The 72,089-nt window shown below is 33.5% G+C and overlaps 2 protein-coding genes across 6 annotated transcripts; one reads left to right on the forward strand and one right to left on the reverse strand.

The window, feature by feature from the left end:
* The first annotated feature begins 42,984 nt into the window (after positions 1-42,984).
* Positions 42,985-51,245, forward strand: LOC130936097 (transcription factor BIM1). 5 transcript variants are annotated; one of them, XM_057866109.1, is made up of 13 exons: positions 42,985-43,249; positions 43,491-43,800; positions 43,896-44,037; positions 44,195-44,272; positions 46,356-46,799; positions 47,666-47,768; positions 47,920-48,047; positions 48,823-48,931; positions 49,045-49,114; positions 49,208-49,303; positions 49,504-49,946; positions 50,240-50,378; positions 50,469-51,245. In XM_057866109.1, exons 3-13 carry the CDS (start codon positions 43,998-44,000, stop codon positions 50,571-50,573), a joined length of 1,755 nt encoding a protein of 584 aa, XP_057722092.1. In that variant the 5' UTR covers positions 42,985-43,249; positions 43,491-43,800; positions 43,896-43,997; the 3' UTR covers positions 50,574-51,245. The 5 variants fall into 5 exon arrangements, with proteins under 5 accessions (XP_057722092.1, XP_057722079.1, XP_057722071.1 ...); XM_057866096.1 differs by having other exon boundaries at positions 43,479-44,037; XM_057866088.1 differs by having other exon boundaries at positions 43,491-44,037.
* Positions 51,246-53,207: 1,962 nt separating this feature from the next.
* Positions 53,208-56,614, reverse strand: LOC130936123 (rhamnogalacturonan I rhamnosyltransferase 1-like). Its single transcript, XM_057866129.1, has 8 exons — positions 55,942-56,614; positions 55,770-55,837; positions 55,600-55,688; positions 55,337-55,502; positions 54,895-55,184; positions 54,550-54,754; positions 54,307-54,464; positions 53,208-54,033 (listed from the first exon to the last, which is right to left on the reverse strand). Exons 1-8 carry the CDS (start codon positions 56,294-56,296, stop codon positions 53,787-53,789), a joined length of 1,578 nt encoding a protein of 525 aa, XP_057722112.1. The 5' UTR covers positions 56,297-56,614; the 3' UTR covers positions 53,208-53,786.
* Positions 56,615-72,089: the final 15,475 nt, after the last annotated feature.

A 72,089-nucleotide genomic window follows, 5' to 3' on the forward strand; every position in this document is an offset into this window, starting at 1 on the left:
TATTACTACTTATTTTTAGGATTTGAGATTTAATGTTTATTAAAATATTATTGGAGATATGTTTTTTAACTTTTAATTTTTAAGTTTTTTGCTATTTTATACATTTTACTTATGTGGGACCGGGTTAACCGGTTCAACCAGTGACCCACCGGTTGAACCAGTGACCCAGTGACCCAGTGGCCTGGCCGGTTCGATCACCGGTTCGGTTCTGACAACTATGGTAATAAGCTGTATTTGTATAAAATTATATATATATATATATATTAATTTATTTTTAATATATATATTTTATATTATTAATTGATTTTAATATATATTAATGGTTTATTTAACAGGTATTATTGTGTTTGTTTAGTTTTTTTTATTGAATTTAAAACATTAATTTTATATTTTTATTTTTAAAATTATAAATTTAATATTAATAATTAAAAATAAATTATAAAAAATAAAATATCTTAAGTTATTTAATATGTAAATTATATAAAATAAATGTGAATTAAAAAATAAAAAATATTAGATTATTATTATGCGTAACAAAATTAATATAAAAATTTATTAATATTATTTAAAGACTGATTATTTATAAATGTTATTAAATTTATTTATTTTTTTAATCTTATTTAATTAGAAATAAATTTAAAAATTTATATTCAAAATATTTTTTTGTCTCCATCCATAATTCTAATAGATAAAAAATGTATTTTTTCAATTTTATCTTGAATATCTTTAATTTTTTTTAAATTATTAATTTTTATTTTGATTATATCATCTTATCATATCATACACTATCATTTTCTCTTATCATTCGTTATACATATATAATTATTATTGTCTCACCGTTACTATTATGTTGCCTTGTTTTATTCTCATTTCTTGTTTTCTTCTTCTATTCATCCCAATCACAATTAATTATTATCATATTATTATCGCAACTTGAATTTTTGTTTATCACTTTGATCCATAACTATCTATTATGTTAACTTTTAAGTTATTGAAGATTTGCTAAAAAATTTTTTTTTTTATTTGATTTAGATATCTAGATGTATAACTATTATATAGATACTTATTATTTTTTACACATGCTTGTTAAGTCATATTTTATTGCTTCTTTAAGAAAAAATTTAAGATATAAAGCATTTAAAAGTTTTGTAATCAAATTATTAAAATTTGTCAACAATTATAAAAAACATAATATCAAATATATTATATCTTCTTAAAAGAGTAATATTATATCGATATTACTATTTTAGCTACTATTAACATATATAATTGATCTATAAAAAAAATTTACATTGCTAAGTACCTCCCCTACCTTTAACACTGTTTGTAATAATTCATAATAATTTTTTAGATCTAATATATCAACTTCTATGTCTCTAAATAATAAAATTTTTAAAATTTTCTTAAAGTTTCATTTAATTTAAAAAAAAATAGCAATTACTATATTATTTTTAGGAAGGTAATTTTTATATTTTAAATTATAAATTTGAGATAAAATATAAAAAATAATAATAATAAATTATTAATAAATAAAAATAAAAATTTTATAAGTTATTTAGTCTTTTTAATGTATAGAATAATAAAATTTGAATTAATTTAAGTATAATAATAAAATTATTTTGTTGTTATTATGTGTAACAATCAAGAAAAAAATTTATAAATTTTTGTAAATTTATTTATTTTCTCATTCTTATTTAATTTGAAGCAAATATAAAAATTTAAATTTAAAGAACTTTTTTCTCGCATAATTTTAATTGCTAAAAATTGTTTATTCTAATTTTTATTCAATATCTTAAATCATCTTTAGTTTCATTATTCTTTTAAAATTTTTAATTATTCATACTCTGACCCACAATTTAGTCAGAACCAAAATGATTAAAAGCCCAGTCTACAAAATATGAGTCCAAGTCAACCTATCCGACCTCATAAAAGTCGGCCCGACATTTGGCCCGACTTATTCGAATGAGATGAATCTCAACTAACTCCTACTCATCTAGAAAAGAGACGTAAACAACTCCCTACCAAAAGAAAATGGTTATCCATAAGGTAAAATGATGAGCGGATAATTTATACGCTTTTTGGCATTGTTTTTAGGTAGTTTTTAGTAGGATCTAGCTACTTTTAGGGATGTTTTCATTAGTTTTTATGCTAAATTCACATTTCTGGACTTTACTATGAGTTTGTGTATTTTTCTGTGATTTCAGGTAATTTCTGACTGAAATTGAGGGACCTGAGCAAAACTCTGATAAAAGGCTGACAAAGGACTGCTGATGCTGTTGGATTCTGACCTCTCTGTACTCGAAATGGATTTTCTGAAGTTACAGAACCCCAAATAGCGCGCTCTCAACGGCGTTGAAAAGTAGACATCTAGAGCTTTCCAGCAATATATAATAGTCCATACTTTGTTCGAGATTAGACGACGTAAACTGGCGCTCAACGCCAGTTCCATGCTGCATTCTCGAGTCAAACGCCAGAAACACGTCACGAACCAGAGTTGAACGCCAAAAACACGTTACAACGTGGCGTTCAACTCCAAAAGAAGCCTCAGCTCGTGTAAAGATCAAGCTCAGCCCAAACATACACCAAGTGGGCCCCGGAAGTGGATTTATGCATCAATTACTTACTTCTGTAAACCCTAGTAGCTAGTTTAGTATAAATAGAACTTTTTACTAGCGTATTAGACATCTTTTAACTATCTAGTCGTTTGACCATTTGGTCTTTCATGGGGGCTGGCCATTCGGCCATGTCTGGACCTTCCTCACTTATGTATTTTCAACGGTGGAGTTTCTACACACCATAGATTAAGGGTGTGGAGCTCTGCTGTACCTTAAGTTTTAATACAATTACTACTATTTTTTATTCAATTCGATTTATTCCTGTTCTAAGATACCATTCGTACGTCAACCTGATGGATGTGATGATCCGTGACACTCATCATCATTCATCCTTATGAACGCGTGCCTGACAACCACTTCCGTTCTACAAGCGAGAGCTAGAATGCGTATCTCTTGGATTCCTGATGCACGACGCATGGTTGCCCTTCGCCTGACAACCGAGCCTTCCATTCCGTGAGATCAGAGTCTTCGTGGTATAAGCTATAATTGATGGCAGCATTCATGAGAATCCGAAAAGTCTAAACCTTGTCTGTGGTATTCCGAGTAGGATTCTGGGATTAAATGACTGTGACGAGCTTCAAACTCGCGATTGTTGGGCGTGATGACAAACGCAAAAGAATCAATGGATTCTATTCTGACATGATCGAGAACCGACAGATGATTAGCCGTGCCGTGACAGAGCATTTGGACCTTTTTCACTGAGAGGATGGGATGTAGCCATTGACAACGGTGATGCCCTACATACAGCTTGCCATGGAAAGGAGTAAGAAGGATTGGATGAAAACAGCAGGAAAGCAGAGATTCAGAAGGAACACAGCACCTCCATACACTTGTCTGAAATTCCCACCATTGAATTACATGAGTAACTCTATCTTTATTTTCTGTTTATTTATTATTAATATTCGAAAACCCAATAATCAATTATTATCCGCCTGACTGAGATTTACAAGATGACCATAGCTTGCTTCATACCAACAATCTCTATAGGATCGACCTTTACTCACGTAAGGTTTATTACTTGGACGACCAAGTACACTTGCTGGTTAGTTGTGCGGAGTTGTGACAAAGTGTGATTCACGTTTGAGAGCACCAAGCCTTTGGAACCATTGTTGATGATCACAAATCTATGCACCATAAAACTACTCTAAAAGGTGATTATCAATTCTCCTGCAAATACACTAACACTCAGATATATTCAGAACCCAATATTTTTTAAACTCTTGCTAATTTAAGCATCAAAGTCCCCTGCATGTACCACCCCATCTCCTTACGAAGAATTCGGACGGTGGCACCTCAGCACCGTAAGTCGGACGCGGCCTTTAAAAGAGTCTGGACCCTCACATTCAGACCCAAAAATAATCCCGTTTCGGATAATTTTAGACATTAAATTTTTATTTTCATTATTTTTTTCTTACTATTCTCCATACACATATTTATCATTGTCTCACCACGAACTATTATATTGACTTATTCTCTTTTCTTTACTTCTTTTCTTATTCTTCTTTCACATTCTCTTTTTTCGATAGCAATTAATCACTATCATATATTAGTTTATAATTATTATACTCAAAATGAATGCTACTTTAAAAAAAGTCTCATAATTTTAAAGAATTATCTACACTCCTATAAATATAATAAAAAAATAAATTTAACTTAAGTTGAAAATTAAAATTAATGATATTAGTATTTTTTTGTTTAATAAAATTAAAATAAAACAAAAAAAGCATAAAAGCTAAAAACAAATAAAGGTCTTTAGAGAAGAATAATGTTAAATTTTATGATTTTTATTTTTTTTACTAAAGATCAGGAGACTCGAACTCACGATCTCTTAAATGAGTATGAAGAGACTATACTATTTGAATTATAATTCATTGCCATATTAAATTTTATGTTATTTTGCATGAAAACGATATGATTTATTACATTATATTTTTGTTATGCCACGTAACAAAAAAATTAAAATTTATGTCTGATTTTTATTACTTATTTTATTTATCTATAATTTTTAAATTAAACTTTAGTGTTATTGAGTCATGCTTTTTTAGACAAAAAAATATTTATCGATTCATTTTTATTTTTTATAGGAGTGTATCCATTACATTATATCTTTAATAATTAATGTAAATTTAAAAAAATGAATAAGTTCATATTTATTTCGGTTACATTCAAAAATGAATCATATGTTCTCCTATAATTAAGAGTCAAGAAGTTTCTATTCATACCCTAATCCAACACTATGGTCCAGGCCCAAATAAGCAAAAAAGGCCCAATCCAAAGATTGGCCTTCATCACCCAACCGAGGTCGGGCCCGACATAGACACCTCCCCAAAGAGGTCGGACCAGAGATAAACTGGCAGATAACACTTATTCAAATAAATAAATGCCCCCAAAATCTCTCAACCCACTTTTAGGAGTCATATCTCAACAACCCTAAGATAAAAGGACGGTTATCCACCTTCAGAAGTGGAACTACTCCAACAGTAGTTATTGGATCACCATTATAAATACACTGACACTTCTCAGGTATCTCTAAGTTCCAATATTCTCCAAACCTGCTTACCCCCTTGCTAACTTGGGTATTGGAGTGTCTTTGCAGGTACCACCTCCCATTCTTTTACATATACAATTCGTACGCTGGCTCCCAAACGTGGATCAAGTCGGAGACCATATTCCTGTAACGCTTGGGCCAACCTTTAAAGCCCAATCCATCTCTTTAAGGTTACCTACGTAATATTGGCGCCGTTGCTAGGAAAGTTGAACGATTATCCAGTAATGGCGGACGACCAGCCTTCAGATGGGCACCCTGTATCTGATTCTGAACAAGAGCAGCTAGATGCAGCCAACAACGACAGTGGTATAGTATCCATGCAAGGAGCAAGTGCTCAACACCACAAAGGCCCCTCTGATGTAAAAGACCCCGAGGGGAGCTCCCTTCAAAGTGTACAGATCGAAAAAGGGGGACAGCTTCATACTACCAACCTCATAGGACTGTTCCACGGCCACCAAGGACGGTTGGAGCAACTAGAACAAGAACTAGAGTGACAACGGGAAGCGGAGAGAAACCTGAGAAGAGAGGTTAAGCGACGAAAGGAACTTGAAGAAAAGCTCCTAAGGCGAGAATCGAATCTCCAAGGTCGAAACTCTCGTAGTGACCGAGAAGGCTCTCTCTTGGGGGGAGAAAATCGTTCAGTGAGGATATAATGAGGACAAAAGTTCCAAGAAACTTCAAAAGCCCCAATATGGACCTATACGACGGGACTACCGACCCGAAGTATCACCTGAGCAAGTTTAAAAGTCGGATGTACCTAGCCGACGCTTCTAATGCTACTCGTTGCAAGGCCTTCCCGACGACCTTGACGAAGGCAACGATGAAGTGGTTCGATAGCCTCCCCCCATGTCGGTTACCAGTTTCAACAACCTCTCGCGAAAGTTTCTCGTGCGATTTCCAATTCTAAAAGATAAAGTGAAGCACGCGTCGAGTCTCCTGGGAGTAAAACAAGAGGTCAGATAACCTTTGAGAGATTACATGGAAAGGTTCAACAAGGCGTGCCTAGGAATTCAAGACCTGCCTACATAAGTAGTGATTATGGGCCTAGTAAATGGACTCCGAGAAAGCCCCTTCTGCCAATCCATCTCGAAAAGGCACCCGACTTTTTTGAGTGATATACAAGAGAGAGCCGAGAAGTACATCAACATGGAGAAAAACACCAAGGCTACGAGAACCAAGCTGGCAACCCGGGCACTCTCAACTATCAAAGAAGAAGGAGAGGGAGCCCAAGAAAAAAAAAGTCGGGCCTGAAAGGCCTAGGAGGTATCACTCTTATACCCCTCTGCGAGTTTCCCTAGTCGACATTTACAGGAAAATTTGTCACACTGAAAGGCTACCTCCCTCTAGGCCCATCAAGAACAAGAAGGGAGGAAGTCGTAGAGAATACTGTGAGTACCATGAGCTATATGGTCACTCAACAAATGATTGTTACGACCTCAAGAATGTGATAGAAAAGCTGGACAGGGAAGGTCAACTTGACAGATCTCATGGAAAGGTCGGACCATCATGGCAAGAGGAAGCGAGATGAGGAGGACCGAAGAGATCCACCACCACAGACCCCGGAGAGGCACATACATATGATCTCAGGGAGATTTCCTGGTGGGGATCGCACAAATTCATCTCACAAGAGGCACCTAAAGAAAGTCTACCAGGTCAAAGGCAAATTGCCTGACCTCCCAACCATCTCTTTCACCAAAGAAGATGGGCAAGGCATTGTTCCCGAACATGATGATCCGGTTATGATTACTATGATCCTTGCCAATGCTCATCTACATAGAACCCTGGTGGATCAAGGGAGTTCGGCCAACATCCTGTTCAAACCAGCCTTTGACAAGCTGAGATTAGACGAAAATGAGTTAAAAGCTTATCCTGATACCCTATCTAGGCTGGGAGATACACCAACAAAGCCATTAGGATTCATATCCCTACACACAACTTTTGGAAAAGGGATGAGATCCAAGACTCTGAGCATCGACTTCATAGTCGTCGACGTGGATTCGGCCTATAATGCTTTAATAGGCAGAACGACCCTTAATCGGCTTGGAGCAGTGGTATCTACCCCCCATCTCTGCATGAAATTCCCAACACCAGAGGGAATCGCAACCATCAGGAGAGATCAGAAGTTGGCGAGAAAATGCTATAATGAAAGCCTAAACTTGAGAGGAAAAGGTAATGAGGTTCACACCATCGAGCTCGGAGGGATTCGAGCTAAAGAAGAGTTACGACCACAGCCCGGGAGAAAAACTGAAGAGGTACAGGTCGGGGATAAGGAAAGAAAGAATACCAACATAGGAGCCAACTTAAAAGAAGACTTGAAGCAGTAGCTTATAAGGCTCCTACAAAAGAATTCCGACCTCTTCGCCTGGAAGGCCTCCGACATGCAAGGGATAGATTCCGAGCTCATGTCGCATAGACTATTGGTGTACCTTGGATCACGACCTGTTCAGCAGAGGAGACGGAAGCTCAGACCTGAACGGGCTCAAGTGGTGGAAGAGCAAATACAAGCCCTCCTCGAAGCCGGCTTCGTCAAAGAAGTCAAATATCCGGCTTGGCTGGAAAATGTGGTGCTAGTCAAGAAACAGAACGGCAAGTGGAGGATGTGTGTCGACTACACTAACCTTAACAAGACGTGTCCAAAAGACCCGTATCCACTTCCAAATATTGATACCCTAGTAGACTCCAGCTCGGGATATCAATACTTGTTATTCATGGATGCATATTCGGGATATAACCAAATTCCGATGTACAATCTGGATCAAGAAAAAACATCCTTCATTACGCCTAGAGCAAATTATTGTATGTGGTTATGCCTTTTGGGTTAAAAAATGCAGGAGCCACCTATCAAAGGCTGATAAATAAGGTGTTTTCACCTTACCTTGGGAGTCTAATGGAAGTCCATGTAGACGATATGCTAGTAAAAACCAAGGATGAGGCCGACCTCCTGACTGATTTCTCGCAAGTCTTCAACACTATAAGGAGGCACGGGATGAGGTTGAATCCCGCAAAGTGCACCTTTACAGTAGAGGTTGGAAAATTTCTAGGATTCATGCTAACACAAAGAGGGATAGAAGCTAACCCCGATAAGTGCAGAGCAGTCCTGCAAATGAAGAGTCCGACTTGCTTGAGGGAGGTCCAACAACTGAACGGCCGACTTGCAGCCCTCTCCAGATTCTTGGCTGGATCAGCATTAAGATCCCTACCACTTTTCTCCCTACTAAGAAAAGGATGTCAGTTCGAATGGACTCCTGAATGCAAAGAAGCATTCCAGGAGTTCAAAATATTTTTAAGCCAACCTCCAATTTTGACCCGACCTAAAATCAGGGAGGAACTCGTCCTGTATTTATCCGTAGCCGACAAAGCTGTAGCATTAGCTCTAATACAGGAAGACGAGATCGGGCTGCATCCCGTGTACTTCACCAGCAAGGGCCTACAAGGCCTTGTGTTAGGGTACCAAAAACTCGAAAAGTTTACATATACCTTAATAGTAGCCTCTCAAAGACTATGACCTTATTTTCAGGCTCACACAATAAAGGTTCGAACGAACCAGCCCATGAAGCAAATATTTTAAAAAAATAGACATTACGGGCAGAATGGTTCAATGGGCCATAGAGCTTTTCGAATTCAACCTCAGGTATGAAGATCGGACGGCAATTAAAGCTCAATGCTTCACCGACTTCGTGGCAGAGTATGCAGGAGATCAAGAAGAGGCTTCCACAACCTGGGAACTATATGTGGATGGCTCCTCCAAAAAATTCAGAAGCAGTGCAGACATAATACTTGTCAACCAAGAGGGAACCCAAATCGAAGTCTCCCTCAAATTTGAATTCTTGGCCTCCAACAATCAGGCAGAATATGAAGCCTTGATCGCTAGGCTGAAGCTAGCAGAAGAAGTCGGTGCGACCAAAGTAGTTGTGTTCAACGACTCTCAGGTGGTGATCTCTCAAATCAATGGGGAGTATCATGCTAAAGACCCTAACATGAAGAGGTACTTGGACAAAACCTTGGGCCAAAATCTCTCAACCCACTTCTAGGAGTCATATCTCAACAACCCTAAGATAAAGGGATGGTTATCCACCTTCGGAAGTGGAACTACTCCAACAGTGGTTATTGGATCACCACTATAAATACACTGACACCTCTCAGATATCTCTAAGTTTCAATATTCTCCAAACCTGCTTACCCCCTTGCTAACTTAGTCATCGGAGTGTCTTTGCAGGTACCACCTCCATTCTTTCACATATACAATTCGTACAGCTCCCAGACCTGGATCAAGTCGGAGACCATCTTCCTGTAACGCTTGGGCCAACCTTTAAAACTCAATCCACCTCTTTCAGGTTACCTACGTAACAGTTTTCTTTATATTATTCCAATGTTAAAAAGATTTTGTATCATAATCTTATTCATATTCAACAATCTAAAATAAATAAAAAATAAATAAAAAATAAATAAAATGTATAAAAATTAATGGTAAAAAAATAAGATATATGACGAAAAAAATAAATTGAAATATACATGACCCAAAATTTGGAAAAAAGAATAGAAAAAAAAGTAATCTAAGTGTTGACGCAGTAAAAAAACTACAGAAACTATGATGTGAAAGTGATACAATTAAGTGGAAGAAAGATAAAGAGAATACTATCTGTATTAAGAAGAATAAAGAAAAAGATAATATGGGTAGAAATTATGTGTCTAATAAAAAGGTATCCGTAATAGAATAAAAAAATTTAATTAATAATTATATTTTTAACCGATTTTTAAGATAGCAGTTATAATAATTATTATTTATTAATAGGATTAAAATAAAAAAAAACATACTAAATTTTTTTATTCCCTTTATATATTATTATAGATGTAGTATAGTTGTATAAAAAATAATTTTTTCATAAATTATTATAAAAATTAATAATATTTTTTCTAATTAACGATAGGTATTCATTCGATAAAATATAAATAATAAGGTTACAAGCTAAGTAGAACTAGTGTAAGTGTGTAACCAATAACAATAGCAAAATCAGATACTTTAAGAAAATTGAATTAGAACCAAGTTTTAAGATTATCAAAAGAAAATAACTAAACAAAAAACTAGCAAGAAAAATGAAAAAAAAAAGAAAGAAAAACTAAGAATTTATAGAAAAGAATGGCAAGGAAAAAGCACATTTCTTCAACCATTTCTTTTTCTTCTTCAAAATTGAAAGATATAAACTCCATATCAGTAATGAGCAAACACCCATTCGTCTCACGATTCCTAAAAACCAGATTTGCAATACACAATTACACATAACAAGAAGCAATGAGAATAATATTCTTCTCATAATAAGATTCTCTTTTGCACTTTGTTTTGATTTTCAGATTCCATTTTTTCTTACTAGGACATGAAGATTGGAAAATGACAAATAAATTGAAAAATGATAATAGAATGAAGAACAAAGACAAACATAATATGTTATCTCCTGATATGGATAGGTTATGTATTTTTTAAAAAAAAAACATGGAAATAAGAAATATGACTTATGATAAAATTTTATGGATACACAAATTTAAATTTGTGATTTTAAAATAATAAAAAATTTATAAACATAAATCTAATCTTAAAATTTTAAATTTTAAAATATAAAAAAAATTATGTATACAAATTTAATACTTAAATTTCTTACTTTAGAAAAATAAAAAAATATAAACATAAATCTAATCCTTAGATTTTTGGTATATAAATCTGATCATAAGATTTCTTCTAATTATCGTCTATAATTTTGTATACATTCCTCATCTTCATAATACAATAAAACACAATTTTTTTAATATTAAAAATTAAAAATGAAATAAAAACCAAAAATATGTTTTAATATTTTTAAAATAGTAAAGACAAAAGACTGAATTTTACGAATGAGTTGACTACTCGACCAACTCAAATGAATTAAAGAAGCTTCATTATTGAAAAAAAAAAAAAAACACATTACCTAGCAAGCAATGTATATATTGATTGCTTATTATTTGTTGCTTCGCTACCCTATATCTTATTTCCACTCTATTTTAATTTTATTTTTCAATTAATTTCATAGCACAAAAATTACCTTACCCATGGATTGTATTTTGCTTAAAATGGAAATATATACGCACAATCAATAATTTGAGCATTTATTTTCCAACTTTGTTAGATAATTAATTAGGAATCCAGTTAATTGCAATCAACTAGTGAAAAAAATAAAATCTATTAAAAAAATAAAATGGGATTTTTTTTATTTTTTCTTTAAAGAGAATACGAATTTAAATTATCGCAAAAAATATTTAAAATTAAATAAAAGAATTTATTCAAAATTTAAAAAAAATATAAAACAAAATAAAAATAAATATTCAAAAGCATTGTAAAATAAATATTTAAGACTTAATAAAAATAAACATATGAAATATGACAAAAAAAAATATTTAAAATCATTTAAAAAATTCTAAAACCAAACAAAACAATCAATCCAAAAATATTAAGAAAAAAACCTTTGAAAACTAAAAAAAAACATTTAAAATTATTAAAAAATATCAAAATCTTAAAAAGAAGAACCATCTAAAATATAAAAAAATATCTAAAATATATATAAAAAAATACATTTGAATTCTAAGAGAAAGAAATACCTACTTTTTAGAATTTAAAAAATTGACTAAGTTGAGCTTTATACACAATTGGTTATTTATACTTTTTTATTTTATAATATACGTGTGGTGACTAATGTACCAATGATGGGTAGCGCAGTACTGTGATGCAGATTTGACGAAGAAAAGAAAGAGGAAGAGAAAGAAGAGAAGGAGGAAGATGATAATAAGAAAAAAGATGACAAATATGTACAGTATAATTTTTTATATTTTATCTTTCTCTTACTAAATTCCGCTAGAGAAATAATGAGAAATTTTGACAATGTGAACAATAGACTGGTTATTTAATCTAATAGGAATAAAAAAATGAAATTATAAACTCGTGACCGCTGAACAGGTCGCCCCTATTGCTGCTATACGCACTCACCTCCAGTCATTGTCGACCTGCTACTGGACGTACACCAACTCACGCCAAGGCTTGTTCTTCTATTGCTATTTTAACAGAATTCAGTAAACCCCAAAAACAACCATCTATGTAAATAGTAACAATAATCATCCGACTAAGTATAGAAATGAACATCCAATATATGTGATAAAAAAATAACCATTCAATTACTCACTAAAATGACCATCTGTATACATAATGGCGCTTGGGTAGGCTGCGCGACGGATGCAATGTGCGCAAAAAGGTGTCTTCATTGGATGTGCGCAAACAGTTGAACGGCGTCGGTTGGTGTTCTGAGCGGCGATGGGTGGTGTTTTTTGCCGCGTCGGAGCAGAGAGAATAGAAGAGAATGCGTGAGAAGAAGGTACAGCAGGATGAAAATCATACGCAAAAAAGAGAAATTATCGTATACATAACTGCACCATTTGCAAATTCTTATTTTTTTTAAATTTAAAATTTAAAATTATTAAAAATTATTTAAATTAATTATCATCAAATTTTAATTTTCTTTTTAATTGTATTGTTCATATTGTTCACTAAACTCATTATCTCCTTATTATACTGTCTCTTACTTTATATATATACATGCCGGGACCAGTGAGACAACGTTTCATAATTTACCGTATAATTCAATTTTTAATCAGCACTACTATCAATTATATAAATCCACCCAGCCTTTTGCTGCATCCATATAATTGAACAATTTAATAGAATTTGATATGTAAAGCATAACTAATGATTGAGATCTTCGTTATAAAGAATTATATATTCAAAGTAAATTAACAACTATACTAGAAAAGTGCATTGCATGACAGATGAATTATACTTTAGAAACGTCACGTTCTATATAGCATCTTTTCTTTTTCTTTTCTCTTGTTAAAATAATATGATAATGTAATTCATCCGGCACTAAAGTTAGTATATCATTAAAGAATAGTTAAGCCGGTATCATCAAATATTTATAAAATAAATTGTGATTATAAGTTATGGATCATGCACGACGCGAAGAAGGAGGTGTTTAAGCAATTCAATTATAATTTTATGTTCAGGAAACATCGTTTGTAACCTGCGTACATGAACTTGGTATGCTCTTTATGTATCAGAATCTTTACTTTTTCTAATGTTATAAATATAAATATAAATAAAACGCACGCCATTTAATTATACTTTGAATAGTGCTATAGCGTGATAAATCATAAATGTACTAGCGTCAACCAACATTAACATTGGTTATTATTATAAAAAGAGTTTAACTAAGAAGCTAATTTTTCTCGGTCAATATCAACTAAATTTTATCATTTTAAATTATAAATTTTATATTTTAAATTTTACATATTAATTTTTATATTTTAAATTTTAAATTTCCCAAAATAAAGATTAAAACAATAATTTGACAATAAAAAATGGTTAATGTTACTTAAAAGTTAATTTCATATATTTTTGTGGAAAGTATCGTTTTTGTCCCCAACGTTTGGGGTAAATCCTATTTGTGTCCCTAACGTTTAAATTGTCCTATTTGTATCCCTGACGTTTGTAAAAGTGATTCAATGTTATCCTGCCATCAATTACACATCATAGACACTTTAGTTTGAGTTTTAGAAATCTCTTATTGAAGTTAGAATACAAATGTCTGGGATAGAATCGATGATCCACTCTGAAAAATAATTCATCAAAAGTTGAAACTAATTCCTACAACATTTACATAATTCACTTTTCTAGGGACATAATTGAATCTAAACACAAATAGTGGGTATAATATTAAAATCGAACACATCCAAGTAAGACCAAATTGAGAATGAATAAATACAAGTGAGAATAATTGAAAAATATAATCTGATTTGTTAGTATAATTGATAGTAGGATAACATTGAATCACTTTTATAAACGTTAGGGATATAAATAGGACGATTTAAACGTTAGGGACACAAATAGGACTTACCCCAAACGTTGAGGACAAAAACAATACTTTACTCTATATTTTTTCTCATAAAAATAACAAAAATCAACCAATAAATAGTTAACAAATAAAAGCTACACAACTAAAGTTCATGTTAATTGATTTTTATTATTTACACTACCACAAAAACGGTGTTTAGCCACCAAATTTTAACTACAAACACTAAATTGTGATAAAAATAAATGAGCGTGTCTTCTATTTATCACGAAACATTATGACAGTCACTAAAATTAAAATCTTTTGCTACAAACAATATTTTTAGTAGCTGTATTTCTTGCTTACATTAACGTACCATGGCTATTCTATCTTGAATAAATTAATTTTTTAAATAAATTTATTAATGTATAGTATCATTTTTTTAATATTCTAACATTAACACATATTTATGAAATTAAATCTAAAAATATAAAAAAATGAATTTAGATAAAATAAAAAATTATAAAAATAAAGATAATATTCTAATATTTGAGTTAATTATAAAGATAAAATTTATTTAACTAAAATAATATAATTTGAATAGATAATAAAAAGTTCAATAATTTGTAAGTATAAAAAAATTTTTGGTTTTTATTAAAAATAAATTATTTATCATTTTTTGAATTTAAAAAAATGAGAATAAGTTAAAAAAAATTAGTCTTTATTTATATGGTTTAGTACATACTATATATTTTTGTGAGTATTGTACTCTTATTATATGTATAATTATCTTTTTAAAAATTATTTTGTGAAATTATGAATTAAATTTTTTATTTTTACTATTATTTAATTGGTATATTCCATTAATTAATTATTTTACAATTATTTTCAGTTATAAAAAAATTAATACTAATTAATTTATGAGTCACTTGTATAAAAGTTTGAAATTTTATTAAGTAACAAAGAAATTAATTTATAAAATTTCTTATAACAATTTTATCTGATAATTAATTTGTCTAATGTAATAAAATTTTAGTAACTAATTTAGTAATTACAATTTATTAAACATTAAAATTTTCAGGTAAAAATATTTACAAAATTTACTTAATGTATAATTTTTGTTATATTGTTTCATGTATAATAGGTAAATAATTAAATAATAATATATTGTTTAAATCATCAACTATCAACTGCATGAAATGAGAGATTGTGAGGGTCATATATTTATTAAGGTAGTTTTTTGGTTATTTATTGTTATTGTAATAAAAATTAAAGATAAAAATATTACAAAATCAAAATTTAAATTTAAATTTTTTATTATATTTGACCATTAAAAAATAAATAAATAACTATTGCATTAAAAATAAAATAATTTAAGGTATATTTAGTAGATAATAAACAGTAGGATGAAAAAAATATTCTTAAAATTAAAGAAAGTTAAAAGACAATTTAAACAACATTGGTCAAGCTGAATTTTTAAAATTTAAAATTTTAATGTGCGCTTAACTTCTGAAGTAGTTTTTGGCGGAAAGTTAAAATAATCACGGACAAATTTTAATATAACTTCCCATCATTCACGTTGTCTTTTAACTCCTACTTTTCTGCAGCACCTTAAAAGCACTCTCTTTAACCACACTATATGAACTCTATCATATGATAGGGTATCCTCCAAACTCAAAATACCGATTTTTTCTTTGTTATTTGTTAGTTTTTTTAGTAGATTTTTTCGTGAAACAAAAACATAGTAATTCAGAAGAGACCCTTTTAGCAGAATTACGATAACACAGAATATCAACAACAATGAAGAATTTGCAGAAGGTTTGGGTGAAATAAGTCTCAACCAGTACCTACCAGAAAAGATTATAATGACCCTTTAGTTGTGAATGTCAAATGTATATGAAATTTCAATTTTTTTTTACGTGATTTTTTAAATTCTAATATTTAGTTTATTTTTTTATTCAATTTTATATTCATTGTAGACACTTCTATGGGAGAAATTACAACCGGTAAAAGGACGACAATTCAAGTTTGGCATTTGAAAATTGATGAAAAAGACATTATGGAACTTGATGGGCATGGACAAAGTCAAGATAATGACGTAAATTTATTGATACGATTTCTGGGTGTAATGGCTCGTAGAGCAACGCTGTAAATTGGAAAGGTCTTTGGTGTTGAAAATGCATGATGTGTGATAAATTTAGAGAAACTGGATGAAACTTTAGAGAAAAAGCTATGAATATGGCAGCTCTGTACAAATTTTTGTTATCAAAATACAGTGATAAAGTGCCTAGTTTATCCAGTGATATGTTAGACATTTAATTGATATATTTAATAAGTAATAGTTGAAATTTTAAATATATTTAATCTAGAAGGGATTAGAATTTATTTTATTTATGTTAAATTTTTTTATTTCTTATTATATATAAGTTTAGACTTGTATTATTATTATTATTATTATTATTATTATTATTATTATTATTATTATTATTATTATTATTATTATTATTATTATTATTATTATTATTATTATAGAAAAATGTTAGATATTTATATATTTAAAAAGTTTGATTTTTGTTATTAATGTAATATATATAAATATAATTTTAATTTAATAAAATTGTTTAATTAGAGCAAATTAGCACAAATTAGCCCTGAGTTGTATGTGAAAAATATAGTGAGTTAGCCACAAAAATAGTGTGATTAAATAATCCAACATTAGCCACAAAAAAAATGTGGCTGAAAAACCTGGCCTGCACAAATTAACTACGGATGAAGTGTAGTAGAATTATACTTTTTTATTTAATTATTCTTATTTAGCCACGGCATTATGCGTGGACAATGATATACAAATCGTGGCTCTTTGAAGGTCTCCACGATGTTTAAAATTGTGGCTAATAACGCTAAAATCGTGGCAAATTGAAAATGCAACCCCCCGATTAGCCACAAATATTCTTTCGTGGCCAATATATAGTTGCTACGGTTATCTTAGAGTTTAGCCACAATTTTTTTCGTGGCTAAACCCCTTATTTCTTGTAGTGTTACCTACATTTATCTAAAAACCTATATATATACACTATCAATGTATTTAGATTAAATCCTGAAGTTTATGGTATACAATATTTAATAATTAAAATTTTGGAAGAGATTATTTGGAAATGTAATTAAGATTGCCATACATGATGAAGCACCATGTGCAAAACCGCGTATGAAAGTGTCAATTAGGAGGGTTTATACAACTAATAAATGTTACATTTATCATAGATGTGGCCAATAAGGTATTTGGGAGATTAGGCAAATTTTTGTTCTTTATTTTCTAAGCAACCATGTAGACGACAAAGTTTTATCCCTTGGAATCCTTTTGTGGTGTGTGGTCCTTGCCGTTTTGGAGATAGATACCGCAAATAAAACTTCAACAGACAATTTCTTTGCTTGCATTTGTCAATCATATAGAAACAATATGGAAATAAAACATATTTCCAATAAGATGGATTATATATCTGAATTAAAAAATATTTAAGAAACAAAAAAATGTTTACAAAGATGTCTCCTACAAATAGTGATTAATCTCATTTGTCGAATGTTAATCTGTTCTGGAAAAAATAAAGAATAGTGTTTTATAAATTCTAAATTTTGAATTCTATATTAAATTTTAATTTGAACTATTTATATAAAATATAATAAATAAAAAAGTAAAATTTATTTAATTATTAAAAAATGAAACACTCCTTACTTAATAATGAGGGTTGATGAGCCATCATATTGATCCACCAAGACAATCAGTATTCGTATTTTACATAAGGTTAATGTTTAAATCGGTCATTATATATGAATCAAATTAATCATTTTAAAAAAATTGTAATAATGTATCACGATAAAAGACACATTTCACGTTAAGAATGTGACACGTCAGTTTAATAATAAACAGGATTGGATTGGATATAATCAAAATTTAATTCGATTCATACTAAAATCATTAGATCGAATCTAATATCTATTATTTTTAAATTTAGATCCAATTCGATTCGATCCGCACATTAATAAATCGAATTGGATCCGATATATCCACAAAGCATAAAACTATTTTTAAAAGTTTATTTTTAAAATTATTTTTAAAAGTTTGTTAATTTTATCTTTAAATTATTTTTTACTATGATAACATTTTAATGTACTCTAATTTTTTATTGTGTATTTATAATTTTAAAAATAATCCTTCTTAAAAGAAATATTAATTTTATTTCATAATTTTTTAAGTTCTGACAATATTAAATAATTTATATTAAAATACTTAAATAATTCTAAAACTATTATTTATACTATAACAAAATAACAATACACAAAGAGATATAGGAGTTTTATGTTCAACTCTTTTTTATTATTAAGTGAGTTTGCCCGTTATCGTATAAAATATTTATTTAAAAATATTAGTAATTTTTTATTTAATTTATACGGTAAATAATAATATTTTATGTAATTTTATTTTATTTAATATCTAATAAATTTAAATTTGAATTTTTTTTATTCTTTTCGACATAGTTAAACTGAAATAGTCCCATTATATGATTGACAATTTTAATTTCTATCATAATAATTATTTTTTTCTACTAATTTTTATTTGTTATTTTTTTTAATTTTTGTCATAATAACTATTTTTTATTCTAATAATAATTGTTTCATACCGAGAAGCGCATTTTGAATTAGAAATAGAAGTAAAAAAATGAAACAAATTAAAAGATAAATTAATAAAGTAAAAAATTGAAGAAGAGGGTACACATAATTTTTCTACCACTGTTACTGAAGTACATAAGAAAATGAGATAGAGAATATGAGTTGTCGTTCACCATAGAGGTGATTTCTTTATGTAACATAATTGACAGATGTACGAAAAAGTTCTATCATAAAAGATAATATTAAAACTTAAATTTAGACACTAAAATTTTAAAATGAGTCATGCTATGTAAACTATGTGCAATTATTCTCACGTATAATAGTAGTTGTTTTATAAAATATTTATTTATTTATTTTTAAAATATTTTTTTTAATTTTAAAAGTATTAGTATTTTTTTATTTAATTTGTAGAGTAAATAATATTTTATTTTACTTTGTTTTAATACCTAATAAATTAAATTTAGATTCGAATTTTTTTTTCACATAATTGAATTAAAACACCATGATTGAATTAAAACACTGCTATTATATGATTGACAATTTTAATTTTTGTCTTAATAACTATTTTTTTTTACTATAATGTTACGAATTAAATATTTTTTAATTTAATTTATATTGTATATAGTAATATTTTATTTCATTAATTACCTGATAAATTAAAAGAGATATAAGAGTTTGATATTCAATTATTATTTTTATTTTATTTCTATCACTATAACCCAAAACAATCGAAGCAGTTATCATTATTTTTACCATTATAAGAGCATCCCAAAACAACCCATGCAGTTATCATGATTTCTACTATTATAAAAGCAGTTTTTTCTCATAGTTATTGTTATTTCTACTATCTCATACATATTGTTTCGTACTCTTTTATTATATTATTATCGTTATCTTTTTTTTTCATTTTTATTTTCATTCTTTCTTGATATTTTTTTTTCATTTATATTGACATAATAGGTATTTATTATAAAAATAAAATTTTTAAAATTTATATATCTTAGTTGGGATGTATTTTTATTTAATGTTAAAGTAATATACAATAAATATATATATATATATATATATATATATATATAGAGGAAGAAGGATTCTAACTGTTATAAGGATGTCCAATTAATTGTATCGATTAGATCAATAAACAATAAATTAAGTATTACTATATTAATGATCGTGACAATTACATTGGTGATATGCATTTTTATTTTCATATTAATAATCAAGCGTGATATTAAATCAGTCAACTCAAAATTTATTCTATTGGTTAAAAAAATACAGTTAAAACAAACAAAACTAAAAAACATGATAAAAAGAGAAGAGAAATATTGAATCAAAAGAATAAAAGATAATAAAATAAATTTAACTTATATAATAATAATATTGAATATTTGGACGTATAACTAAATATGTTAAAAATTTAACTTTTTTTTTCAGCCTAAACTAAGAACAGTACAACTATCTCATTTTGGTGACAAAAAAATATCATTATAGGTAACTGTTATTAAATATATATTCCTAATAAATTAAATGTAATGTCATTTAATTTGTATTTTGTCATACATAAATAAAGATTAATGTCATTTTTTGTTTGTCTTTTCAGAAAATTCAGTACAAAATAAGATATCTCAATTCTACCGGTTTTAATTGAATTAATTGAATTCGTCCCTATAATAAAAAATTAATTTAATTGAATAATCTTAAATCGTTTATATAGTTATTTTTATGATTAATAAATGTGACAGTTTTTCAAGACTCAAAAGTTATTGATAAGGAGATGTATGATGAATTATGAAGAATTTTTTCAGGTACACAATTTTTATATTCTCCTATTTTGTTTATTAATTATTCTTATAGTTTGATATTTAAAAATGAAAAAAATAAACATTCTTATTTCTTTAGTTTTTTTCACTATTTACAGAGAAATGAAGGCCTATTCAGATTTAAATCCATATCTTGGTATACCACTTAAAAAAAATAAGACAAATATGAAAATTTATGACATTTAAACAAAATTATCTTTTGTAAATAACTAACATGTATTTTGGTTTATATATACTTTTTTAAAATCAGAATAATATTATTATCATTATTTTTTGAACTATATTTTTTCTTACCTTTTTATTGTGTGCTTTTATAATTTAACATTTTAAAAAAATTTTATAATAATTTTATAGTAAAAAAATATGATATAAATAAGATCACATCAATATTAAAATAATATAAAAAATATTTATTTAATAAATTTTAAAAATAAATAATATATTAATAAAAAATAAATTAATTTCTTCAAAAAATAGAAAAGCAGCTACCTGTTGAACTACTAGTTTTATATAAGGTTAATGTTCACACCGGTCATTATATATGAATCAAATTAATCATTTAAAAAAAAATTGTAATAATGCATCAACGATAAAAGACGCATTTCACATTAAGAATGTGACACGTCAGTTTAGTGATAAATGGGATCGGATTGGATTAGATATGGCCAAACTCGATCTGATCTGCACTAAAATCATCGGATCGAATCTAGTATCCGTCTTTTTAAATTTAGATTCGATCCGATCCGATCCGCACATATGTAGATTTGATCGGATCGGATATATTCGCAAAATATAAAAATATTTTTAAAAGCTTATTTTTATTAAAAAATATTAATAAAATTTTTTTTCTACTCTTTTAAATATGTTTACTCTTAAAATGATATTAAACATACTTTTTAAATAATAAAATTAAAATAATACAACATATGTGATAATTATTAGTTGAAATAAAACATAAGAAGAATATTTAATTATTTATTTATTTATTTTTGCGGATTTGCAGATATACATGCGGATACCTACATGAAATTCGCAATTCAATCTAGTAACCTTGTAGATCGGATCTATATCTACAATTTTTAAATCGAATTTGGATAAATATCGCGAATATGCGGATCAGATCGATCCATGAACATCCTACATTAGTTAGTAGTGACACATTAATAAAATGTAAATGAAATGAGAAATTTGACTAATATTTTTGGAAACTAAATTGAATTGGTAAATTTTCCAATTGATTTACACATGATTTTTTTTAAGACAATTTTAAATATTATCCTTAAAAATATATAAAATAGGCTCATATATACACAAAGATATGTGTTCCAAAGTGTTTACTCAAGCTTCTTGTGGAGATTGGATTTGAGTTGATGGAAGTCCAAATTTCTAAAGTGTTTCTCCATATGTGTTTGAATGCTAGTTGGAAATATCTGTAAAGGACTCTCTGATACCAAAATCACTTAGTATCTTAATAGAGTGTGGTTCTAGATTAAATTTACGTGATGTATGGAGGTATTTATAAAGTAATTGAAATAATAACTAACCGTTTTAAAGTGGGGGCTTTTTCCCAAGTTTAATGCAAGGGTATTTTTGCATGGTGTAGAATACTTCGCTTACACGAGTAGAATTTATAATAGTGAAAAACTTTAAGCTTTGCTCCTCAAGTTAGATTACAACAAGACTTAAAAAGGATAGATGATACGTTATTCATTTTGAATATTATTTTTAATATATTTTTTAATTTAAAGGGTAAAAAACCATAATAAGCCAACTGGCTCAAAAAATAACGTAAATACGCCAAAGCAAAAATCGTTTCAGCAATAAGCCAGACCGCATTTTTATATAATTCGAACCAGCTTGGTTCGAACTAGAAATGGTAGTAATTCGAACCAGGGTGGTTCGAATTAGGTTATTTTATTTGTTAATAAATCGAACCAACCTGGTTCGAATTATGAATGAATGTAATTCGAACCAAGGTGGTTTGAATTAGGTTATTTTATTTGTTAATAAATCGAACCAACCTGGTTCGAATTATGAATGAATGTAATTCGAACCAAGGTGGTTCGAATTATAGGGAGAAAGGGTTTTCCGTGTAAATCGAACCGGGCTGGTTCGAATTACACAAATCATAGGTCGAACCAGACCGGTTTGAATTAGGGTGAGACTGACTGAGCTGTTTATTATCTATGGACGAGGCAGATCCGAATCGGCCAAAGAGGTGCGGCCTATGGCGCCAACCCGGCCTATGTCACCATTCATAGTTCGAACCAGACCGGTTTGATTGTTTATGAATAATGCAACACTTTCCGTGGATGCACAATTTAATAAGAAAAAAATAATCACTAAACTGTTTCAAGATTCGTTGATCGTAGGAAGTGAATGTCCCACAAGAGAAATAAAAAAAAAAACATAGGTGAACAGACTACAACATAATAAAGTAAATGAACAAAATTGGTGGAGTGAAAAAATGGGTGACAAGACATAACACTGTCACCGAATTTCAAATATGATGACGGAAAAGACTCTAACATGCCTCTTTGTTTGAAATGCTCTTCTTTGGGGTTAACTTAGCGGAGAAGTATTATTTAAAGACAATAATTAAAATAAAATATTATTCAGTAATAAAAATTAAATATTGGAAAGTGTCCAAACTATGGAAAAAAAAAGTACAAACCATTATCATACATGATTGAACTTTAAAGAAAAAAATACATGAAACATGACTCATCTAAACAGATGCGACCCAGTGCCACAGTGAGGGGGTACCCGTGCCCTCTGACCTCGGCGGATCAACGGCTCCACATCCTCGATGTCATCCTCGTCATCCGGTGGGGCAGGCTGTGCTGGTGGCGCAACATGCAGGGGTGTCGCCGAAATCCCTGCGACAGACTGTGATGCAGCGGTGAAGGCGGATGGAGGAGTACCTCCGAGACGGAACTGGTGACCAGCGGATGAGGATGGAGGCTCATTCAGATCAACATCTAACGGGGCCTGTGTGCCTGAGGTCTGACCACCACTGCGCGGAGTGGCCTCCCCCTGCATGATGGCGCTGATCTCGTCAAGGAAGCGTGGACTCCCGAAGTCCCCAACAAGCGTGTCTGACCTAATGAAGTCTGACCACTGTGATCCGGGGATGCGCCAAGGTGTCCCCCCCTGCTCAGGCTGGTCATCGGCTGGCACACCAACGAAGTAATCTCCAAGAGGGCCTGATCCAAGTACAGCATCACCTGTGTAAGCCCCGGCACCCATCCCTGTACCATACAACTCACCTGCATGACCATGATCGTGTGTGGTAGTACCAGCAGATGCAGCAGCCCCTGAACCACCCCCACCAACGGGCCGATGCTGATCGTCGGTGTCGTCCCGATGGTCAGGACGACCCCTCGCCCTACCTCGCCGGCCTCGTCCTCCGCCTCTAGCGGGACCGGCGTCGTAATCATCGTGCACACCAAGGTCAGGGAACCTCCACTCACGCTGGCTCCTCCGTGTCCCCACACCCATCCTCCTATCAACCCTACGCCTGTCCGGCACGTCCTCCTGACGATCCATGTCAGGAACTCGCCCCGGACCCCGCTGTGAGGCCTCTAATGGAATAGGAACTGCTCTAGGATCCCCCAACTGCGACTCCGGAGACAAGAACCTCTTACCATACTGACGCCACCAGTCAAGGAACGCATGCGAAGGACCGGGGTCGCCTACAACGTCGAACCTCAGCACACAGTCCTGACGAGAGTCCCAAAGGAGATGCCACCTCTGCAAAGTAGACGGGAACCATCGATCGCCGCCTCTACCGTCCTTGGACATCAAAAAGTCAATGTTCAGGGCGGGATGCGGAATGGGCTGAACCCCACCAAACTGCGGAAGAACACGATCTATCTGATGCCACTCTATCACAGCAAAGTAGATCAGCGCCGTCACAGAGCGCCACAACGCCATATGCCGAGGCTCCAAAACCTCTGGATGCACAACCTGAAGTACGTCCGGAGTAGTATACGGCATCCATAGAAACTGCAAAAGGAACTCACCCTTGTCAGGGCAACTTTATCACACAACTAGAAATGCTAGATTCTAAAAGGAGACTTGTTAAGTAGCATACTCACCTCCCCATCCTGTAACATGTCTATCCTGAGCCTCCACATCTCCACTCTAGGACCCTTCTCGCTCCCGGAAGGGTTGTAACCTGACCATCTGCACCATACACATTTGTTACATGAACAGAAATATTAATGACTACGCAGTTATGTATGTCAAATTGAAATAGAGAAGGCATAGTATAGTACCTGGATGCCAATGGCCAGCTCGACTCCTCATATCCTGCTGGCCTAAATCGAGGAAAGCGCCAAAAGATCCAAGACTGGAGCAGCTGAAGCGGGCCCGCTAACTTGACCACATGTCTGTTTGCCACTCGGCACATGCACCGGTACAACCAAGCCAGTGCGGCGGAACCCCAGCTGTAGGTACCCATCTCCTCCAGCCTAGCTACGTACGGGAGCCATCTGATGTGAATCCGGTTCCCGGACTTGTCCGCAAACAGCTGCGTGCCCAACAACATCATGATGTACGCACGGGCATAACGGCGCACAGTCTCATCATCAGCATCCTCAGGGCACTCCCCGAAGGTCTCCTGAAACCAGCTGCAGTTCACTGCGTACTTCTGAACCTGGCTGGGAGGAGGTATAACTCCGAGCAACTCCTGGAACCAGACCCAGGCTGGACGGCCACCCTCGATGTATATATGGAACTCGGACAAGCACCCGCTCACGTAACGGCCGTCCACTGGCAAACCCAGCTGGTATGCCACGTCCTGGAGTGTGATGGTGCACTCTCCGAACGGCATGTGGAACGTGTGCGTCTCTGGACGCCATCGCTCTACGAAAGCACTGACAAGAGCCTCGTCTAGCCGGAACCATCGGTCGTTCAGCCTTGCAAGATGGTATAGACCTGCCATCTGCAAGTACGGAACGTATCTGTCATCAAGTCGCATGCCCTGCTGCCGCCGCATGCTCCTAATGCATCGCTGGGGCTGCTCACAAAATGAAACGCTCAGTTAGAACCGGCTTGAAATCCAACCACAACCATAAGCAGCATCATAAATCATCAACATACCATTCTGCTAAATAAGACCGCATAACATTACATGAAAGATAACCATAATAAGAAAACAAATCCATAGACCGCACAACTAAACCGCATAAATAAACCAGCCTAACGAGAATCACCTACCCTAAACCACTAACATAAACCGTTTGCATAAACCACTCGCAAAAACCGCTAACACAAACCACCAACATAAACCACCAACAGAAACCACTACAGAAACCACTAACTTAAACCACTAGCATAAACCACTAACAAAAACTACTAACATTACCCACCTACATAAACCACTAACATAAACCACTAACATAAACCACCATCTAACCCACATGCAAAACCACTAACATAAACCACCAACAGAAACCATTAACTTAAACCACTAGCATAAACCACTAACTTAAACTACTAACATAAACCACCTACATAAACCACTAACATAAACCACTAACATAAACCACCATCTAACCCACATGCAAAACCACTAAGGCACAAATACCGCTAGAATAAAAAATATTTCCGTACTAACCTCCTCCTCGATGACCCCGGCTATATGAGCGACTCCGTCCAACCGATATAACCGTGCCGGATCGTCCCCCATGAGCAGAGTATTCCGTTCAGCTATTATTCGGAGAGAATCTCGGTCGTTTTCTCTGAGATTTTGTGGGGTAGGGGGGAGGAATAAGAGTTCGAATGAGGGTGATTCGAACTCCTTATATAGCCGAATCAAGAGTAATTCGAACCACCTTGGTTCGATTTATGAAGGAGAGTAATTCGAACCAGCTTGGTTCGAATTACATGCTTTGCAATGGTAGTAGTTCGAACTAGCCTAGTTCGAATTATGTGTGAGTGAAGTTCGAACCACCTTGGTTCGAATTACGTTGAAATAACAACCTCTAATTCGAACCACCCTGGTTCGAATTACTACCATTTTGAGTTCGAACCAAGCTGGTTCGAATTATATAAAAATGCGGTCTGGCTTATTGATGAAACGATTTTTGCTTTGGCGTATTTACGTTATTTTTCCACTCATTTGGCTTAATATGGTTTTTTACCCTAATTTAAATGTTGGAGCGTCTTTATAAATATTTATTGTCACTGTGTTTTAAAGAATCAACGTGTATTTCTTTTTATTCGAAGATAGGCAAATTTAAACACGAGTAGGATGAGCTATATCACGAAACTAATTAATCTATATCGAAACAGGAACAATGTTATTAAAATTTTTAATTTTTTTATGATATTTTTTATTCTCACAAGTAAATGACTAATTTACCACAAATCTGAATTTTATTTAAAAATTTTATACCGATTAATGAGTTATTGCATGTATAAAATGAAATTCAAATTCCTAATACTTACTTAAATGAATGATTGAACTAACAACTAGACAAAGTCAAGTTAGTTGAAACAATATTATTTTAACTACCTTTCCAATTTAACCTTGCTAAATGTTTAAGTGGAAAAAAAACTTGATAAATATTTATAGTGAAATTAACATCTATATATGATAGTGTGAAACCTAAGCTTGGTCTTAACACTTCCTATTGGGGAGGCAGCAGTAATTTTGTATGTGGAATGGCGTTGTTATATATTTGTATGAAGGGGAAAATAACTGGAAAATTGTGGGGACCCGTGACTTGGTCTATGATAGATGTATTTTCGCAATTGCAAGTACAGGGTTAAACACAAGAGGGTACTACTGGTTATGGTTAGGTTATGCCGCTTCGTGATGTGCACAGTCCTTTCTTTCTTTCTGCACGTGATCTGGGGGGTCAACTCACGTGGCCCCCATACCTTACCTACACTCACTCACTCACTCACACAAACCCACCCTTTATCACCTTTTCACCTTTTTTTTCAACGTTTTATCCTTCCATCATCAAAATTCATTAGTGATACTGATACCTATTCCAATCATGGCATGCCACACTATAAGTATTATATTTAGATTTTATATCAACTACTTTGAATATTAGTTTGTCAGATATATGTCATCATATTCATTTGATTATTGAAATAAATTCATGCCATCAATTTAATTTTTGAAAATCTTAATTTTATGTATCATTAATTTCGTCTTTACAATTTTTTAATATTAATTTATATTATATATATATATGTATATATATCACTTTGGTTATTCTTAAAAGATTTATGTGATATTAAATATAAATTACTAAAGTCATATCTTTTTCTTTTTTAATAACTACAGCTAAAGTGACAAAAAAATATTCTAGAAAGTGGGATACAATTAAACTAATTTTTAAAAACTAAATTAATATCATGTGTATTTCTTTTTATGTTTAAACAGTTAATATGTATTAGCCTAATATGTAAAACAGGAGAAAAAATCTGCAGAAAAGTAAATACAGGTGAATAAATTAAAGCATTATATTAATTAGATAATATCATTTGCATAAGTATAATACGGATTCTTTTTCATTGGGGAACTACTCTTTTTCAAAATATATTTTTATAAACTAAATTATTACACCGTATATTTTTTAATTTAACTAAAAATAAAGGTGAGATTGATCCTGTTTTTATTAAAAAAATTAGAATAATAATTTTAGTAATTTTAGTTATTATTTAATTCTTATAAATATTAAATTATTTTTAATAAATAAATTTTATTAATTCATGTTATAAATTTTAAAAATTATGAGTATAAATTATATTAATTAATATATATAAGACTTTAATAAATATAATTATAAATTATATATTTTTTACATATAAAATATTTATAAATATAAATATAAATTATTATTGACTAATAAATATTAATAAAAAATAATAATATTTATTAGTCATTTAATATTATTCTTTTATTAATTTTGTATTAGTAATATACAAGTTTTGACCGGTTCAATTTGAATTAGTTTATTTTGTGGGTAGGGAAAAAAAAAATATCTACAATTGAAATGTTTAAAATAACTAATTAACTAAAGCGAAAACATCGATCTTCTAAATAAAAAGATGTGAACAAAATCAAAGACTTATGATTCACTTGCTTAATTATATTATTTTTGGAAATTGAGGGTATATTAATGACTCCAGGGAAGATGCATTCCTTTTTCTTCTTTCTCTCACAGGTCTCTTTGGTGGTCACGCCAACAAGGAACTTCAATATGCCTGCGTTTGCAATCAAAATGAAGTATGATTTAGATCTGCCTCAAAATAAAGATAAAATATTATTCATATATTTATAGAATTTAAATTCACATATTTATCCACGTAAAACCGTTTTATATAAACAATTAGCCGAATAGCCGAATATTATCACATAAATTGAAATAAATAATTTTTAAATTTAGTATTTATTCAAGAAGAATGCTAAACGGTTATCAAAATTTACTTTGGCCATCAGTTAATTAGTCATTAATATTTAAAAATATAAAATAAAATATATTGTTAGAGTATTAAATTAAAATAATTAAATTGAAAAAATTAAATTAATGAATAAATAATAATTAAAAATAATAAATTTTAATAATTCTATAATATTTATTATTTAAAATATAAATTTAATTAAATAATCATGTAAATTTTTTTAATTAGTGATATGGTAGAAGAAAATGCATATTTTAATTCAAAAAAATCTTATGAAATTATTTTCACATAAAATTGACATAATTATTAAATAATTTTAATATATTTAATAAAAAGTTATCATCTAACCATTTTCAGATAACGAACACTGTGAGTGAAATTTTATCATTTAAAATTGTGTTTTACCAGCTCGGCCAGTTGTTTAATATATAGTTATGGAAATTAAAAGCGAAGTGATGTGTCGAAATTTGAGTAATTATGTTTAGTGGAATATAAGGAGAATTAGAGAGGGACGTGTCGCTTTCGCTCTTGCAAGGGATTATTTAATCAGGAGATATATTTTAGGGTTACATAATTAAAACTTAAAAGTACTTTTATGGATAAATAAATAATTAGAGAGAAGCATATATGGGTGAAAAATTTATATATTCCGAAAAGAGAAAGAAGAAAGTTAAATATATCGTCACGCCAAGCTGTCTCATTGTATCTTTGCATTACAATGTAAATGCTTGCCATGATTGTCGGAGTGCGAAAGAATCCTTTCATTAATAAATCAATCTAGAACTAATTGTTTAGTTTTGAGTGTTAGTAATTATAACAAATCACGCTTAATTAATTAAATTAAGCTACTACTAATACGAAACAAATTTAAAGAAGGTAGGGGGAAGCTGCTGCCCATGGAAAGTACATACATTGTTGTAATTAAACTCACATGCCAGGAGGACATATTAAACTTAAGAACGTGACAAATTTGTAAATTTCCCGTTAAATGCAGATCATATAATGAATTATATATTATGGACGTATCAAAAAACATTTTTCTTATTATGACCATGAGTTAATGTTCCTATATTCTGAATTATTATACCAATTCAATCAGTGACGGATCCAAAAAATTTGATTAGTGGGGACAAAATATGTATAACATGATAATAATTTTATAATTATATTTTATTATTATAAAATATAATTAATCTTCTAGTTATTTAACTAATAAATTAAAACACTTATATAGTAATTTAAATAATAACATATAACTTAGAATTTTATCTTTTTAAACTTGATATTTAAAAAAATTGATAATTCTTTTATTATTAATACAATTAAATATTTTATTTTTTATATATATTAATAAATAATTATTTAAAAATTAATGTCTTATAAGATTACAAAATTGACTCTTTATAATATTTATAATTAATTTTTTTTAATGAATATCGTTACTAAAAAAAAATTAGAACTAACTTCAAAAGAAGAAAATCAATAGATATTCATATATTTAGATGTTACTTTTTATTTTAACTATTATTTATTGTTAGTTAATATTACTGTTACGTTAGGTAACCGGAGATTAGTCCAATGGATGGCGTTTGGCGGCCCAAGTGTATGGTGGAGGAGAACTCCGGGTATGTCCGCAACTCGGGAGGCTCCGTCCGACTTGTGCTCGCGTGTGAATGGGGGGTGGTACCTGCAAGGACACTCCGATGCCTAAGTTAGCAAGGGTGTAAGCAGGTCTTAGAGAGTATTGGACTTAGGAATACCTGAGGTGTGTCAGTGTACTTATAGTGGTGAGCCAATAACCACCGTTGGAGTAGTGCCGTATCTTTAGGATAATAACCGTCCCATTATCTTAGGGAGGTTAAGATATGGCTTTATGAAGTGGTTAGAGAGATTTCAGGGGCGGTTACCCATTTGAATGAGTATTTATCTGCCAGCTAATCTCACAACCGACTTCTTCGTACCAAGTCGGGGTTGACACCGACCTCTAGAATGGAGGTGGGTGCTTTGCTAGGCTTAATCTATTGGATCAGGCCTTTCGATTGGACCTGGGCCCTTAACATTGGGCCGGGGTATGAACAGTGCCCCTACTTGAGCCCAAATTTTCTTTAAAGTTTGGGTTCAAGTATTCAACTCGGGTTCGTAGTCGACTTGTTTGAAAGAATACGGATGGTGAGAACCGACGTGATTTTCGCGACTTTTGGTTTCTGACAGTTACGTCAATTCAAGCGTCGTGTCCGTTGAGGGATCATTTAGGGATTGAGGGCTTTGGTAACGGTGCAGTCGCATTAATGACTGCCTCGTTTTTACCATTATGCCCCTTAGCCTATTTATAAATACTTTCCCTCTCTTTCCATTTTCCGTTTCTGCAATCCTTCAAACTTCTCCTTATCCTGTTTGTGTTGCATTCTTGTGTTTGAAGACTTCAGTTCTCCCCAACCTTCATTTTCGGCTAAAGGTTAGTTCTGTTTTTCCCATGTCATTTTTGTTTGCATGTTTTGTTTGGCGAGTAGATAGGTTGACCCGTAGATTCTAGTTTCGAATCTTTCTTCTTTAGTGGCCTTGTTTTTTGATTTTCTTTTTTCCTTTTTCCCTTTTGTAGGTTTTCTGCCACTTTTCTTTACATAAAAAATGGCTTCTGTAGACATTCTTTCTCAGTGGGTTGACGATACGGTCCTTGGGGAGGAACCGTTGGTCGACGCTGAGTTCGTCACCCACCTTCGTACTCACCATAGGCTCTGTACTTCGGACGAGGACGAGCCCAAATATGAATTGATAATCCCGGGTCCTGAAGACCGGGTCTGCTTTGGGAGAGTTGATGAGGCGACCCCTCACTTTTTCTTTATGTATGAATGCATGATCACCCGTTTGGGTGTTTTTCTTCCTTTCTCGGATTTTGAGATATCCGTTCTGCACCACTGTAAGGTTGCCCCTACTCAACTCCATCCCAATTCCTGGGGTTTCTTGAAGATCTACCAGTTTATAAGCCACGCTCTGGACTTCCCGACTTCCTTGAGAATCTTCTTTTATCTTTTCCATACGACTAAGCCCTTTAGTGGGCTAAATAATAAGCAACAATGGGTATCCTTCCGAGCCATTCAAGGTCGGAGGATTTTCACCCTTTTGATGAATCCTTCCACGACTTCAAAAACTTCTTCTTCAAGGTTCAAGCTGTAGAGGGTCACCACCCCTTTTTTCTGGACGAGCATTCCTCCCCCCGCTTTCCCCTTTATTGGCTGCCGGCCACCCCTTGTGAAAAAATTGGTCTAGATGACCTAGACGAGGTGGAGGCGGCCATTGTAGGGTTTTTCCGAGAAGCATGGGGGAAGGCCCCATACTTGGATACGAGAAAAATCCTCCAGGGGACGTCGGTATTTGTTCAATCTTGCATAGGTAGCGCATGCATTTCCTATTTCCGAGTTGTATTTCACCGACTTGTATTTTACCGACTTGTATTTTGCCGACTTGTAACTTGGTTGTTTCTTTTGTAGATATGGCAAATAAAAATGCTCAAGAGTCCTACCAGAGGGTGCAGGAAGCCAAGGCAAAGTCTCGGGCCAGGTCCGGGGGTTCCAAGGCGGTCGTCTCTCCTCCTCCTCTTCCTCCTCCTCCTAGAAATGTGGGTACTCCCTCTCAGCCTATTGTTATTTCCTCCTCCTCAAATTTGGCTCGACCACTCCCTTCTGCCCAACCGTTCTCCGAGCCAGAGAGTAAGAAGCGCAAGACTTCAGAGTCTGGCCCTTCTTGGGAAGGTGGTGTTAGGGCGGAGGCTCTTGCCTTCGTCCGAAAGAACATCTATCCACTTATTAATATGGATGATGTTTCTGTTCGGAAGCACCTTGCCACTCTGGCCGAAGAAAGTTTTAGGGCGGCGGGAGTTTGTGGCAAACTTCTGGACATGTTTGAGAAGACTCCCCTCAGCTCCTTGGGTACTTCCCCAAAGGTCGAGGAGCTGGAGGAGAGGCTTCTTATGTTTGAAAAACATCAGAAGGAGTTAAAGGAGGAGAGGGATAAGTTAAGGAAGGAGAGAGACGACCTCCGGAAGAAGGAGAGCGAGCTGCGAGCCCAATGTACTATGGAGGTAAATTTAAGGAAGGCAGCCCAGGAGAGTTACCAAAGCCTATTTAAAGATATGGTGGAGGTGAAGAAGGATTTGCTGAACTCTCGGACTGCTTATGCTGACTTGGAGGACTCTATCGCCGATGGCGCCGAGGAGTCTTGGAGAATTTTCCTAGAGCAGGTCAGGGTTATAGCCCCCGACTTGGATCTTTCTCCATTACATCCTGACAAAGTGGTGATTGATGGCGCCATTGTTGATCCTCCTGTTCCCGAGGTCCTTTCAGAGTCAGACCTAAAGACTCGGGGGCAGAGGATTATAGAGTCTCCTCCTCCTTCTAAAGATGATCCGAGTCCTTCCACTCCTGCTCCGACTTCCTCTTTGGCTCCTCCTCCCGGTCCTGGTGACGTTCCTCCTGGTGGTGGTGATTCCTCTGCAGCTTCCAAGAAATGACTTCTTTTTATTTTGTGGCTATATGGGGGCCCGGCCTGTGGGTCCCCCTTTTTTAAACTTCTATTTATTTGCTGGTGGTGTTTGAACAATTTGCTTGTTGGCCTTTTGGGGTCGTAAACAAAGTATTCTGTTTGTTGCCTTTTTTTTGGGATAAGGGTTTAAACAAAATAAATTCCCTTTTTTGGATAAGGGTTTTCTAATCAAAGTGGGTGCCCCTTTTTGAATAAGGGTTTAAGTTACTTTGCGCGTATGCATGCTTTCCTGTTTTGGATATGTTTGATCTTTTCGGAAAAAAAACCTTTTGTTAGCTTGCATTGTTTTCTCGAGCCTTTTCGTGCAAAGGCTCGTATGCAACCTTTAAACTTCTTCTAGGTTTCTCAATCTCTTTTGTTTATCCTTTATACTCAACTTTGCTTTGGTGAGTTTTATGACTTAGGTTATTTTTGCGATGCGTTTTTTTTCTACTCGGTGTTATGTTCCGATCTGTGGATCGAAGCTTTCCGAGTTTCTCTACTCGGGATCACTTTCCGACTTATGAGTCGGGTTAGTTCACGAGTTTTTACGATCGACTTGTATAACCTCTTTACACCGACTTGTACCTCGTCGTTTTATCCTGACGACCATCTAGGTCGATTCATGGGATTTTCACGCTTTGTCGAGCTTAAGTCGGCGCGTTTCGTAGAAAGACTTATATAAAAATAGAGAAGGATATTTAAGAGAAATATATTAATGAAAAAGATCTTTATTAATCGGGAAGGTACCTTTTTGCTACTAAGGGTCTTGACAGTATATTTCCCTTAGCCTCTACTATGATGCCTCGTTAAAAACCCCTCTCCAGAAAAAACCCTTTTTTGGGAAAAAATCATGAAGCTGGGAAAAGAGTACATCAGGGAGTAGAGTTCGCTTCTAGCTGTAGTACCTTTTCATATTACAAGCATGCCACGACCTTGGTAACTCAGTGCCATCCAGGTCGGTTATTTTATAATAACCTTTCCCTAACACTTCTTTGATTTTGTATGGCCCTTTCCAATTGGCGGCGAGCTTTCCTTCCCCCGACTTGTTGACTCCAATGTCGTTTCTGATTAGGACCAAGTCGTCTACAGCAAATGTTCTTCGAATGACTTTTTTGTTGTATCTGGTAGCCATTCTTTGCTTTAATGCTGCTTCTCTTATCTGGGCGTTCTCTCGGACTTCGGGGAGCAAGTCGAGCTCCTCTTTGTGCCCCTGTACATTTCCGACCTCATCATGGAGAATTACCCTTGGGCTTTGCTCACTGATTTCTATAGGAATCATGGCTTCTACGCCGTACACTAGTCGAAAAGGTGTTTCTCCTGTGGCGGATTGGGGAGTTGTCCTATAGGCCCACAGTACTTGAGGGAGCTCTTCGGCCCAAGCTCCCTTTGCTTCCTGTAATCTTTTCTTCAAACCTGCCAGTATGACCTTGTTAGCTGCCTCGGCTTGCCCATTGGCTTGTGGGTGTTCTACCGAGGTGAATTGATGCTTGATTTTCATGCTGGCTACCAGGTTTCTGAAGGTGGCGTCGATGAATTGGGTTCCATTATCTGTGGTGATGGAATAAGGTATCCCATACCTTGTGATGATGTTTTTGTAGAGGAACCTGCGACTTCTTTGAGCAGTGATAGTGGCTAATGGTTCTGCTTCTATCCACTTTGTGAAGTAATCTATTCCCACGATTAAGTATTTAACTTGCCTTGGTGCTTGGGGAAAAGGACCTAACAGGTCCATCCCCCATTTTGCAAAGGGCCAGGGGGAAATTATACTAATGAGCTCTTCTGGTGGAGCTACGTGGAAATTTGCATGCATCTGGCATGGCTGGCATTTTTTCACAAAGTCGGTAGCATCTTTCTGCAAGGTCGGCCAATAGAATCCTGCTCGGATTACTTTTCTGGCTAGCGACCTTGCTCCGAGATGGTTTCCGCAAATCCCATTGTGTACTTCTTCCAACACCTCGGTGGCTCTTGAGGTCGGTACGCACTTCAGCAATGGTGCTGATATCCCTCTTCTGTAAAGGACATTTCTCACCAAAGTATAATGTTGTGCTTCCCTTCGGATCTTTTTAGCCTCTTTCTCCTCTTTGGGGAGGATGTCGAATTTTAGGTATTCGACTAAGGGATTCATCCATCCGAGGTTTAGGCCGACTACCTCAAGAACCTCTCGTTCATCTTCTGCTTTTGATACCGAGGGCTCTTGTAGGGTCTCTTGAATCAGGCTTCTGTTGTTCCATCCGGGTTTGGTACTTGCTAACTTGGACAGGGCGTCAGCTCTGCTATTTAGATCCCGAGTTATGTGTTTGTTCTCGGTTTCCGCAAAGTGCCCAAGGTATTCCAAGGTTTTTTCCAAGTATTTCTTCATATTGGGGTCCTTTGCCTGATATTCCCCACTTATTTGGGAAGTCACCACTTGTGAGTCGCTATAGATTGTCACCTTTGTGGCGCCAACCTCTTCTGCTAGCTTTAATCCTGCAATCAAGGCTTCATATTCTGCCTGATTGTTTGAAGCTGGAAATTCAAATTTTAAGGAGACCTCTAACTGGGTTCCTTTTCCATCTACCAATATTATGCCTGCGCCGCTCCCTGTTTTGTTGGAGGACCCGTCTACATAGAGTTCCCATGTAGTTGGTTTTTCCTCTTGTTCACCTGCGTATTCTGCGATGAAGTCGGCGAGGCACTGGGCTTTAATTGCAGTCCGAGTTTCGTATCTCAAATCGAACTCGGAGAGCTCTATCGCCCATTGAACCATTCTCCCTGCAACATCCGTCTTTTGAAGGATTTGCTTCATGGGCTGGTTCGTACGGACTCTTATTGTGTGAGCCTGGAAGTAAGGTCTTAGCCTTCTTGAGGCTATTACTAAGGAGTAAGCAAACTTCTCTAGTTTGTGGTACCTTAGTTCAGGACCTTGTAGAACCTTGCTGGTAAAATAGACCGGGTGTTGCCCGATCTCGTCTTCTCTGATCAGGGCTGATGAGACAGCCCTGTTTGCGACGGATAAGTATAGGACGATGTCTTTTCCCGGTGCTGGTCGGGTTAAGATGGGAGGTTGGCTCAAGAATTTTTTGAACTCTTGGAACGCCTCCTCACATTCCGGAGTCCATTCAAACTGGCATCCCTTCCTTAATAGGGAGAATAATGGAAGGGATTTTAGTGCTGATCCTGCCAAAAACCTGGAGAGGGCTGCAAGTCGGCCGTTGAGCTGTTGAACCTCTCTCAAACAAGTCGGACTTTTCATTTCTAGGATGGCTCTGCACTTGTCGGGATTGGCCTCAATCCCTCTTTGTGTTAGCATGAACCCTAGAAATTTTCCTGCTTCTACTGCGAAGGCGCATTTTGCGGGATTTAGTTTCATCCCATGCAACCTTATAGTGTTGAAGACTTGTGAGAGGTCGGTTAAGAGGTCGACTTCTTGCTTGGTTTTTACTAACATGTCGTCGACGTATACCTCCATTAGGCTCCCTAAATGGGAGGAAAACATTTTGTTCATCAGCCTTTGGTACGTGGCTCCTGCATTCTTTAGTCCGAATGGCATGACCACGTAGCAATAGTTGGCTTTTGGTGTGATGAACGATGTTTTCTCTTGGTCGGGTTCATGCATCGGGATTTGGTTATATCCCGAGTAGGCGTCCATGAATGATAGGTATTGGTACCCTGAGCTGGAGTCCACCAGGGTATCAATACTTGGTAAGGGATAAGGGTCCTTAGGACAGGCCTTATTCAGGTCGGTATAGTCGACGCACATCCTCCATTTACCATTTTGTTTTTTGACTAGCACTACATTGGCTAGCCATGTTGGGTATTTGACCTCTCTGATAAAGCCGGCTTCCAGGAGCGCCTGTACTTGCTCTTCTACTATGGAGGCCCTCTCTGGGCTGAGTTTGCGCCTTCTTTGCTGTACAGGTCGGGACCCTGGGTAAACCGAGAGCCTGTGAGACATGAGCTCGGGATCAATCCCGGGCATGTCGGAAGCCTTCCAGGCGAAGAGGTCGGAATTAGCTTTTAGGAGTTCACCCAACCTTTGTTTCAGGGTTTCCCCTAGGTTGGCTCCTATGTAAGTCGTTTTGCCTTCCTCTTTACCGATTTGTATCTCCTCGGTTTTTCCACCCGGCTGGGGTCGTAGCTCTTCTCTTGTCCTTGTCCCACCTAACTCTATGGTGTGGACTTCTTTGCCCTTTCCTCTCAGATTCAGGCTTTCGTTGTAGCACTTCCTTGCCAATTTTTGGTCTCCCCTCACCGTTGCTATTCCTCCTGGAGTCGGGAATTTCATGCAGAGGTGAGGGGTTGACACTACTGCTCCAAGTCGATTAAGGGTAGTTCTGCCAATTAAGGCATTGTAGGTTGACCCTTCATCGATGACTATAAAGTCTATACTCAGAGTCCTTGATTTTTCCCCTTTTCCGAAGGTGGTGTGAAGGGGTAAAAATCCCAGTGGCTTTATTGGCGTATCCCCTAACCCATATAGAGTGTCGGGGTAAGCTCTCAATTCTTTTTCATCTAACCCTAGCTTGTCGAAGGCGGGCTTGAAAAGGATGTCCGCCGAGCTCCCTTGGTCTACTAGGGTTCTGTGGAGATGGGCGTTGGCTAGGATCATAGTTATCACCACGGGGTCATCATGCCCGGGGATTATTCCTTGCCCATCCTCTTTTGTGAATGATATAGTGGGGAGGTCGGGTGTCTCATCCCCGACCTGATAGACTCTCTTCAGATGTCTTTTGCGAGAAGATTTGGTGACTCCACCTCCCGCAAATCCTCCTGAGATCATGTGGATGTGTCTCTCAGGGGTTTGTGGTGGAGGATCTCTCCTATCCATATCCTCTCGCTTTCTCTTTCCATGGGTGTCCGACCTCTCCAAGAGATATCTGCCAAGCCGACCTTCTCTAGCCAGCTTTTCTATCACATTTTTGAGGTCGTAACAGTCGTTGGTGGAGTGACCATATATTTTATGGTACTCGCAATACTCGCTGCGACTTCCCCCTTTTTTGTTTTTAATAGGTCTTGGGGTTGGCAGCCTTTCAGTGTTGCAGATCTCTCTGTATACATCCACTATAGAAGTCTTTAGAGGAGTATAAGAGTGATACTTTCTGGGCCTTTCGAGACCGGGTTCTTCCTTCTTCCTGACTTCCCTTTCCCTTTCCCTAGAGGAGGAAGTAGGTCGTGAACTCAGGTCTCTTAATTTGGCATTCTCTTCCATGTTGATGTACTTTTTGGCCCTTTCTTGTACATCACTTAGAGAAACGGGGTGCCTTTTAGATATGGACTGTGAGAAGGGGCCTTCTCTAAGTCCATTGACTAACCCCATTATTACTGCCTCTGTGGGCAGGTCTTGGATTTCTAAACATGCCTTATTGAACCTTTCCATATAGGCTCGTAAAGACTCTCCGACCTCCTGTTTCACTCCCAGGAGGCTCGGTGCATGTTTTACTTTATCCTTCTGAATTGAGAACCTCATCAAGAATTTCCTTGAGAGGTCTTCAAAACTAGTAATGGATCTCGGGGGGAGGCTATCGAACCACTTCATTGCTGCTTTTGATAAAGTGGTCGGGAAAGCCTTGCATCTCGTAGCGTCGGAGGCATCAGCTAGATACATCCGGCTTTTGAAGTTGCTAAGATGATGCTTTGGATCCGTAGTTCCATCATAGAGATCCATATCAGGGCTTTTGAAGTTCGTTGGAACTTTTGCCCTCATTATGTCCTCGCTGAAAGGATCTTCTCCGCCTGGGAGTTGATCTTCTCCTTCGTCGCGGGAGTTCTTGAGAGAGGATTCTAGCTGCAAGAGTTTTCTTTCTAACTCTTTTCGTCGTTTCATCTCCTCTTTAAGGTACCTTTCGGTTTCCTTTTGCCTCTCCCGCTCTTGTTCCAATTGTTCCAGGCGACTATGAACCAAACTCATTAGTTCGGTTACATGAGACGGTCCGCCTTTTTCTGATTCACGTCCATCTGAGGAATTTACCTTCGGATTCTTTACTCCGGAGGTACCCTCTCGGTGTTGATCATTGTCTTCATTGCCATGGCCTACGTCTAGATTCTCTTGCTCAGAATCTGTTTCGACATGGCCTTCTTCATGGGATCTTTCTGCCATCGAGGGATGATCTCTCGGGTCCCCGGGAACGGCGCCAATGTTACGTTAGGTAACCGGAGATTAGTCCAATGGATGGCGTTTGGCGGCCCAAGTGTATGGTGGAGGAGAACTCCGGGTATGTCCGCAACTCGGGAGGCTCCGTCCGACTTGTGCTCGCGTGTGAATGGGGGGTGGTACCTGCAAGGACACTCCGATGCCTAAGTTAGCAAGGGTGTAAGCAGGTCTTAGAGAGTATTGGACTTAGGAATACCTGAGGTGTGTCAGTGTACTTATAGTGGTGAGCCAATAACCACCGTTGGAGTAGTGCCGTATCTTTAGGATAATAACCGTCCCATTATCTTAGGGAGGTTAAGATATGGCTTTATGAAGTGGTTAGAGAGATTTCAGGGGCGGTTACCCATTTGAATGAGTATTTATCTGCCAGCTAATCTCACAACCGACTTCTTCGTACCAAGTCGGGGTTGACACCGACCTCTAGAATGGAGGTGGGTGCTTTGCTAGGCTTAATCTATTGGATCAGGCCTTTCGATTGGACCTGGGCCCTTAACATTGGACCGGGGTATGAACAATTACTATATTTCAAAATTTAAATTATTAATGGATCTTATTATTCAATAATATTTAACTATGTAATAAAAATATATAATAATATAATTACAAAATAAAATACAAAATAATTGAATGAATTAAAAATAAAAAAATAAAAATAAATCTTTAATTGAATCAAAAGAAATTAAATAATAAAGTTAAGGAGTCTTACTAGGAGCCATAAAATAAAAAAAGAATAACAAAAGAAGAGAATTAGAATGTTAGAGAGCATACAAAAATTGTTTTTAGTACTTAAATTTAAATAACTGACTTAATTTTTAATTATTTTTATTATTATTATTTAATTATTTTTATAATTAATATAGTATTATTATAAAATAGTGAGATTTTTTTTTCTATACATTATGAAAATAGAAATAGATTAAAAAAAATTATAGTGGGGTCAAATTTATTTATTAAATGGGGGCAAATAAATTTTTATTCCATATACTACATGTAACTTAACAAAATTTTAATGGGGGCACTTGCCCCCACATCCTCTAAGGTAGATCTGTCCCTGAATTCAATTACCATTGTCAGATATAAATATAAATTTAAAAATGTTATTTGTATATTAAAATTAATTATTAAAATTAATTGTTGTGAATTTATATATAAATATATATTATTTAATTTATTTTTAATATATATTTTATATTAATAATTAATTTTAGTAATAAATTTTAATATATATGTGATATAATTGATATAAATTAGTATATAGTCCATGTATATGTATATGTATATGTATATGTACATAAAATTAATGGATAGGTTGTATATATAAGCGACCAAAACAAAAATTGAAGAATTTAAGCAAGCATGTTTGTAAAATTTTATTGGCCAGCTATTAATACTATAGGGCAAGAACAGTTAGTCGAAATATATATATATATATAATAAAATAAAATGTAAAATAAAATAGTTTTTGACTAAAAATGGTTGATGTGGGTGTTAGGAGAGAGAATCTTGAAGGAGCATGCACAATGCACATGGAGAGAGGGCATGACATGATAAAAGAAAAGAGTAAAGAGCAAAGAGATAAAAAATAAATAAAAAAAGAAACCATAAAATAATTCCGCGTTTTCCGGCACAGCTCAAAAGTTCACTTCCACGGTATTCATAATTTCAGACGAGAGCTCGCGCTGCACGTGACATTTCCTCCCTTACCCCCAGCACCAATTTTCTACTCTCTCTCTTTTGTTTTAAAAAAATATTTGTTAAGAAAATAGAAATAGAAAAAATAATATTCTTATCTTTTTAATGTGATGTTCATTAGTGGGGAGAAAAACAAGGAAAAGAATTGTAAATATGTTTTGTGGAGATTAAAAAAGGGAAGAGTTTCAGTTAAGTGTAATTTGGTCAGATAATATTGCTAGGGATCTGTGCACTAATCATCAGCTCCGTATTTATTCCCTTTCTTAATTTCATGGCTAATGCCGTCGTCAACTGCCTACTGTTCCTATGTCAACGCTCTCCTTACTATTCCCATTCCTCTCGTAGTCACGTGACCTTTTTTTCCCACGCGACACTTTTTTTTTTTTTTAAAAAAATCTACAATCTACAATTCTATTTTAAAACTCTACAATCTACTGTTTCGACTTTTACACCGTAAAATTATGTAGCAAGTTACTGAAATTAAAGAGGAAAAGTGATTTTTCCTTGTAGAACTTTGTGTTACCCACTTACCCCAAGCTATAGATAATAGATAACAATTTCCGAGTTCTCTACATGTCAATTATGTTCTTTTTCGCTTTCATTTCTAAAAGTAGCAAAGCTGGTGATTATGCTCATACAGTAACCTAATATATCTTTATCTGCCTCTCTCTCTATAGGTACGGGGAGGAATTTCAGCTGTTAATTTTAATTATATAATATATTAATTAAAATTAAAATACTAATATTTAAAGAGGTTTTATAAATATTTAGGAAAAAAGTGTTTTTTTAAACAGTGTTTAAATTATATAACTAACTTTTAGTTGGCAAAAAGGTAATTTAACATTTATATTCTTTAAATAAAATCTTAAATTTATAATAGAAAAGACTAGCCTGAAAAATTTTATTCGAATAATGGACTGGCTTAATTAGTTTAAGTCTTCGAGAAGAAAAAAATAGGTTAGATAAAAAAAGTTTTTTTTCTAGTAGAATTTATTTTGAGTAATTAAAATATCCATATGTGATTACAATTCCTACTACTCTATTAATTAATATCTCCACTTTTTAACTTTTCATTAATTGCCTTAAAAATTTAAAGTAGGTGAAAAAAATAAAATATTTATACACTAAAATTAGTTATTAAAATTAGTCATTATATATATTATTTAATTTATTTTTAATATATATTTTATATTAATAACTAATTTTAATATACACAAAATATGAATAGTAAAACAAAATATTTGATTACATATTTTTTAAGAATAATATTAAAGAGTTAGTATAATTTATTATGTTTGGTTAATAATTAACTAATAATATTTAAAGTATTGATTAAAAGAATAATGTTAGACTAATAGACTAAAAATATTATATTTATAATTAAAAATAATACTGGTATAATGTTTTTATTTTTTTATATTTAAAAAACAATAAATGGAGTATATTAAGTAGTACGTGATCAGCTGCTGTCCTTAATTACCGTATAAAAACGGCTACGTGTGGCACTGCATAAACCGTTTACATTGGGGTGGGAACTAACGGCGTTAACCGCCGCAACGACGTTTGTAAACGGAGTTTGCAAGTTGACGGATTAGAAAACCAAAAGCAAAATAAAGGAGATGAAAATGGATGGAGAAAACACAGAGAAGGCGCAACAAAACTATATATAAAAACAACTTTCATCTCAAATTCTCAAATCAACAGACACACAAGAGAGAGAAAGAGAAAGAGAAAGGGAAAGAGGAGGGTCCGACCCGAAGCCTTCTCTTTCGCCGCAGTGCTTGTTTTCAGAGCTAACAAAGGAATCCACAGAGAAAAAGGAAAGAAAGAAAGAAGATATATATCTCTCTCTCTCTCTTCTGTTTCGACGCTCTAAGATTCTTATTCTTCACTTCAGGTGTGCTATTTTACACCGGGTTCCACTTCAGGTGCTATTCCAATTCATCCTTAGCTTTGATTCTTTCACTGTTACACTCCACAATTTTGTTTATGGCGATTCTTACTTGAAATTAATTTGAATGTATTTTTTTTCCTGTTTCGTCTTGTTAAAGTTGCTGATTTCTTAATTTTGGTGTGTTATAAGCTGAATTGTGGTAGCTTGCAAGTTTAATTTCTTCAGCGACAGTTACTTTTCTCGGAAATTGAATTTATGTGTAGTTCTGATATCAGATTCGCTAAATTCTCACCACGATTGACGATTTTGGAGCCAAACCGCTTAATTCTTCAAGTTTCTTTTTACGGAAATCAATCATGCGAGTTTCCTTTGATGTAAACAAGCTAAGCCATCTATCGTCTCGTGCAGAATTGTGATTGTTGATTACGAACGGAGAGCTTAGATTAATATAGGAACTTGGAGAAGAAAATTGAGTAGGTGCGATTGTGATCTTAAGCTTGCTTTGGACTTGAATCTAAACCAAGGAGCGAAGAAAACAACGGTTTCTGTTAAATTCGGATCTGAGGATCTTCCATCAGCGAGATAGTGAGATCCAAGCTTCAAGCTCTCAATTCCAGCGCTGTCTTACGAATTAAAGCCTTTTTCACGTGGTAACGGAATTGGATTCTATGTGAATTCAGATTCTGGAAGATTGAAATTCAAAATTCCGTTGAATTTCCTGGAAGGAATAAGAGGACGACACGAAAGAGACGGAAAAGAATAGCAATATTTTTCTGGTTTTGATGATGGAGCTTCCTCAAGCGCGGTCATTTGGAACCGAAGGTATTTAATATTTATTTCCTCATGGAAACTGATCCTTACTATATTTTTTTCGTTAATTTTGTTTTCTGAATTTCCGTTCGGTATGTATAACTGTGTGAGATAGTCTGATTTATTTTTCTTTTTTATTTTTTTCTCTCCGCTGCGGAAAAACGAGCAGGAAGAAAACCTACGCATGACTTTCTGTCACTCTACAGTAATTCAACTTCCCAACAAGATCCACGACCACCTTCTCAAGGTACTCCCGCTTTTTTCATATTTTTTTATTTTTATTTTCTGATAATTATGAACGGGGAAAAAAGATGATATACAGTGAGTGTTTGGTTTTGGTTTTAGCCATATTTTTTTTTTGACGTGGGATCGTGGTGGCGTAAATATCGTATGAAATTATGCATCACAGTGTGTTTTTGAAAAATAATTGAATTTTTGAAAGCGGTTGTGTATACATCATGGTTGTTCGCGCACGTGACTGCTATTTAATCAGGGATCTGGGCCATGAATCTTATGGCCTATGGCATTTATTAATTTAACAAAATTTCCTATGGTCCTTTTAATTCGTATTTGGAACCCGATCGATGCTTTCACGATCCATTGGAAAAGTGTCAGTCACGATGTAATTAACACCGTCAGATAACGGGCCCAGTTCGGAATTGGACTTGCAGCTGATTTGACGTTTCACATCAGGCCAAGCCACATAGCATTCCTGTGTCTGTTTTGTTTACCTTTCCTTTTTTCTTTTTTCTCCATTTCATGAATCACGATTCACTAACACATCACCCTCAGCTCCAGGTAGCTTTTTTAACCTTTGAAATTTAAAACGAGAGACTTTGTTACGTTTTTATGTTCGTTCTTTGGGCGCTGTATATTTCTTTCACTTTCGGTTTACTCAAAGAGGAAGGTTCGTCTTTTTGCTGAGATAAATGTGTAGCCTTGATTTTGGAAGAGTCTGGTAGCATGCAATGTATTTGGGACCTCTGGGCTCTGGTTTTGCTTTCTCTCAGTTTTGTCCCGGTGTACATCTCTCTTCCTCTATTACACACTGACGCAAGTAGCTTTTACCTACTTTTAAGTTGCATGCGATAAACTTCGTTATGAATAATGCAGTTTTTTTTTTTTTGGTGTCTCTGAATAATGCAGTTTGGTACTTTGGTTGGCCTTAATTATTTTCTCCTTCTAGAATAAGTGATAATTTAACAATATGTTCGGGCTGATACTATATTAAAGAAAAGAAAACAGTTGTAGTAATCTTATTTTATTCTATTCTCACGTATATTTAAACTTTTACTACACAGTTTAACAGATCGAGTCGTCCTCTCCAAAAAAAACAAAAAAACAAAAACAGATCGAGTCGTAGACAGGACTTAAAAAATTATCAAAACTAGCTTTGGATAAGTGAGAAAAGTAGTAAAATAAAAATACCAAAGTCTAATAATCTTTATTATTATTTTATAATTTTATTTATTTTGAAAGATTTTTTTCTGTAATTTTTCATCCGAAGTACAACTAAGTAATAGCTAAAATACAAGTGATCCATATTATTATTATTTTCTATCCCTTTTTAATAGTTTCTCGAATAAACTCAAGGATAATATGGATTCTTATGTTTTTATTAACCTTCGGTAAATAGGAAAGAACTTTCATTTTCTGCTTTTGACTCTGAAGTAGGAATTTGGATCCTCTAAAGTTTGAATTTTACTTTAAAGAGTAAAGTGTGATTTTTCACCATTTATTTTGTAGGTGAGGCCAGAGTAAATATAAGAGAGAAATCATTCAATGGTAGAAAATCACACTTTACCTTCTAAAGTAAAAATTCAAAATTTAGAGGATTTAAATCCCTAAAGTAGTACTAATATTTTTCTTCAGTTAAAAGTACTTTTTAAAACGTAAGAGAAGCCGGCTTATATTAGTTATGGCTATTGTGTTCAGTTATCTGTACTTGGTTCTAGCTCCATTATTGCTTGCCAAAATAACCATAATAGAAGCCCTTAAGAAGAAATGAATACGATATATAAGAGTTTTCATCATAATCTTCTTTAAGCTCTAGTTCTTTGCTATGACATTCGCTTTGTTTAAAATTTATCGTGAATGCGGGAACGAGTTACAGCCTTGTGAAAATTCACACATAGGAATTACTCTTAACACTTCCTTCAAAATAAACCAACTTTATTATGAGGGTATCTTAAATACTAAATTGTTAGACATGAGTTTATTTATTGGATACTTTTTTTTTACTCTTTTAAACAATGAAAGTTAAGAAAGCTTACTTTTAACACATTTTAATAGCCCAGTGTCCTAATAAATTGCCTCCTTCATGTGAACAGGAAGCTACCTCAAGACCCATGATTTCTTGCGAGTAGAAACGAAAGCCAATACAAAGGAAGAAGCCTCGGACGAGACATCATCGACGGTTCAAAAGCTACCACCTGCAGCACCACAACCGCCACCTTCTGTTGAGAACCACCAGCACCTCTTACCGGGAGGGATTGGAACTTACAGTATTGGCCACATTTCTTATTTTAATAATAATAATAATAATAACAATAATAATAATAATAATAATAATAATAATAATAATCAAAGGGTTCCAAAGCCAGAGGCACCCCTTTTCACTGTGCGTCAAGCAACTAGCACGGATAGAAACGATGAAAACTCCAACTGCAGTTCTTATACCTCAAGTGGTTTCACTTTATGGGATGAGTCTGCAGTTAAAAAGGGAAAGACAGGGAAGGAGAATAATATTGTGGGCGACAAGCTCATTCCCGGAGGTAAACCATAAAGTTTCCTTCTATTATACGTGTCTTATATTAAATGTTTCCCACCAATTTCCTGAAAATAACCCCGGGGGTTGGGGCTCTGTACAATGTAACTGCCATTTACACGTGCATGAAACCTAACCCCGGCCCATATTTTTACCTTAAAACAAGAATCAATTCAACCAACCACCTTTCTTTCTCAATTTTGTTCATTTATAATATTATATACTGTAGTTAATGAAGTGCATGTTGTCGTTGTGTACTGTATGTTAACTGAAAAATTTGTATATTATTACTGAGACAAAAATGTTTCTTGCCTATGTGCTTTCACATTTATTGTTGAAGAAAACAACTAGGCCAAAACTCATATAATTTAGGTAATAATTTAGTCAAATATATTAAATAATTTTAAGGTTTTCAATTATTTATCACTCATTCAAAAATTATTATGTAATATAAATTTTTCGAAACGTTGACTTCTAATTCAATAATATGATTCCAAAGATACAAAATTAGGTAGAGTAATAATTGTCTTTATTTATATCCATAACTTGAAATGTTCCTAATGAATAATTAATATATTTCTTTTCAATTTTAGTTGTTCATTACTTGAAATGTTGTATACTTACTTTCGGTATAAACTGGGTAAATCAGGTTACAGTGTTTCAAGGTTTTTAGAGGAGATACAGTTTTCAAGTGTAATGGTTTGGCTAATAGTACTTGTCTTCATATAGAAACAATCATCACTTTCCACTTTGTGTGTATATATATAGCATCACCCAGAGCTGATGGATCTATCATCTTGGTAAAATAGTATACTAAATATCAAGTTCTATATATGAAATAATGGTATTAATGCTTGACCACTTTTCTCTCAGAGACACAGTCTGCGAAGCAAGGGCATTGGACGTCCACGGAGGGAACGCCACAGTCTTTTTCTAACAATCGTCACAACAGCTTCAACTCTCGCTCTTCTTCTCAGTAAGTCATTATGTCTCTGCCTCTTCTCCCATGATTTTGAGTTTCTATTACTAACACTATTTGAAAAAGATTACTGAATAATATATACTTGGCTTTGTAACTTGAGTTGTTAATATTTGTTGTACTGGATTTATGGGTTATGATTCAATAGGACAACGGGACAGAGGAATCAGAGTTTCATAGAAATGATGAAGTCAGCAAAAGATTGTGCCCAAGATGAAGAGCTAGACAATGAAGAAACATACTTTCTTAAGAAAGAGTCCTCGAATCCTGAAAGAGGTACGTATTCAACTTGGAATACTTTAGCTGGCCGAGTTATTGTTTGTGTTGAATTTCTACTATTAGCTAATACAACTAACGTAATACTTTGTAAGTACTCGAAAATAATGTTGATGTGTGCTTTGAATTGAAGAAATAAAAAAGGAAAAATGTATACAGTACTCGAAAATAATGGTCCGCCCCTGTCTATCTTCAAATTTCTGAACAGTAGTGTTACTTTCTTCTTCTTGGGACTATAAAAGACTGCTTGGCTAATTTCTTAGAACTCAATTGAGTATTTGACAATTAAAATTAGCTGATGGCTTCCGTTGAATCTCTGTGACGGCAACAATTTTCTGTTTTCAGAATAGATTTTATGATATAGATTTAATTAATATGTGCTCTGAAAATCATTCTTAGTAAAAGTTTTACATTTTATTTTAATAAATACACAATAATTATATTAAAAATTTAAATTTTATATTTTTATTATAAAAACTTTTTTAATCGATAACCTTAACATGTGTCCTCCTTAAACCCTTGTTTTAATACAATTATACTTCTTGTTTTTTCCATTATTGTCCCAGGTAATGGGATAAGGCTTTGTTTTTGTGTTGTTATGTATGCCATGCGTTTTCGTTGTTTCTGATTTTTATATTACTGCTTACAATCATAAGTAAGTAAGAAGGAATGATCAATTGACAATTGCACACAGCTACATTTTATTGTCCATATATGTGTCTGCTTTGGTTTGAAATTTTCTGACGAGGGGATTAACGTAAGCTGTTGTTTACAGCAGAACTCAGGGTGAAAGTTGATGGAAAGAGTACTGATCAAAAGCCAAACACACCAAGGTCAAAACATTCAGCAACAGAACAGCGGAGGAGGAGCAAAATTAATGACAGGCGAGTATTACCTATCTTGCATAAGATGTCTACCTCTATAATAATAATAATAATAATAATAATAATAATAATAATAATAATAATCTTATGGAACAACTGAATTCAAAATGCAGATTCCAGATGCTACGAGAGTTAATTCCACACAGTGACCAAAAGAGAGACAAAGCATCTTTTTTGCTCGAGGTGCATTCACATTCACATTCTTATGTATGTTATGACAGATTTTTCTTATTTGTGTTCTATTTATTATTAATGCTTTATTTGAACTATATGTAGGTCATTGAGTATATTCATTTCTTACAAGAGAAGGTGCATAAGTATGAAGGTTCATTCCAAGGATGGAACCACGAGCCAGAAAAACTGATGCCATGGGTAAATAACATACGAACTGCTCTTATATGGTGTCAAGGACTTTAATTTTTGACCATGGTTGTTTGTTTTCCACTGGATAGAGTCATTAGTATCATATAGGCAGTTTAATGCATATGCTTCTGAATTCAGAAATAACCATAATGATCGTCACATCTTTTATCCAAAAACTGATTTTCAATTCTTCATTCAACATAACGCAGAGGAATAATGACAAGCCAGCAGAGAGTTTTGAAGCTTGTGGCACAAATAGCGGGTCAGGTCCATCGCCAACCTTGCTCTTTGCTTCAAAGATTGATGAGAAAAATATCACTCTCTCCCCACCAATTACTGGTAGTTCTCAGAAACTAGAACCTGGCTTGAACACAGCAACTCCCTTCAAGAACATGGATCATCCTCCTGGAATAACAAACACCACTTTCCCAATTCCTATTTCTTCACCGCCAAACTTCTTCCCTCCTAGAAAAAGCATTGGTCTAGGCGAAATGCCTCACGTCACACATAGACTTCCATCTGATGCAGGGAATGGCATATACCAACCTTCAGTGGAGTGTCAGACTGTGACTGCTACTAATGAAAAGTTGAAAGAGAAAGAGCTAGCTATTGAAGGTGGTGCCATTAGCATATCAAGTGTATACTCAAAAGGGTGAGTATTTACATTATTATTTGATTGTGTTCACGGATAGAGATTGGATGACGGTATAAACCTTCAACCACAGCTAAAATTACACTTGACTCTGGCACGGGACCAAATAAATGATTTTAGCAAGAGTTATGTTTTACAACCATAATTTGGACTTATTTCATGTCTGTTATGTGATGAAATTTTCTACTAACGTGCTGCATAATTGTGGGAAAGAAGTGTATAATTTCACTTTGATGTGGTGCTGCATTTTTTTTATATAATATATTAAAGGAAGTATGTTGAACATGGGCCAGGTTGTTGGATACACTTACACATGCACTCCAGAGTTCGGGAGTGGATTTGTCTCAGGCTAGCATCTCAGTGCAAATTGAGCTTCGTAAGCAAGAAAACATTATCAGACCAACTCTGCCAATGTCAATGTGTGGCATTAAGGTAAAGCTCACTCTCCAGTTCCCCTTTCCATTTTCTAATTTGAGTTCCATACTTCCATATCTCTAATTTGTTAATGATTTTTCTGTCTAGGGCGATGAAGTTCCTTCTAACAATCAAAGGATGATGCGCTCTAGAGTTGCTACCTCTGGGAAATCTGACCAACCAGTAAAGAAGCTAAAGTCTTGCAAAACCTAATTCTGCCCTCATATTATTCATTCTTTCCTTATTATAATAATCTTGATATTAATTATTATTTGGGGTAACTTTTTCTAAAATTAATTTTTGGAAGGGGGATCAAATGATTTATGTCTTACTGCTGGCTTATTATCCAGCAAGGGTGAGATAGACTGTACATGTCGTGTCTTGTTAGTTTGATGGGCTCCCCCCCCCCCCCCCCCCCAAAAAAAAGGAGAAATAATATTGCATTATTTTACTATCTAAAATTATATCAATTTCAGAGGCTTCCATACTAATTGAGAAGCTGCTTTTTTAATCAAGGCTTCGATTCATGTAAAGTTTGTAAACCTTTGGTCCTTTATCTGTTGCGTATTTCTTTAACTTCGATATTTGTGGTCCAGTTGTCTGGTTATGATAAAGAAACTTATTGTACTCTTTTTACTTTTAGAATATTTCTGTAGTAACGTAGGGTACAAAGCTTTGTAAAATTGTACATGACATTTACAATTGTGTAAAATATAAATAACTTAAGCATAAACTTTGAAGAAAAAAGCCTTTCCTTCTCATGTCTACATCCTACAAGCAGGCAGAACCGCAGAATTTTTCTCCCCCCTTCCCCTCCCCCCTCTATTTTAAATATTCATAATTAATATTCTATTGATATTCTGTTTTGTGTTTACAGCTTTAACCTTATGTCGTGGGAAGATTGCTAATTAATCTTCAAGCACCAAACATTTTTGTAAACAACTTGTATATTTAAATAAAAATTTAATTTTCTACAATATATGCATCATAAAAAGGTATAACTTGATTAACTTAATGTTAGTGAGCAAACCTTTTCGCCAAAAAAAAAAAAGAAGAATGGCATTGGCTTTGCGGCACTACTTATGATTACTTTAATAATTAGTACCCAAATTACAGGAGTTAACATGTCAGAGAACCATCATCAATTCATCACTAACTACTAAACTTAAGTACTTTCTAAGTAAAAGGAAGATATGGTATATATTAACGCCAACCGTACCATCACCGTCAGATTAAGGTAAACAAGATTGTCACTACTCGATTTAAGAAACGTTTGGATCTGAGTAACATTCAATCGCTTTAAGATCAAGCATTTGAAGTTTGAACAGAAAACCATTAGTATTATGGTGAGTGGTGACACTATTTCCTGATTCCTAAGTGAGGTTTCTTGGATCACTCGAGCTGATTATAGTTGTTGAAATTTTTATTGGGATCTACTTCAGATTCAATTTCCCAAATAGATTATTCTCTCGCATTCGACTCCATTGTTCTCTGTCCGAAATGCGTTGATTTGACAAAATCTATTAATTGGCACACGTGCTCAAATAATATAGTTCCAAACTCCAAAAGTTTTATTGCCTCGATTTTAATTCAATCTTTCTTATTGAATGTGTAAATCCTAATTTGGCAACCACCTACTGGATTCTCAGTTTCGGGTGGTGGTGGTTGTCTGCCACCTTTTGCCTGTTCAAAAACTAGGAGTTGGACTTATTCTAGTAGATTGTTTGATCTGGTGATCCACTAGTACTACTAAATGAAAATAAATACAATGGATTACAAACAATGAAAATGACTTGAATTTGCTACTTTCAATTGTTAATTTGACTATGTTCAAAATGGGAGTTGAATTGTATAGAGTTTCCGTAATTACATAAAATGAGTTTAATTTTGATTCGTTCAAGTGAAATATTTTTATATAGTTATATGAACACGTTATTAATATTTTTAATTCTTACCATAATATCAAACAAAGGATATGATCTTTGTAGTAACACATGAAAATAGGGGAATTAGATATTTTAAAATATAGATAAAAAAAATGTTAAAAAATTATTAAAATTTATTATTTTTTACCATCAGTTAACCATCAATGTTTAAAAGTATCAAATGAAATCCGTTATTAGGTTATTAGACTAAAAAAACTAAACTAAAAAAAATTAAGTTAATGATTAAATAATAACAAAAAACCCAATAAATTTTAATGGTCCTATCATTTTTCAAAAAAAAAAAAATTTGCCAGCGGTGGAACTCCTGCTCAAAAGGAGACGAGGTGGAGAATAAAATAAAATAAAATAGCCATCGGAACTCGGAAGGGTGATATGCCGCATAAAAATAGTAAGATACTGAAATACCAGTATATCATGCTTCAAACTTCAATAAAAATAGCCATCTCGATAATACGTCAAAAGCAATTGTAACTAAGCATTATTCCTCCATCCACACATCCAATCATTAATGGAGGTATAATGGAATAAATCAAACGCCCTATTGGACCACTTTTTAACTAGTGGCTGCCTCTGGTTGTTTTTTTTACCCCTCTCGGGATGGTGGGGGTTCATATAGTGTCTAAGGAATGAAACAATTTTAACCATACACCAAGGTCCATCTTATCAAAATTCAATATGCTATAGAATCCCAATACATGAGTTCCATATCCAAGGGCCATAGCCATAAGTATTAGACATTTAGGAAGTTATCAAATTACTAGAGTTTGAGGCATAAGATGGCATTTAGGAAATTATCCAATTAAGAATCTATTTGAAATGCCAATCTAGTAATCAATGTCAACGTAAACATAGGCTTACAGAGAATACCAAAAAGAAAAAAAAAAGGATCATGGTCCCTGAATAGACAAAACAAAAGAATATCAAATTAGCGAGAATAATACATCAACAAACAAATTTTATAGTGTGAATGATGGCAGGATAAAGAGAACGGAGGCAAAGGGAAAAGCAAAATAAAAAAAAAGAAGAAAAAAATGGGAACAAAACTTATATATTTATATCCTAAAAACAGAGGCAAGTACCAATGTATTAAGCTTTCCACGAACGGCAGTTCCAGTAAATCCAAATTTGTATATGAATTCAATTCCTCCGTGTACAATGCAGTATAAACTGCTCTCACCCCGTAATGGCAGGGTAGCTTCTATACATGAATGTGATGGATGATTATTTGCATATGTAAAATATAAAGTATTCCCCGGCTTGCTTTGCTTCCCTTGACTAGAGCTGTCATGAATGTTATAGATCCCTTCCCCAAACCCAACCATCTCTCTTTTTCGAGTCACCATGACTGCCTCTTTGATACAAAAGCCGTCATCTTTGCTAAAACTGCGTAGAGAACTAATTCACTATCTGTGGTAGAGAACCATGTGCACCAGGAGGTGATGGCACAAGTGAATTCCAGCGTTTTCTGGATGCATTACTACTACGTACTACTCAGCAGATCAACTGATGATTCTAAACACTCCTGTGGGTTCGCATAAAAATAATCCTCTTCTTTGGGCTTGTCGAGGATTACCAACCTTGTGGTTGGACTACCCATACGATCTGCGTGAGCTCTCTTTACGGCTGAAGAGAATGTATCCCAGTCCAGTACTCCATTATGGTACTGATCTATCAGATCAACTAGGAGCTTTCTGTTCAACAATATCGTCTTCTTGAACCCAAGGTATCTGCACATGCATTGGAGGTACAAGTCATGTCAATTGGCAGAGAAGTTCTGAGAATCATAAGAATCGGAACAAAACAATGGTACTAGAAAATTATGCCAGAAAGAAAAAGCTGTTTGAATCATTTCTCATCAAGTCCAATTTGTCTCCCAGAAGACGCAGATACAAAAATTGTTATTCACTACAAAGAAATCTTTATTCCTAGGATTTTAACAGCAACAGATATTCCTAGAGAAGAAATAATCTTGGAAATCACATTGCATCAGCAGAATGTACCTGCGATGGCCCTCAACTACTTTGGCCATATTTCCATCGTATGTGGGGACAAATATATCACTCTCTAATGAGACAAGATAATCCAATGCCGCCATTTGAGATGAATGATTCTGGAAGAACTGAAGGTCAGATGGTTCCAACAGTGTTTCCTTCCTGACCTGTTTCAACAAAGAACAAAGGCAAACTTAGCATCATTAAACAATAAGAAACATTCCAATTACCATGCTTGAACTTCAAATTTACCAATTTTGGGTAGTCCTTTGCAAGACTAGCCATTCTCCTTTCCCCGCCATATATTTCTCCAGCTGCAATGTAGATTTGAATGTTCCGATCAATGTCAAGAGCCCTAAGCGTTAGAGCAGTCTCCTCGGGTGTCAAAGGGCATAGGCCATCTTTTCTTTTCAAATCAGAGTTGATTATTTTTTCTTTCCACCAGGGATAAGCATATCTGTCAATGCATAGAAAATTGAAAATGTTTGAGACTTGCATCAATTCTCCTATGTCCTATTGATCTGCACATTAGTTAGTTGAAAATGAAATCTGAATTGAGAATTACAAAACAAATGAAGTATGCAAGTTACTGCTCACCTCATCCTTGTCAACTCTTCCACCTCATCACTGTTGCAACCTTGAGTACAGCCAGAAAACGCCAACATATCCATTTCATACCTCAGATGAAGCACCATAAATGGACCATTTTGCCTCAGAAGCTTGATGACCTTTCTGCCCAACTCCTCTATCTGAGGAGTAAATCTCAGAGCACTAAAATTAACACGGCATCGCAGCTTCTGAAGGTCCAGAGGTTGACCGTTATTTGCCAGCCTAGCATCGGTTCGATTTAAATGCACAACTTTGTACTTTTGTATCAGGGGCAGAATCTATAACAACAAATATACCATTTGCTTTAGACTAACTGACCATAGAACAGAAAAAAACATAATCAAGTCACAAAAACATGCTATCTAGTAATGTTTAGGATAACATATGTTTCTGACCCCAACTTATAGTACCAGGGATGGTATAAACTGACCTGATTCTTATAGTAAGAAATGTCAGACCAACTAATTGGGGGCATGGTGTAAAGCATTCCTCTTTCCACTCTCAGCTTGAGTCTAGGAGGCAACTCTTTCAATATCCTGACCTCATCTCTCAAGGATGTAATAAAATGATCAACATCAAATATGTCTTGGAACTCACTACGAAATCAAAGTAAAAGGAAGAGTTATTAAGAAGTCATCCCTGTAAAGAAGCAAGCAACCCAAACAGCATTCAAAGAAAGAATGGAAGAGTCACCTGGGGTCAGCCCAGAAGGAAGTTTTATCGAGTTCAGGGACGATAAGCGTGACATTTAGATATCTGGCAATGGCAACCATGTCACATATCTGTAAAACGCAGTTACACATTAGAGGAAATCCAATGAGCAAATGGGATCAGTGCAAAAACATAGAAAGAAGAACAGTCACCGCTGCTCTCATTTGGTTGAGTCCTCCATTGCACGACACCATCAAGTATCCATTGTTCTTATAAACTCCTGCAGAAAAGAAAAGGTCAATTGAGATGAATGGAAGTGAGAGAGAGAGAGAGAGAGAGAGAGAGAGAGAGAGAGAGAGAGAGAGAGAGAGAGAGAAAAGATACTCTTGGGAGGGAGAAGAACGGGACGCGGAGACGGAAGTAGTTGGGAATCGAAATCAAGGGCACTGACAGCAGAAGAAGAAGAAGAATCATGAGTGAAACAAGAAGGCCAACCCTTCAAGACTCTTGGACCCCACATCTCACCCAGCGTCGTCAACTGCACCACGCAGGTCCACACAAGCACCGACGTCGTCGCCCTAATCATCCACATCTTCATCCTCGATCTCGACGCTGCCGCCACCGACGACGACGAACCGTTAGAAGAGCCTCTCCCTCCCTTCTCCACCCTCACACCCATCCACACCAAATCTTGGCAATTGCTGCTGCTGCTGCTGCTGGTCCTCTCCGGCCTGCACATCTCACAATGCCTCCTCCTCTTCCTCCCCCTTCATAACCCTAAAATGCCAGATTCAATCCAAGATCCGTCGTCCTTGCCTGTAACGGCCACGAATCCACCAGCATCCGCCACAATGTCACGCAACTTACAAGATCGATCTTCGAATGAATGTCTGCAGGATGCGTCGTTTATTGATCGGCGGGAATGCCCGGCGAGTGTGTGAGAGAAAAAAAAAAAAAAAGAGAAAAATGAAATGAATTAGCGTAGGTGTGTGAGGGTGTAGGTGTGGGGTGTCCAGCGTGTGAGAGAGAGAATAAAACGCTACGCTCTTCAAAACGCATAAACGACATTTGCCATTGGTCTTTGACACATGCTTAACCATGGTTCAGTTTAAAAGCCCTTCTCAGGTTGGCTGCTCTATCACTGTCTACGTGTCCTCATCTTCACTATGACACGTGTGCCTTTATCATTCTGGGCTTTCTTTCGTATGGAGCGGCGGTAGGTGCTCCCCATTTATTCGCGTCCCTTCTAAATGTGCCGACACTATGTTCTATTTTTCTACCAATTCAATGTCATAACCACTCTAATTTTTAGTTTTAACAGAAAAATATTTACATGCACTTGGGTAGAGATTTGAGAGTATACAGTAGAGCAAGGTTTTGCTACAATATATTTCCACTTTAAAGCTTGATTCCCCGAAAATAGAAAGAAATAAATGTACGATAAATTGGGCGGAATAGCGGGAAATGGTACATTGGCGATAAGGTAAATTCACAAAAAGATATGAGTCAGCACCAGACGACCGAGTCGTACATGTTGACAAGACTCGCCGTTAAGCTTCCGTCAGCCAGAGTGTCGGTTCCGCCGTTAAGATGAAGCGGATTCCATTTCCGAACGGTTCATTAATTTGGGGCCATAGGATAGGGGGTGCTGGGCCAGGTGTCAGTATCTTAAATGACCCTCTCTGAGGACCCCACTCTTTCTACGGTGAGTGCTCGATTGCTATCTTAGACTGCAATTGCTCTTGGGTCCCATTCAGATACACACCCCTTTTTAGTTTTTTTTTTTCCTTCCTCTTAGTAAAAGTTATGTTATGGCCTCATGGGACATCATATTTAATTAGGTTATAAAATGATAGAAATTAAATTACAATTTTTATGAGAAGCTCTAGTGAAAAATAATATTAAGATTTAATTTCTAAACTTTTAACATATATTTATATTCAATAATGCATGTACTATAAGATTAACAAAATATTTAACTTAATTGGCTATTTCTTAAAAAAAAAAGGATAAAAAATCTAATTAATTGGATAAAATCATAATACAATAGTTAAAGTCATATTATTAATACTAGTGTATTACCTATAAATCCACCTTTTATTATAAATTAAGTGTATGTAATATCAATATAAAATTAGCTAAAATGGTAATGTAATTTATATTCTAAATTAAAAGTTTTGAGTTCGAATTACATACCATTATATATTATATAGATATAAATATAGATCTATAAACGTATCCTCATATATATCACTTTTATTCTAAGATACTTTTAAAAGTAACACGCTGTACGTAATAATAATAATAATAATAATAATAATAATAATAATAATAATAATAATAATAATAATAAAGGGTTAGGCTTACTTTCAATCTCTCTTTGTCCACTTTTATAACATCTTTAAAGATAGAAACTAAAATATCGATTAAAATGTTGTAATGTGAACCAAGATTTAAAGAAGACGTTGTAATAAATGGTACAAAGAAGATATGTTTTTCTTTGTTATACTAATTTGAGAATGCATGCACTTAGCCTCGTGGAAGTTGAAAGCATGATCCATCAAAATTCATTCTTGCGGTGCCATCCTTGGCTCTTGCACGTCATTTGCGTGTGATATTCTTGCCCCATTAATTTATATAGGCCATAATCTTATGCATACCCATTTCCCACTACTAAACTCTGTTATTAATATTCTCTGTGTCCGTCCTTCTTAGAATCTTAGTATACTTTTTATTAAATTTATTTTTGAGATATTATAATAACAAAAATTTAAAAATTTACAACATTAATTTATTGATTAACTATATGTTTTAAATCATAAATAATATTGTTTTAAAATAATTAGGTCAATAATAATATATAAGGTAATATGATTAATAATGCAAAATTTGTCAATTTTTAAAAGAGCAAATTATATATTTTTTTCTTTAACATTTGAAATAAATTTTAAAATTATCTCATATTCAAATTATTTTATTTAAGTTTTTAACGTTTTAAAATCAGTTCAATGTTATTCTACTGTTAATGATTTGTTAATAGAGTTATATAGTAGAATAACATTGACACCTTTTAAAACCTTAGAAATCTAAATAAAATAAAAATATTGGGACGAATAAAATATAATGAAAATAAATTTTAGTGGAATAAATTACTTATGAATTCAAAATTTTTACTTATTATACTTGTAGAAAATGACTAATTAGTAGATAAACTTTTGAAAAACGAAAAAAAGAACATGCTATATTTACAGCAATGAATTATATCATTTCATCTTTAATATATTAAATTTCTTTAATACTGAATTTAAATAAATTTTATTTTTAACTTTAAAATAAATTTAATTTTATCTTTTAATAATATTAATTTTTTTTATAATACATAATTATTTAATTATTTTTTAATCACATCTAAATAAATTATTCTTAATCATATTATTTTTATTCTATGTAATTTTTTTTTTAATTTTATTCTTGTAGAATGGCTAATAGATTTTCGAAAAAAAAGTATGGTACATGTATAATAAAGTACAAATTATGCAATTTTTTTTTTAATATACCAAATTTTTTAATATTTAATTTAATTAAATTTTATTTTTATCTTTAAAATTAATTTTAATATTACCATTTAATAATATCAATTTTTATGATAGATAATTATTGAATTTTTTTTAGTTACATCTAAGTATATTATTTTTAACCATATTATTTTTGTTTTAAGTAAATTTATTTTTTATTAAGAGTAAAATTTAAATTGAATAATTATTTATTATAAAAAATTAATATTATTGAATAATTTTGAGATTTATTCCAAACATTAAAAATAAAAACGATATTTACTCATTTTTAAAATTGGAATGTTTTGAATTTAACTTTAAATAATAAAATGAAACAATTTTTTCATACACATGCATCAATAGAATGCAATAATGCATTAGTTATTTTATAAAACTATAGCTCATTTGCATACCTATATAGTTGGCTACTAACTTATTACACGCACTCTTGGCTTATATAATTTGTTTTTATCTCATTAAAATTTTACAAGTCTAGGAAATTTCGAGCAAATAATAACTATAATAAAACAAAAAAAAAATGGAGCCATAGATCAGAAAGAAGAAGATGGGTATGGCTCATAATGCAATCATCTGCGTGGCAATATTAAAAGATTTCCCTTGTCCCTATTGGTACATTGCTGTGTCCTTTGGAGGAAACAATTATACTTTTTTGTTGAATGAAAAATAAAACGAGTTTTCACTTTTCAAGTTGATGGTAAAATATATGTCACAGTTTGGTCACATACACTAACCCTCTTCTAGGGATAGTACATCCAGTTCATTTGATTTGAGGGTGCTGCGTGCTCCTTCTATGATTAATTTTGCATGCATAAATTCATTTATCACGATCATGCTATGATATAAATGGATTTAGATTTTTTAAATTTTGAATTTTATTTTAGAAAATAAAATATAATCTATCACTATTTATTTTATAGATGAGATTAAGAGAAAACATGAGAAAGAAAACATTTAATCTCTAAAATAAAAATTTAAATTTTAGAAAATCTAAATTCGGTATAAATATATGTGCTTAATATTGTAAAATAAATAAATATGAAAGAAGAAATAAATATAAAATAAAAAATATAGATAAAATATAAAATATTCTAATATTAATATTTATTAATATTATTATCTCAATATAATAAAAATTATATATATATATATATATATATATATATATATATATATATATATATATATATAAAATGCATAGAGAGACAAAGAAAAAAAATTTTATATTTGTGGTAGTGTATTCATTATCTCAACTTATGTCTATATTTATACATGTGTAATATTAATTTTTTTAAATTTTGAAAATTTTGTACCATCTACCATTCAATGTTTGAAAATTCTGAGCTAAAACACTCGCGACTTGCCTCATGTATCGCGAGTATTTCAGTATGATTAGAGGATGTTGCTGCTATTGTTTGTTTTGTAGACCTCCATGATATAGCTGTATCACCATATGTGAATAGGTATCTTGTTTGAGATCTTCCTTTATGTGGATCAGACAAGTATCCTACATTTGCATAGCCAACTAATTATGATTTGGATTCATATAGATAAAATAGTCTCATATCAACTGTTCCATGAAAATATCGATAGATTTATTTGATTTCATTCCAATGTCTTCTAGTCGAAGAGAAACTATACCTTACTAGTAAATTCACAGCAAATGATATGTCAGGTCGTGTATTATTAGTAAGGTACATTAGTGCTCTAATGACACTAAGATATGGTACTTCAGGACAAAGGATATCTTCATTTTATTTTTTAGGACAGAATTGATCTTTTTCACATCCAAAGACCTTATGATCATTGGGGTAATTAATAGATGTGACTTATCCATATAAAATCTCTTCAAGATCTTTTTCGTATATGTTGTTTGATGAATAAAGGTGTCATGGAGTTGGATGTCTTGGATGCTATTTTGGCTCAAAACAAAGCTATGTCTCGATAGATTGCCACCATCACTCAACATTTGGGGTATGTAAGTATCATCTATTGCTACCCAAGATCCTTCTTTTGATATGAGTAGTAGAGTGTCTCAATTTGGAACTATGGTTATGAGCAATCCCCTCTTGAGCAAGTTAATTACATAGGTAATTCTTTAAAATCGGCTAATAATGATCCATTTTTCAAGACATATAACCCGAGATAGAGAAATCACCCGAATTTTGGCTGGTAAAATCAAAACTAGAATCAAAGGTAGTCCAACTTCAACAACAACAACAACCCCCACCAAAACGTGAAGAAGCTATGAAGGTTGAGTTAGACTCACTTGCAAAACGTGAAGTCTTTGGACCTGTAGTCCGTACATCAGAAGATGTAAAACCTGTTGGATATAGATGGATATTTGTGAGAAAATGAAATGAGAAAAATGAAGTTATATGCTATAAAGCTCGACTTGTGCCATAAGATTTTTCACAAAAGTTTGATATAAATTATGAAGAAACATATTCCCCTGTAGTAGATGCAATAACATTATGTTATTTGGTCATTTTATCTGCATACTATAAACTACATATACATCTAATGGACGTGGTAACAACCTATTTATACAGATCATTAGATCGTGATATCTATATGAAAGTTCCTGAAGAACTAAAGATATCTAAACCATCTCATGAATATTCGCATGAGTTATACTCAGTAAAATTATAAAGATCTTTATATGGTCTAAAGCAATATAGACGAATGTGGTATAATCGTCATACTGAGTATTTGGTCAAAAACGGATTTTAGAATGATGATATCTGCCCATTGGTACGGAATTTCTAAGCACAACTTACTGGCAAGTGCACTGTGTCGTACCAAGTAATAACTCGCGGTGAGTGATTGTCGATCCCACAAGGATTAACAAACTAAGCAAGCAATGGTTGATTAGATATTCTAGTTAGACAAATTGAAATGAGAGTTTTAAAGATCAAACAGATTAAAAAGCATTAAACTAAGAAAAGCAAATAGTGAATGGTTGGAAAAACGGTATGAGAATAAAGTTAAGGTTTTGGAGATGTTTAAATATTCATATTAATATTCAATGCTAACTACTTTGATCATGCAATGATTTAGTTTATAGCAAACTCCAAGTGATTAAATTCATATCCCTATGCAATCCAATCTCCTCTAATCCAACCAACTGTCAATTTCTTGATCAGTCAATTGTATTAGAAGGTTAAGTCCAATTTCTGATTTAAAACCATACAAACCCTAAGAACCCAAGAATGATGTAGTTATATGTCACGTACCACATTAAACCCAGATAATTAAGAATTTATGAGAAAGTGATTTCAAGATGTAATTCTAATGATATAGCTTTTCCAAGATTTAATAGAATTCAAGTTAGATTATAGTTATTTTTCAATACTCACTAATCCATAGGATGAAGAACGAAACCAATTCTTAAACAATAATCAATGCATTAATCAAGAATAAAAAAACATATAATTATCAATCCATCAATGTAAACAGAGCTTCTAACCTTAACAATTGAGGTTTAGTTACTCATGGTGTAGAAAATCCTAGCAGAGAAAAAAGTATAAAAGTGCGTAATGAAAATTAGGATAAGAGAAAGCTATGTTGATTTGTTGCACGTATGGTCCCCACTTGATTCCACGCTATTGGCACTAAACGGTAGGTACTGAGCATTTAGCACCGGCCAAGCAGCAAACCTTGTTCGCGAAATTTGATCCTCGACGCTAAACGTTGGTGGCTGGCCGTTTAGCGCCAGCTACCCAGAATGCTTGACACGATTTACGAAAGTATAAAATTTATTTATTTATAAAAAAATTACATTACTTTAAGAGTAAAATTATAAAAAAAATTAATTTATTTAGAATGAAAGTAATGTGATTAACTGTAATTTACTTATATGTGATTAAAAAATAATTGAATACTATGTACAGTAAAGTTTTGATATTATTGAAGGATAAAATTAAAATTTATTTCTATGTATCATTTTTGTCCCCAATGTTTTCGTCCTATTTAAGTCCCTAACGTTTTAAAATCGTTTCAATTTTGTCCCGCCGCCAATTCTGTTAATGAATCCCTAATGGCAGGACAACATTGAGTCAATTTTGAAACGTTAAGGACTTAAATAGGATGATTGAAATGTTAGAGACAACTTTAGAACTTATTCCAAATGTTGGGGACAAAAACAATACTTTACTCAAACTATAAAGAGACTAACAAATTAATTAAACATTAATAGAACAAACTAAAAATCAATTAATTCAATAAGTTTTCTCTTTTTTATAAAAATGTTAGTTATTATTTCTTAGTTTGTCCGCTAAATTTCAACACAAATATAAATGTTCAAATTATTTTTTTTGTAAGGTCCACATCGGTACGAAGCATGTCTTATAAGGGTGTGGATACCTTTCCCTAGCATGACGTGTTTTGACGAATGAGTGTGGGGGGCTTCGGCTATCATCCCTATCGTCAAAGGCAAAACCGTGAGGCCTTATGTGTCAAAGCGGACAATATCATGCTAGCGGATGGTTTGTGCTGTTATATTTTTAATCTTATTTTTTGGAAAATTTAAAAATTTAGAGTTAATATTAAAGTTAAAATTTAAGATTTAAAATTAAAAAAATTAATTGATATTGTCCGAAAAAAATGGGATAAACTCAAATTATTATTAACAAAATTGTATGATTCAGAAATAAAAAGTAGTGTGGTTTGAATGTGTGGATATTACTAATTGGTTGAGTTGTGAGAGCGAGGGCTTACAAAGTGGGTGAGGAACACCATACACATGAATAAACCAACTTCGTTCCTTATGACCTTATCCAACCAAAAATGACAAATCCTTAAGTAGCTAGCTATTGCTCATACAATGTTAATTAATACATAATAAGTATTTAGACACTTCATTTATAATTTATGTATAAATATTTTTGCGTGTTAGATAAGAAAAGTTATGCATCTCTAGCCAAAGTGACTCATATATACATAATTCCATGAACTAAACCATAGTCACAATTTAATTTAATTCTTTTGGATGAGAATGAACTTTTGCTCCGTTAATTTTTGGTTAAAAAGTGAAGACTAAGACTTGAGTCCCCATCATATATATATATATGTGACAGAACCGCAAATAATAATAAGATATATGTAACATTAAACTATTGCCGTCTTAATTTGATCCATTTTTTCTGTCTTATAAAAATACAAACGTAAAATATAACGTCAAGAAAGAGAAATTAAATTATTTCTTAGCTAGACAAATATATTGTTCTTCCCTATGATGGTTAATTTTTTTTAAAAAATTTCCTCCTCATTTTGACTTTTCTTTGGTGGTGGTGGTTAGTTGTTGTTCTTACCATCCAGAAAGTTGTATGTTCTTACTTCTTAGTTCATTCATTTAATACAATATTTAATTGTGCACAACATTATTTATTGATTTGTCGATCATTTTCATGTAAAAAAGCCAAGCTAGATCAACCCACAAAAGCCTTGTGTGTTTTTTTATTTATTACTTTAAAAAAGTGTATTATTTGTCATTAAATGATATTATTGCACCAAATTTGAAACCGATGGATATGAATTATGAACTCAAATATGCTTTTGCATTAAGAGTTTAGACTTGATTGTATGAAAAATGACTAAATTTTAACTGTGTTTACAGTATAGTTTGGATTGGTTTTGAATTAAAAATTTATTTAATTCGAACACTAATTTTAGTTGTGTTGCAATTTGTATTGCATGATTTTTTTAAAAAAATTTAATCTAATTTCAAACAGTTTGGATTAGATTGAATTTGCAGTTTATAAATTAAAAAAAAATAAATATACATAACAAGTCTCAACATCAAATTTTAAATAACTAACAATGATATAATAAGCAAGTCTCAATAATATTTTGAAAAACTAATAATAATAAAAATAAAATTATAAATTAGTTAAAATAAATAAATAAATCTCTTTTTAAACATAAAATATTTATTAAATAATAATAATAGATGAATGATATAAAAATATATAACAAATAGAATATATTATAAATATAATAATAAAATAATAATATTATAGTACATTATACGTTTTGGATTGGATTAGATCATTTTTACGAAATAGATCCAAAATTCAATGTAATCCATACAATTTGTAAAATAAAATTCAATCAAATTTAAATTAGTGTGATTTTAATCAATTTTCGATTTAAATTAAATTGAATAACAATTTAGTTTAGATCAATTTAAATTTAAACACTGCTACTAAATTTAAATATCTCCCAACTCCTAAACCCTATCTCCTTTCTTGCCACGCACTATGATATATATGCATGACAACATCAAGGATTTGTGCTTTCATTCTTTCTTTTTGGGTGGGTATAAGATCTCAATCAGGCTAAAATAACATATGCCTTTAAGATATGTGGCTATCATAAATCCTACCAATTTTTTTAAATTTGTGAAATAAAGGAAATGGTTATTCTTTAATCTAGTCTTAAACATTGAAACCATTGTTATGGTAGTTCTCATTTGAGAGCAAGGTTCATTAACAATATTATAATAATGGTAGTCTTGTATTTGGAGTAATAACATTCTTCTTTATTTTATGTTTGAGGCTGATGATAACGGAACAATGATTTAGAGATGGTATTGTAAAAGATGTATTGAATATTAATTAGTAGTGCTAGTGTAAGTCAAGAAAAAAAAAAAAACAAGATTCTGTTAGCACGAGTTAGTATGAATCATGTTATATATAAAAAGGGACTTCTGGTTATATGGCAATTAAGATAGATCTTAAAAAAGTTTATGACAGATTGAATTGGAGATTTATCTAAGATACTCTCCAGGAGAAAGATTTGCCGTAGAATTTGACCGATTTGATAGTGAGTTGTTATTCGTCTGCAAACATGAATCTATTGTGGAATGGGACTCCTTTGAATCCTTTCGTTCTTTCTAGGGGTATCCGACAAGGTGATCCCATGTCACCCTACTTATTTGTGTTGTGTATCGAACGGCTATCACAAATTATCACAATGGCAGTTAAGCATAATATCTGGGAGCCAATCACTCTAAATAGGGGAGGTCCGAAGCTGTCACATTTATGTTTTGCTGATGATATCGTTCTATTTTGGAAAGCATCAATGGAGCAGGTGGAGTTAACTCGCGGTATTCTTGAGTTGTTTTGTCGGTGTTCTGGTCAAAAAGTTAGTTATGATAAGTCTTGCGTCTACTTCTCTGAGAATGTGAATTTCAGTCGTAAGAGGGCATTGAGTGAAGCCTTAGGTATGCGACTAACTTCAAACTTGGACAAATATTTGGTTGTTCCTCTCCTTCATGGCCGTACTAAAACTGAGGACTTTTAGTTTATTATTGATAGGATGATGAGTCGGTTGAGTACGTGGAAGGCTCGTAATCTCTCTCTGGCAGGCGGAGTTACCTTGATCCAATCGGCTCTAGCTTCAATTCCAACCTATATTATGCAAACCATGAGAATTCCCTTGAGGGTTTGTGATAAGATTGACTCTGCAGGAGCTTCGTTTGGGGAGGTAATAACTCTGGTAAGAAAATCCACTTACTTAGCTGGAAAAAGCTATGCTCTCCGAAGAAATCTGGAGGCCTGGGGTTTAGATCCACCAGAGTGATGAACGATGCAAATCTGATGAAACTGGCCTGGAAGTTAATTCATAATAGGAATTCTCTCTGGGTACAGGTCCTCCGCAGTAAATATAGGTGTGGTGATAATACCATCCCTTTGATGAAGCCTCTTCAACGTATGTCTAACGCTTGAAAAGGTATCTCTCACATTTGGAAACAATTTGAGAGGAACCTTATCTGGAGGATTGGTTCAGATCAAACCGTAGATTTTTGGAAGCATCATTGGATCCCAAGTGTTCATTGCTTGGTGGACTTTGCCCAAACAGAGGTAACATCGAACATGAGAGATGAAAAAGTCTGTGACTATGTGGTGAATAATAATTGGAATTATGACCGTATCGGTTACAATTTGGGGATGATTGGCTCTCCATCTTTGCCTCTATTAAGCCACCAGAAGCGGAGTTAGGTGAGGATTCGATTGCTTGGATGCTAACACCGAATGGGGTGTTCTCCATAAAATCAGCTTGTTCTGCCCTTGCGTCCCCTGCTAGTTCTGAGAATGCGAGCCTTTTTACTCGGATATGGAAGTTGGAAGCCCCTCAAAGGCTTCGCAGTTTTTGCTGGTTGGTAGCCAATAATGCACTTCTTACGAATGAGGAGCGTGTTCGGAGAAATATAGCTCAGTCTGCTTTGTGCGGTGTTTGTGGCAGCAACTCAGAATCTTTGCTCCATGTCTTGCGGGACTGTCCAGTCGCATATAGAACATGGAAGAGCATTGATGACAGGTTGGATGCGGAGAATTTCTTCACCAAACCTCTTATCCCTTGGTTGATGGAGAACTTATCTTTCCAATCTCCTTTCAAAGGGGTTCCGTGGCCCCTCCTCTTTACTAGTACCTTAAACTTTCTGTAGTTTCAAAGGAACACTTTTGTCTTTGACAATGATAGAGTCCCAGATGAAAGCAAGATTCATGAAATAGCCTGGTATATGGCACAGGACTATCACAAGGCGCATTCTGAGTCTATGTGATCTAGGAGAAGAGTGGAAACTTTTGCAGAGAAGCTCATTAAGTGGTAGCCACCTCCTCCTCCTTTTATCAAGGTGAATTCGGATGGCTCAGTTAGTAAGGATGGCAGAGCAGCTTGTGGTGGTATCCTTAGAGACAGTAATGGTCAGTTCTTAGCTTGCTATAGTGCGAATTTGGGTGTATGCACTGTGACTGCAGCTGAGCTTTGGGGCATACTCTTCGGCCTTGAACTAATCATTAACTTGGGACATTCCCATGTTGAAATTGAGGTTGATTCAGCGGTAGCAGTGCAGCTATGTTCTCAGGATTTGGGTAACCTACATTTGGTAGGAACTCTTGTATCAACAATAAAGATCAAGTGCAACAGACTCAGCAGCTGGACTCTTCACCATGAATTCAGGGAAGCAAACTCTTGTGCCGATAAATTGGCATCTTTTGGTCATAGTTTAAGCTATGGTTGTCATTTCTTTTTTTCATTGCCACCTTGTATTTCCTTGCTTTTCTTTACTGATGCTGTAGGAACGGTTCACTCCAGAATAGTTTCTGGTTAATTTTTTTCTTTTTGAACGTTTAGCCCCATTGTTAATAAAAAAAATGTTATATATAAAAAGTCATATTTTTTAAAGTGTGTAATACATATTTTTTATAATTTCAATAAATTCAATTCTGTTTTACTACATTTTCTTTATTACTAAATTATCTTAAGTATTTTTTTATTTTATTATCTAACTCGTATACATTATTATCAAGTCTCTATTTTTTATTTTTTCTTAAGTATGACCAATTAATAGCGTTACTAGTAACGTAATTTGCCTTTATTATTTAACCTTTGTCTATTCTTAGAGAGAAAACAATGTTACTAATAATCTCTAATATATTTGACACGATAAGTGACCTAATTCTTAGAGAAAAAAAAAATAAATTTCTAATATCAAGGTCATAGAATAAGAGGGGTTCTTGCATTATGTAACAATTTGGATAATTATTGATGTTTTTTTTTTCTTTTTTTTCGAAGAGATTCTGATAAAATTATTTTCACAGAAAGAAAATAAAAAAAGAAATAGAAAGGTAAAAATTAAAAACATATAAAAACAAGTGATGAGTTTGTTAGGATATGTATGTCTACTAATTATTTGCTCAGTATGATTTTGTCCTTCCATTTAAAGTAATTTTAGATGGTGCAAATATTATCTGTAAATGGTGCTTAGCTTCCCAGGATAGATTCCACATTAATGCAATTTAAAAAAGTGAATCCTGGATAAGTATAAATAGGACAGTGTTTGAGATAATACATACACAATAAAATATAAAGCTTTTCTTTTTTCTCTACGAGTAATATATAAAGTTCTTCTTTTTCTTTTCTCATCATATATTACAACATATAATATTAGTAAATATATTAATCATTTTTATTATATTGAGATAGTAATCATGGTGAATATTATTATTAGAGTTATCTAATTATATTTTTTTTATTTTATATTTATTTTTCTTTCTTGTTTATTTATTTCACAACACGTTATCAACATAAAACTCTGATCAAATTTTAGAAAGACTCAGATAACAAATTTTCATTATATCGAAACTCTTTCATTTTGAATTTAATACTCTTGATATATCTGAAAATAACTATTTATCATGGATACTATATGCTGAAATCTATCTTGATTCAATGGATCTTAGAGATACCATTAAGGCTGAATATAATGCATCCCAGAAGGATACGACGAAGGATTGAAAAAAGAATATCTCACATTAAAAGATCCTGCAGATCTGTGGAAAGACCGTGAAGAAAGGTATAATCATCAAAAGACAGTGATACTTCCTCAAACCCGATATAAATGGACGCACTTGCGTCTACAGGATTTTAAATCCATAAATGAATATAATTCAGCAATGTTTTGAATTACCTCACGAATGAAATTATGTGGAGAAAAGACAACTGATAATGATATATTAGAGAAAACGTTCTCAACCTTCCATGTCTCGAATGTGCTCCTGCAGCAACAGTATCGAGGAAAGAATTTAAAAAATATTCTGAATTAATTTCTTGTCTTTTTGTTGCTAAACGTAACAATGTGTTGCTCTTAAAAAAAAATCATAAAGCGCATCCAATTGGCGCCGCCTCATTTTCTGAAGTAAATGCGGCAAATCATTACCCCAGAAGAGGTAAATGGCAAGGTTTTAGTAATAAGAAAAATTATGGAAGGAAGAAGAATTATGTTCACAAGAAAGGGTTTCACCAGAAGTGGGATAAAGAAAGAAATATTGGGCAAAATAAATCAACAGAGGATAAATGTTTCCGTTGTGGTGGAAAGGGTCATTAGTCACGTACCTGTCGTACCCCAAGGTACCTAGTCAATTTTTATCAAGCATCTTTGAAAAAGGACGACAAAGGAAAGGAGTCGAATTTGTTTCAAATGATACTGAAAATTCCACCACTCATTATGATGTATCTGATTTCTTTGAGGATGCTGAAGAAAATATTGGTCATTTGATCAATGATGAAATAGTTTAATATGTGAGATTGTTAAGTATTTATGTAAATAAATAATGTAAGAAACTTGTTGTTAAGTTTTATTTTCTATGTATTTAAGTTTCAAATATGATGTATATAAATAATGAAATATTAATGTTTATGTTTAAGAATTTTGAAATCATTAAATGTGTCAAGTTTTAAAAATAATAATAAAATTTTAGTATATGATATTATTTTTATGTACAGTGTTTCTTAGAAAAAAATTTCAATTAAAAATTTAATTTGACTGTGTATGTACTACTACTCATTTTATTATTATTTGTCTTTGGAGAAAATGGCAAGGATATATAATGAAGATGTATGCCTTGCGGATAGTGCAAGTTCACACACCATTCTCAAAAGTAATATATACTTTACTCATCTTTTACCAAAAGAAGAACATGTTAATATTATTATTAGATCAGACAATGTGATATAAGGCTCCAGAAGAGCTATAATTTTATTTTTTGGAAGAACAAAATTCATAATAAATAATCCACTATTGTCTACTAAGTCTCTAAAGAACTTATTGAGTTTTAAAGATATCATATTGAAACAATGAATGAGGAAAATCATGAGTTCTTATGTATCACAACTCATGATTCAAATAAAAATGTTATATTAGAAAAGTTACCCTCACTCTCATCTGGGTTATATTATATTAAGATTAGTGCAATTGAATCATATGCCATTGTAAACCAGAAGTTTACTTGCCCAAATGAATTCATAACTTGGCATGACCGATTGGGTCATTCGGGAACAACCATGATGCGGAGAATTATTGAAAACTCCCATAGATATTCACTAAAGAACTAGAAAATTCTTAAATCTAGTGAATTTTGTTGTGCTGCATGTTCTCAAAGAAAGCTGATTTTAAGGCCATCAACAGTAAAGATTGGTTTTGAGTCCCCTGAAGTCCTAGAAAGAATTCAAGGCGATATATGTGGACCTATTCATCCACCATGTAGATCTTTTAGATATTTTATGGTCCTAATAGACGCATCTTTGAGATGGTCACATGTGTGCTTATTGTCTTCTCGCAACTTGACATTTGCAAGATTACTTGTTCAAATTATTCGATTAAAAGTATAATTTCCAGAAAATCTAATCAAAGCAATTTGTCTTGATAATGCTGGTGAATTTACTTCCCAAACTTTTGATGCTTATTGTATAGCTAATGGAATAAGTGTTGAACATCCAGTAGCTCATATTGACACACAAAATGGGTTAGTAGAATCACTTATTAAATATCTCCAATTAATTGTTAGACCCTTACTTATGAGAACAAATCTCTCAACTTCGGCTTGGGTGCATGCTATTTTACATGCCGTAGCACTTATTCGTTTGAGGCCAACGAGTTACCATCAGTTCTCTCCTATGCAATTAGCTTTTGGCCAGCAGCCAAATATTTTTCATTTAAGAATACTTGGGTGTGAAATATATGTTCCCATTGCACCATCTTCTCGCATCAAAATGGGACCCCAAAAAAAAATTGAGGATATAGTTGGATATGATTCTCCCTCTATAATGAGGTATCTTGATATATAAACTGGAGATGTATTTAAAGCCCGGTTTGTGGATTGTCATTTTGATGAATCAAAATTTTCAACATTAAGGGAGAGAATACGCTTGCTGAAAAGGAAATTAATTGGAATGCATCATATTTGATGCATTTGGATTCTCGATCAGGGCAATGTGAACTAGAAGTTCAAAAGATTATACATTTGCAAAGAATAGCAAATGAATTACCTGATGCATTTTCTAATACAAAGAGGATAACCAAATTTTATATATCAGCGAAAAATGCCCCAATTCGAATTGATGTCCCAGTAGCACAAGTGGCCACTGAAACAAATTCACACCAGAAACGTGGTAGAC

This window comes from Arachis stenosperma, chromosome 1, assembly GCF_014773155.1.
Source record: "Arachis stenosperma cultivar V10309 chromosome 1, arast.V10309.gnm1.PFL2, whole genome shotgun sequence".
Lineage (NCBI taxonomy): Eukaryota > Viridiplantae > Streptophyta > Magnoliopsida > Fabales > Fabaceae > Arachis > Arachis stenosperma.

Coding starts and splice junctions, on each gene's coding strand:
- LOC130936097 (XM_057866096.1), top strand. CDS start 43,998: ATGATGGAGCTTCCTCAAGCGCGGTCATTTGGAACCGAAG. Junction 44,273..46,355: donor TCCACGACCACCTTCTCAAG/GTACTCCCGCTT, acceptor TCATGTGAACAG/GAAGCTACCTCAAGACCCAT. Junction 48,048..48,822: donor GTCCTCGAATCCTGAAAGAG/GTACGTATTCAA, acceptor TGTTGTTTACAG/CAGAACTCAGGGTGAAAGTT.
- LOC130936123 (XM_057866129.1), bottom strand. CDS start 56,296: ATGTGCAGGCCGGAGAGGACCAGCAGCAGCAGCAGCAGCAATTGCCAA. Junction 55,838..55,941: donor CGTTCTTCTCCCTCCCAAGA/GTATCTTTTCTC, acceptor TCTTTTCTGCAG/GAGTTTATAAGAACAATGGA. Junction 55,503..55,599: donor TCCTTCTGGGCTGACCCCAG/GTGACTCTTCCA, acceptor TTGATTTCGTAG/TGAGTTCCAAGACATATTTG.